The sequence below is a fragment of the Coptis chinensis genome, chromosome 1 (genome assembly GCF_015680905.1).
Source record: "Coptis chinensis isolate HL-2020 chromosome 1, ASM1568090v1, whole genome shotgun sequence".
NCBI lineage: Eukaryota > Viridiplantae > Streptophyta > Magnoliopsida > Ranunculales > Ranunculaceae > Coptis > Coptis chinensis.
The window spans coordinates 67,944,390-68,016,478 of NC_141456.1; the positions used below are offsets into that span (position 1 = coordinate 67,944,390).

General features: G+C 37.7%; 2 protein-coding genes, 2 long non-coding RNA genes and 1 pseudogene across 8 annotated transcripts; 1 reads left to right on the plus strand and 4 right to left on the minus strand.

The window, feature by feature from the left end:
• Nucleotides 1–1,675: 1,675 nt before the first annotated feature.
• On the minus strand, nucleotides 1,676–12,719 carry LOC147525041 (uncharacterized). Of its 5 annotated transcripts, none has more exons than XR_015197668.1 (5): nucleotides 12,567–12,719; nucleotides 11,364–11,427; nucleotides 2,919–3,116; nucleotides 2,088–2,473; nucleotides 1,676–2,002 (listed from the first exon to the last, which is right to left on the minus strand). It is a non-coding gene; the product is annotated as an uncharacterized LOC147525041 (long non-coding RNA). The 5 variants fall into 5 exon arrangements; XR_015197667.1 differs by having other exon boundaries at nucleotides 2,088–2,746; nucleotides 12,567–12,709; XR_015197671.1 differs by lacking the exon at nucleotides 12,567–12,719 and adding an exon at nucleotides 11,941–12,552 and having other exon boundaries at nucleotides 2,088–2,746.
• Nucleotides 12,720–14,814: 2,095 nt separating this feature from the next.
• On the plus strand, nucleotides 14,815–16,145 carry LOC147525042 (peroxidase 60-like). The gene is given in 5 exon segments (XM_086564404.1): nucleotides 14,815–15,043; nucleotides 15,046–15,119; nucleotides 15,384–15,563; nucleotides 15,645–15,810; nucleotides 15,963–16,145. Coding segments are annotated over 5 exon segments (681 nt in total). The 5' UTR covers nucleotides 14,815–14,943; the 3' UTR covers nucleotides 16,124–16,145.
• A 14,339-nt stretch (nucleotides 16,146–30,484) lies between these two features.
• LOC147525043 (uncharacterized) lies at nucleotides 30,485–31,681 on the minus strand. The gene is made up of 2 exons (XR_015221006.1): nucleotides 31,042–31,681; nucleotides 30,485–30,964 (listed from the first exon to the last, which is right to left on the minus strand). It is a non-coding gene; the product is annotated as an uncharacterized LOC147525043 (long non-coding RNA).
• A 1,639-nt stretch (nucleotides 31,682–33,320) lies between these two features.
• LOC147525044 (10 kDa chaperonin 1, chloroplastic-like) lies at nucleotides 33,321–38,874 on the minus strand. Its single transcript, XM_086605164.1, has 6 exons — nucleotides 38,636–38,874; nucleotides 38,517–38,567; nucleotides 36,934–36,999; nucleotides 36,752–36,799; nucleotides 36,090–36,119; nucleotides 33,321–33,671 (listed from the first exon to the last, which is right to left on the minus strand). Exons 1-6 carry the CDS (start codon nucleotides 38,771–38,773, stop codon nucleotides 33,603–33,605), a joined length of 402 nt encoding a protein of 133 aa, XP_086461290.1. The 5' UTR covers nucleotides 38,774–38,874; the 3' UTR covers nucleotides 33,321–33,602.
• Nucleotides 34,138–36,060, minus strand: LOC147525045 (exocyst complex component EXO70I-like; annotated as a pseudogene).
• Nucleotides 38,875–72,089: the final 33,215 nt, after the last annotated feature.

The window sequence follows — 72,089 nt, forward strand, 5'->3', positions numbered from 1 at the left end:
AATTTAGTTGTTTGTCTCATATTTTTTTTTCGTAATTAGCTATATTGTTTAGGAAAAATTGGAGACTCTGTAAAACTCTAAATGAGATTTTTTTTTTTTCGTATTTAGCTATAGTGTTTAGGAAAAGTTAGAGACTCTGTGAAACTCTAAATGTGATTGTTTCCTTATTTATATCATATTTTTTTTTATAATTAGTAATAAAGTTAAGAAAAAATTAGAATCTCTCCGAGTGCTCCAAAAAATAGATTGGTGAGGGTATAGCTATAATATATATCTAAAGAATTGGAATATGTCACAATTATTGTGGTCAGAATTGTGATTTTTGGAATTCTTAACTATGAATAAATGTCTAAATCCCACAGTGGATGTCGCATCAAATCGAAGGGGTTTTAGGAAAATCGTATTCTGTGGAAACTATTGTTTTTAGCAATTTAGTTTTTTGGCTCTTTTTTTTTTCCTTAATTAGTTATATTGTTTAGGAAAAGTTGGAGACTCTGTGAAACTCTAGATGGGGTTGTTTTTTCGTAATTAGCTATAGTGTTTAGGAAAAGTTAGAGACTCTGTGAAACTCTTGGGATTGTTTCCTTATTTATATTATACTTTTTATAATTAATAATAGAGTTTAGAAAAAACTGGAGTCTTTGCGAGTGCTCCAAAAAATAGATCGGTGAAGTTATAACTATAATATATATCTAAGGATAAAGATAAATATTTGTTTCCTATTTTATCTCCTACTTTTTCTTAATTAGTCATGACACGTGGACACCCTAGAAACGCTTCCTCAATTGAAGAGGGTAGAGCTATAATATATACTAGCTTGTATGCCCGTGCATACGCACTGGCTCTTTTGAAAATATTTAGATTTTTTTTAGAAAATTGGGACTTCGGTTTTAGTCGCTAACCTGTTTTAATTTTCCAACAAATTGTTTTAATTAAGTTTTAAAAAACCGTTTTTTCAATTGGGAGAGAGATCTTTGTTTTAATAAAAAAATAATTCACATTTTAATTAAATATGCTAGATTTTTCCTTTTCAATGGTGGAGGAATTCCCATTTTAATAGGAGAATGATTCCCGGTTTAATTAGAAGTGCTAGAATTTGTTTAATAGAAAAGGAATTCTCGTTATAATAGGAGAATAATTCCCGTTATAAAAAAAGATTATCATTTTTCAAATAGGAGAGAAATTCTCGTTTTAATAGGAGATGCCATGGAATTTTAATAGAGCTCGAAAAATACCCCTTGTGGAATCTTTTGAAAACATTTATATTTTTTAAAAAAATTGGGACTACCGTTTTAGTCGCTAACTATTTTTAATTTTATAACAAATTGTTTTAAATTAAGTTTTAAAAACCTGTTTTTTCAATTGGGAGAGAGATTATGTTTTAATAGGAGAATGATTCCCGTTTTAATTAGATACGCTAGATTTTCACTTAATTTTCAATAGGGGAGGAATTCTCATTTTAATAGGAGAAGGATTCCCGCTTTAATTAAAAGTGTTAGAATTTGTTTTAATATGAGAAGAATTCTCGTTATAATAGAAGAGAAATTCCCGTTTTTCAAATAGGAGAGAAATTCTCGTTTTAATAGGAGATGACGTGGAATTTTAATAGAGCTCGAAAAATACCCCTTGCGGGAGCTTTAATATTAAGATATAGATATAGATATAAAGATTAGGATTTCCTCCCAAATACAAAAAAAATATAATAATAAAAATTGCGTACATTGGGGGTGGGGGTGGGGGGGGGAGACCCTAATTTCCCATCTAGGGGGGGTGGGGGTGGGGGGGGGAGACCCTAATTTCCCATCTAGGGGGGTTCCATGACGCAATCAACTGTTTTGACTCAAAGGAAACGCCATTCTAGGTTCTAGGTTCTACCATGATACATATACTCATGATTTGGCTTAAAGAGCGGGGATTGTGTCGCCATCATCATCCTTGTAATCTGGGTTCTTTTTTTCAAATTACAAGTCCTTCAAGACTTGTTGGCGTAAGAGGAATATATCTGCACAAAAAGGAGGTACAATTAGGCTAGAGAAATTACTACAGTAAACAACATTGCGAAAAGAACAAGAACGTATAAGGCTTACTTTTCAGTAGCTAATATGGCTCTATCACTAGCAGCCAAGAGCCCTGGCGTCAAGTGTGTTTGGATGGTACGGAGTAAGAGTTAATAATCCCTTCCCTAGATGCACAAGATCCTGAGCAATCTATACATGCAAAGATGCGATCAAATTAAATAAAACAACCACGAGGAAAAGGAAGACTAGCTTCTTTGTAGTAATAACTTGAGAGGTTGCAAAGCATGCCAGCAATTCGAGCATCATTGCTCAAAACACGATGGGGCACTCGAAAGAATAGTTCAAACTCTAATAGTTAAACAGAATATAGTAGGGTAAGAACATGGATATTGCTTCATGCTACTTCTGAATCCGAGTCGTCGCTGAGTCTGCTTAGTGTGTCCATAAACGTTGGCCTGATCCAGCACCCCACATAACAAATTAGTGAACCAAAAAACATCAAGAACATAAAGGAGTCAAAAACCCCATTCACAAGTTTCTATAGACCAATTAATGTTGGTCCAAGCTAATATTAAATCAAGAGCAATAAGTACTTTGAAAATTGATCACCAAGTTGCGAATTTCAACTGAACATTTGAAGTAACAACCATAATTATTGTTTTCTCAACTCAGGCACTGCAGTATTGCTCATCCAAGCGCCTTGCAAGAGAGTGCACAGGAGGGAATACCTACACACCCTCTCTTTGGTTAATATGTAATTTTTGCCTTATCAACAACGGAATTTTGTTTCACCAGTATAAATAAACAAATAATAAGAAAAAGGAAATGCTCAAGTCCATTAATATTAGTTGACTGATTATGGTGAAATTATAGATAAACATGAAAAATCATTAAGACTACCTTTGGGTTGGATACTTGGATATGCAAAGTAGTCGAAGAGCCAAAGAAACGCACGACGAATATTGTGCTCTCCGTAGTCCATACTGCAACAGATGCTCCAGCGAACGTATTGCCATAGCAATCCCAAGCACAGCATGCCCCTGATGGTTCTCTATCCTTCTCTAGATGTTGTGCACAGTGACTCAGAAGATTCTGCACCTGTATGAATAGTAATCTTTAAGTGATACTTGGTTAAACAAGAAGAAGAAATATGTTTAGAACATTGCTTGTTCCAGACTTCCAGCATATGCACAAGACATAAGAGTGATATCAAAATATTTCCTAATTTTCTCATTGACTGTTCAAAACTTCAGCAGTGGCTTCCACGGTTTCCTGTCAGCCACCAAAATTCAGTGTGTAATTGTTCGTGAAAACATTTTGCAGTTCCAAAGGATTATGTGAATGTAATCAAATGGGACTGTATGCCATATCACGTAGGACAGACTTCCAATAAAACAATGGAGGTGATAAAGACCCTGCAACCAATTACACACTGAATTTGGCCCTTCCCAAGGTAAAGAAGGTCGAGGCCTTCATAAATTGAGCAAGCGGAAAATATAATGGACTGCGCAATTCGTTACATAAACCCACATAGACCAAACCCAATGAGACTGCAGTAAACGCAATTACGTCAAGTGGTGCTTTTGGATCATTGAGAACGGGAGATAACTTCTCACGTCTCTGTAGATACAATTGCGATCAGCGTAACAAGAAAGCTAACAATTGCAGCGATGCTTGGCTAATACCACAAGTACATTGCAGTAAACTATTATTTACTTTACTTAAACATCTCATGAACAGAATGTGTCTGAAAGACGTTATATGATATCCATAAGGACATGATTTCTTCTGAATAACAAAATAATCTAGATTTGGAAGCATTCAGAAGCAAATAGTTAGAACATTTTATCTGAGTCTTTTTATTTTTCCTTTTTTTTTTTTTTTTTTAAGCTACTTCTTTGACAACCTGCTTTCTTTGATAACCTAAAAGTACAGACACACTCCAAAACAGCCCAAAAAGAAACTGCTTTCACCCTTAGTCAAGAATCTCTATACAAACTATCCTCCATCTAGCTACTACAATTCAAACCGAATAATACTTACTGGTCCACAAAGACTTTTCTCCAATAAGAAAGAAGCTCTTTGATAGTTTGATGGCTAAGACGACTTTTGGAATCTCCATAGTTGTACATGTTTGGGTAAGAATTTACCCAGACACACTATTGAATCTCCATAGTTGTACCCAGATATGCTGCCATCTTATCATCCCGTGCTTCAAAAGAGCCTTCAAATTGACTTTCCACTAATCGAGTTAAAACTTGAAGCTTCCGAACTTTAAATTCCAAAGCAGTACACATGGCATAAAGGACTGCTTCATATTCTGCAGCATTGTTAGATGCCTTGAAACCGAAACAAATTGAGCGCTCAATCACTAAATCACCATGCTTAATAAAAACACATCCGAGCTCGGATCCAAACTTGTTATGTGACATGTCTGTGTAGATTATCCATACGTCTGAAGACGGGGTAATAGATGTTGGTGGGACCTCGTCACCCCCAATTGTTGCCTCTTCAATGGATGAGCTTTTGTCTTCATTGATTTATGGGACCATATCATCGATTGGAAAATTCGACATTAAAGATGCAAGAACATGGCCTTTTTCGGAAGTGCGTGGTTCGAAAGTAACGCTATATGCACTCAAATAACTGTCCCATTCTACTAGTGTACTTGATTCTTGTGCATTACGGAGCACTTTGCGAAGAGAGTACTCAATGTATACCTTGACGAATCGTCCTTGAAAGTACGGCTTAAGGCGTCTTGCAGAGTGAACCAAAGCGAGAGCAATTTTCTCAATTCTTGAATATCTAGTTTCCGCCCCATTAGAGTTTTGTTGATGACAAAAATTGGACGGCCATCTTCACCATCAACAAACAAAATGGCACTTACCCCAGTGTTTGTGGCAGCTAAGTAAATTCCGACAGGTTCCCCTGTAGCTGGACTAGCCAGAATGGGAGGTGAAACCAGATAGTTTTTAATTGATTGAAATGCATTTTCACATTCATCATTCCATACTGCCAAGTCTTTTAAAGTCTGAAAGAAAGGATGACATTTATTAGGATATTTAGAGATGAAACGATTGATCGCTGCCAGACGCCCCGTAAGTAGTTGTATCTCCTTCTTTCTCTTTGGTGATGGCATATCAAGGATTGCTCTGATTTGTTCACAGTTTGCTTTAATTCCTCTGCAAGTCATCAAACAACCCAAGAACTTCCCTGAGATCAAGCCAAAAAAGCATTTTGAAGGATTTTTCAACTCTTGTGAATACTGCTTGCAAATCTGCCAAATGATCACTACTAATTTTGGATTTAACAACCATGTCATCAATGTATGCTTCCATAATCTTGCGTAGCATGTCTCCAAATATAGTATTGATCATTTTCTGGTAAGTGGCGCCAACATTTTTCAACCCGAAAGACATCACTTGATAGCAAAAAATTCCTTGATCAGTTATGAATGACGTTAACTCCTCATCTTCAATAGACAACGGGATCTAATAGTATCCGGAAGAAGTGTCCATAAATGATAGCCATGGAAATCCGGATGTAGCAGCAACAAGTTCTAATATCCGCGAAAGAGGGAATGGATGTATAGGGCAGGCTTTGTTAAGATTAGTGAAGTCGATGCATAATCTCATCTTGCCATTCTTCTTCAGACAACCATCTAGGATATGAAACTGGTCGAATAAAATTGACAGAGTAAACGATCAATCTCTTCCTTAAACCTTCAGCTTTCTATCAGGAGCCATACGTCTAGGCTTTTGTCGTACAGGCTTAACATTAGTATCAATATCAAGCTTGTGGCATGCAACATTTGAGTGTATACCTGACATTTGATCCACTGACCAAGCAAAAATGCTCTTGTTCTTTCTGAGTAAAGTAACCATTTCCCTTTGTTCATTTTCTGACAGCTCAACTGATATAAAGGTTGTTTCTTTGCTTGAATATCCAATTTGAACTTCTAAGAAGCGGTCAATAGTCCGTGGTCCTTCACTTGATGATATGGTTGAACAGATTATCTGTGGTTCGGATTGTGCTTGAACCACTTCTTATGAACTGCTGAAAATTGTGTTTCCATGCATATCAAATTGATGGTAATCATCTAATATTTTTTCATGACAACGGCTAGAAGCCATCTGGTCTCTTCGTATATTGCAAATTTTGTCGAGAGATGGAAATTTCACTGCTTGGGGGAGGGTAGAAACAACAACACTCATACAGTGGAGCCAATCCCTACCTAAAATTGCATTGTTGGAAGATTTGCAGTTCATTAAAATAAAATCAATGTTGACTGCCTTATCCATGAGTTTGACTGGTAAAGAAACTCTTCCCACCGGAGTTGTTGTTCCATCAAAGCCAATTATTAGGTCGTTATCTACGACAATCAAATTTTCTAAAAGTTTCATGTCATTGTAGCAACTTGCAAAAATCACACTAGCAGAATTGACTCTGTCTATCATGACATGTTGCACTCGCCATAGACCAACGTAAGCTGTGATAATGATGACATCGTAATGAGGGTGATGGACGCCAATTAGGTCTCTGTCAGTAAAACACAGTGAGCTAGGTTCGATGGTTTCTATGCGAGTTCCTTCGATAAAATCGAAGCTATTTATGTGATATAATTTACGTAAAAATCCCAACTTTACTCTCTACTCATATTTCTGTTTTGTGCATAGCATGTCATTGATTCTAGTGTGACCAGCTTTGATGACATTGTAGCCAAAGATTGACAAATTCTGTTGAGCACTTTTGGTGCTTAAGAATTCATCTAGCTGTCCCTTCTCTACTAGCTTTTGTATTTTTCCTCGTAAAGATCTGTAGTTTCATGACCAAAGTCATTGTGGAAAAGCCACCATAGATTTTTATCACGCCTAGACTTAGTATCTTCAGGTAAAGGCATTGGAGGGAATAGCAGATTGCGACTTTTAATCTTTTCATATCAAGGCATATTTGGTATTCAGTGGAGTGAGCTTCATTTCTTCAAGAAAATTGTTTGTCTTTTTAAGATCCTGCTTCGGTTGTTGAGTTTCCATTGTGCTTTGTTTCTTCTTGCTTTTGGTTTATGTCGATTCTTTGCCTCAAAAATCTTTGTCCCTAAATTCTTGATGTTACATCTGTTTCAATATTAATGAACTGTAGTGTTTGTGTGAACAAGTCAGATTTCGTCTGGGGAGGATCTTTTACAAGTGAGTTATATATTTCATTAGTATCAAAACGGAGAACTTCTTTGAATGCGTGAATGATCATCACATCTGGCACATTTGTAACACCTGCTTGGATTTGGCGGAAGCGGACAACAAATTTGCAAGTGTTTTATCCTTTTGTTGTTTTATGTTTAACAAGATATTGATATCTTTAGGACGAGTCCAATTATGTTGAAATCGGTCTGTGAACTGATCTGCTAACTCTTGGAAAGATTTAATAGATCTAGCTGGTATCTCAGATAACCACCGTAAGGCTTCCCCTTTTAGTGTTGATGGAAAAGGTTTGCACAAGAGAGCATCATCTTTACGCCAAAGAACAAGCCTGGTTTTAAATTCCATAACATGGTTGTTTGGATCACCTTCTACTTCATCGAACTTAGGAAACTCTGGCTATTTGAATCCTTCCTGATGTTCTGCATTCTATATACGCAAGGAAAAACGTCCAACAATATCTTCATTTACGGCTAAGTCCTTCCAACATTTTTCCGCTAAATCGGTATTGTTCATTGTTTTCTTAATGATATCTTTAGTCTGCTACTCAGTATATGTTATTCCTACATTTGCCTAGTTCCTAACGATTAGTGGTGGGACTTCTTGACCTTGTGTTACATTTTCTCGCCCCCAGTTGTTGCTTAGATCTGGAAATCTTTGGTTCTCTGGACTACGAGATCTGTGACGGTAGTTTGAATTTTCTCGACGCACTGGGGAGTAACCTAGATGATGAGGATGATCTCAGTATCTGTCTTCAAGATGTCTTATGTATTGATTCCTTTTATTCAATTCAAGTCTCAAGTCGTGATGCAACTTTTGCCTGAGGTCATAACTTGATCGTCCTAAGTGAGTTAAGTTGTTGGATGGTGGCATCCGACCTGACCTCCTTGATGTGTTGCTATCCTGGCTTATGGGGTTTGTATTAGACTCCCTTGTTGAGATATGATGACTACCATATGACCTATGATGTTGTCCATCACGCCTGTTGTTACGACCATTGCTATATGTATCAGTGCGGACATCGGGAGTCCTCAATTACCTTAATAAATTTGTTGAAATATTTATGGGTCTCGATTGATTTAAACGATTTTCGGGGACAACATTAGTTGGTTGTAATATTTCATTATTGCCTTGCAATCGATGAAATATACTGCGGTTTTCACTAGATCTTGGGAGTCTTGATAGAGTGGAAGAAGCAGTATCATCGTTATTTGTCTGGCCTTTTTGTCCTTCATCTATTTGCTTTCGCAAATCTGCATTATGCTCCTTTTCCCGTCTGAGTTTGGTACGCAACGCCTCCAGGGTCAAGTTTTCATCTTCTGTCTCCATAATTTCTAGATTTGCATCTGGCGTATTATTTGTGCCATTAGGAGGAAAACATACTGGAGCTTGAGACCTTAGATGTTTAGATCTAGGTTGTCGCGGTACTTGAAGCTGCAAAGGTGGATCTTGGGGGCCTAATGGAACCTAATTGATTGGAACTTCAAGATTTGCTAGATTGTTCCAAAAAGACGCTTGTGCTCTTGCTTGATTACTTACTTGACATCTAGTAGTATTAGCCATTTGACAAAGAGTAAGAGAAATCCATGGAAGAAGGCACGTTAGTAAGAACCACAAATGGCGCCAATTATGTTTGGGTAAGAATTTACCCAGACACACTATTGAATCTGCAAGGGAGGATGTTATGAAAAGAGTGAGACTGTGCCTTTAACGGTTGCTTTTGTATCCATAATATGTTCCCGGAATCAAGTCTCCAAAAAAAACGTAGTTCTTTGTTAATAGATATAGAAAATAAGAGTTTTTAAAGCACAAAGACTCTCACTAGATAAGACTAGTTAATTGAACATGTGACCAGCTCAGGTGATTAACTGGACCTGTGATCCATCCAGATGTCTAACTAACATGTGAGACGTCCAGGTGGCTAACTGGACATGTGAGCCGTCTAGGTAACCACTTAAGGTTTCGATCAGGATCAGTCATTTTAACTTAATGTAAAGACTAAGTCCCTAATGAAGTCGTTAGCCAGGGTATGAATGTAGAGGTACGTACAGTACCCTCAAAGATGCTTCTATTGCATTTGAACCAAATATCCCACGTGATGGAAAAAGGTAACATATTCCATATCCCTTGCCCTCTCAATGACAATGGCACTGTATGCTACTGAGTAAGGACATCCACCACCCGACCAATACAATCCCAAACCAACATAGACTCTCAATGAAAATAAGACAAAACTAGCCTAGAAGAGATAGGATCACACGAAACCAACTCCTCAACCATCAAACATAAAGGAAAATAATCCAAAGTTTGACCCTAAAACACTTATTCCTAATATTATTAATAGTAAGTATACGGCCTAAAGCTGCAAACTAGACAATAAATAAACAAGTCTCATAGGGACCTTGGATCCCTAAATTCTTGAACATATGAAATGAGGAAATGTGTAATAGAAACAAAACACCATTGATTGGAGGATACCAACTTACCAAGAACGAAAAGTGAAGTGTAACGACCTGGTAGAAAAGATCCCATTCATGTCGTGATACCAAACAATTGAATTAAAGTCATGTTGGTTCACCTTTCCAAGGCCCAAGCCCGGCCATAAGAAAGGCTAAGTCATTGGTGGCCCAATCACTAAAGGCCCGACGAAAACCGAGGTTTCAAGAAATATATTTGTTAGATCTAACTATGCATTCATTATGTGCCCCTTATGCTCGAACATACTGGACAAAGTACCAGTAACCTCCTTAAGAGATCTATCTCCAAGCCAAATGTCCCCAAAACTACCAACTCCAAGTTTATACCTAATTCCTCTTTAAAACAGGGCAGCACATTCATGTTGCCCCTTCCAAACACCGCAACCATAAAGAACTAGACTATTCTCCCAACCAAGATGAGATTCACCAAACCTTGACACAACTATAACACTCTTCTCCACAAGTTATTCCTCTTTAAACAAAACCTTCGAAGTCATTTCCCTAAAAGCACCAAGTGAAGGCGTGGACATTCTGAATACCCAAACCCACAGGGGTTTCGGACAAAAGTAGGAAATCCCAATTAACAAGGTGATACCTTTGAGGCTCATCTGTATCATTCCACAAAATGTTTATAATAATCGACTCGATTCTATAGACAACACTCATGGCGCATAATATTGGGACAAAGAGTACACAAGATGGTTGGATAGAGCTGCCCCTTTGGAAAAATACCCAACCTTCCAACAATTGAACTTCTTACCAAACCGCTCAACTCCAAGATCCCAAATAAACTTAGACCAAAAAGATGCACCAAGATAAGTAGAAGGCAGCCTATCAACGCCATACCCAAGCACAGAGGCTAAGCCTTGAATAACTACCACCTTTCCCACCGAAAACACCTTGCTCTTTGACAGATGCAACTTCAAAACACTCAAAGTTGGCCCTCAAACACCTATCATGCTCAATATAATCTCCTAAGAAGACAATGGTGTCGTCAGCATATAAAAGATGAGGAATGCACACATCCTCCCTACCAACTCTAAAACCTTAACAAAACACCCTTATAGTTCGCCCCAGATATCCTACCCAAAACCTCCACTACACGGATAGAAAAGAGCAAGGTTAGAGGCCCAAGACCTATAGTACTTTTAAAGAACCATTCACAAACACATAAAATGGAGGCAGTAAAGTCGTAAAGATACAATTCCTACCCCAACCTCTCCATGTGGAATTAAATACTGTGTCTACTTCATACTCTCATCATTAGTGCAAATATTGCCTTACTATTAAAAGCAAAGAGATGAAAACCAACTATTGATAACCATGTAGGGTAATATATAACGACAAAAATCATGGTATAGACTGCTTTACATCAAGAGTTCTTGGTCCCAAACCAAAATTGAGTCTAACATTCTTGCAGAAGCATCTAAGACAACATAAAATAGGATCAACCAATCCAATCAGTTTATTCTTTCTTATGGGTAGCAGCCAAAATGCCAAATGTACAAAACGTGCATGAGAGAATGAGATAACCATTGTAAGAAACAACTAGCCACTTTGTATGAGGTAAAAGTGTGCTACCATTGAAGCTAAAACATGTAATAGTACATACGAAGAAGATAATATACATAAAGATATCATCATCAAGATCTTGCGGTTGAAAGATAAATTACCTGACATATTCATGACCCCATGTACTGATATCTCCATCTGAACCCAACAGCCTGTACTTGCGGCCTGCAGAAGTCAACAAGATTAGATAAACTCTACAAAGAATGACATTTACTGAGATGAACAGTGCATTATATTTCATAGTTTACTCAAGAATAAATATCACAATATATATTTCGTTCTAGGTGAAAAGATAAGAAGTGACAAAAACACTGAACAAAGAAAAAACTAAGTTACCATGACACAGATAGGTGTGTCGTATCCGACACGGATACGAAGTGTCTGACAAGGCGAATTATGAGAAATTAAGGTATGCTATGTGTCCACGGACACATGTATATGTATCCAAAATGGATTATTTTTAAAATATGGCGTGTCCTACATACATTGAGAAAAAGGAAATTATTCATGCAAGAAACTGCTATTTACGCTTAATAAGTGAGGTAACCAAATAGTAGTAATCTAGTAAATGCTTAATAAACTAGTGATATTGCGTAATCTTACAAAGTTCAAGTGTTCAAGAAAATGCATAAAAGGGTTAAAAACTAAGGAAATAGAACTGAGAAGTAAAACACTTACCCTTTCTCCTTTTACAGACATGATCAAGGCCAAAACTGAGAGTATGTCACCAAGGTATTTCCACATTAAGAGAACAAAGTGAATTAGAAAAGCTACAACACCTTCCAAATAAGTAAGGAAGGAACTCACTTCTGACGTATGTTACCTTCTCTTCTAAATCTACCATTGTCTCGTAAAACAATTTTAAAGTAGCATAATGTGAACGAAAGAACTTAATGAGTTTGTTGTTCTCCAAATCTCATGCATGCCTAGAGAAATGAAAAGAGAGCAAATATTCTCAAACTGAAATTTTTTAATTTTACAATATAATGTTGTTGATACATGATAATGGATAATACCATATGCTCATTTCATGGGAGGGTATAGGGGGAGCAATTCACTGTCTGCTACTATAATCTGAGCTAATTCTCACCACAGGGTCAATATAAATGTAGATACATTGTTAGCGGGAGCGTCAAATAATCAATCCTACTACCGCAGCTGAGAAACAGTTTTAATTATACCAGTCTTAAGTAATTTTATTCACACATTATAAAATCAAAGACAACATTCAGTTTCCACCTCATATTCTCATACATTATTCATTAAAAAAAATACAATATTATAAAAAAATAAGTAAGTAGTACCTCATACTTTCTAAAGCGAGTTTCTGAATACCAGGATCAGAATCTTGTCCTCTTTCTTATTAACTGAGCGAGGGAGAGAAAACTAGCTCAAGGATAAATTTTGGTATTGGTTTAATCTCCCTGGTACTTAAATGGTTGCACAAAAAAACCCCCGAAGCGAACAAATGCATAAAACCTCCCTATTATTTAAAACATAACATCAAAACCAAAACAGACCAAAATACCCCTGTGAAAAGTCATCAATCTTTACTTATAATTTTGGGTTAAAGACAAACTGGGCTGACGTCATCTTATGTAAATTTGTATTTACATATGACAATATAAAATTACACAGTCTTCTTAATCTATTTAAATTTAAATTTTCATATTAAATTTTTTTTTCATAGGAAAATTTAAATTTATATTCTGTCAGGTGTCGTCGGAAAATTTTTAATCCCAAAAGTTACTATGTAAATTTAAGTTTTCATAGCTCCAATGACTATATAAATATAGTTTTACATATATATGACTGTAAAAATACATTTACATATATTCTGTCAGGTGTCGGAAAATTTTCAATCCCAAAAGTTATTCTGTAAAATTTAAATTTCTACATGAAAATTAGAAGTTGAGCTTGTTCAGATTTTAAAGTTGGTACGGTGCCAATGGCTAGTTCATTCCTGGAATTGAAAGTTTTTTCATTTTTTCAATAGTAATTATCCATCTTGAACAAAAAGAACTCCTACATCTTATGCGGATTAAAATTTTCATAAGTTAATCTTCTGTGCAATTAAAAATTTTATATATAAATACAAATTTGCATAGCTTAAACAACTATGCAAATATAAAATTTCATAGGTTATGTAAGTTTTTACCGACACGTTTAGTTTCAAAAACTAATATGTAAAACTATATTTCCATGCGTTTTTTCATCAGGTTTGTTTTGTTCACAAATCTACTATGCAAACTTAAATTTTCATATATAAATTTCAATTTTCTTATATCAAACTATTATGTAAATTCAAATTTTCATATATCAAACTACTCTATAAAATTAAATTTTCATATGTCAAACTACTATGTAAATTTAAATTTCAACATAAAAATCAGAAGTCGAGCTTGTTCAGATTTTTAAGTTGGTATGGTGTCAATGGCTAGTTCATTCGTATCCACCAATAAGTAAATTGAATATGGCAGTAATAAACTCATGGCCTCTTCCAATCACGATGTCCTTCATCCATCAAGGCATCAGCCATTCTCTTTAAAAGAAATTAATGAGAAGAGTATAAGTAGCTAGTTTGTACATCTTTATGATTCCTTCACCAATATAACCAAAAACCACAATGTTATACACATGTGGTATCAAAGAAACAACGAATAGACAAATGTATAGACAAATGATTGTGGTTTATGTAATTATATTCCTCATGGACATTTCCACAAATACACTACAAGCAATAAGCAGATTCAACTTCTCCCCTTACTCAATTTTGTACCTATAAAATGGTTACCTATATAGCCATTTTTTATCGCAATGAAATCGGTGTTCTTCTTTAGTGTAAGGATGAAGAATCTTCACTACTTATCTGCTTTATTGGAAAAGGTAGTTCTTCTTCAGTGTATGGATATCCAGTTGATTTAAGGGCTTGATTTAATGAAAAGGATAGAATGGGAAACATAAAATTTTGGGGGATAAAAATTAGACCGCAAATTGCTCATGATCTGCAAAACAGGGAGGTTAATTGGCAATGTGTAAATAATAGGGAGGTTATATGGGTACGTTCGTGATAGAGGTTATAATCGGATTTGATTGAGGGGGCTAAGGCCCATTTCTTGATTTATTTTGATTGAAATGTTGGCTTGGGCAAGAAGAAAAGGATTTGTATATTTCGATATATGCAAATTTGTTCGATTACTCGGAAATGTTTCGGTATATCGCCAGTAAGATGTTTGATATATACACATACGGATCAAAATATCACTAAAATAGTAAAATACCTAAAGCTCCGTGGGGGACTGCCGGCATGGAGATTCCAATGTAATGAGTAAACTGCCTAAATTATAGTGATCCAGACGTAAAATAAATTAAATATTAAATAGCCCATCATCTCTTTTGTCTACTATTTGTTGTTCCCTTGCATGGTCACACGTTCTAACTGTGGTAGGTTACTTTGCTCCCAAGTCAAATTATAAATGTCAATGGTCGTGCCCTCCAAATACTTTCATACTTCATTTGGCAAGGGAATCCAAGCTTTGTTACTTCCCTATCTTGTGTATAAATATAGGAAGACTTGAACTCAATAGTATCTCCTTCTGCATCCATTATCTCATTTCCACTCAATCCACTATAGGACAAATAATTAAGGTTTTGGCAGTAGTAATACTTGGGCTCGGGCTCATGCTAGTGAGTTTCCCAACTTGCTATGGTGAATTGCAAGTAGGATTCTATAATGGAAAATGTGGTAGCCAAGATATTGAGAAAATCATCAGAGTAGTTGTCACAGTACATTTCATCAACGACCGAAAATCGTAGCAGCTCTTCTACGGATGCAATTTCATGATTGCTTTGTCAAGGTATGTGCTTGTGTTGTATCTTGGCCTTTCTTTTTAGAAACATAATAGTTTACATATGTTGGGCTAGAAACATGACTATAACTCAATTTCAAATGTGAGAAGTGCACGACCTGTTTGTAAGACACCTTAATTCGTAATTTTATTTTTTTAAAAAGCTAATGTGAGCAGGTTTGGTTATTTTGACCTTACCCAACAAAATGTATTTCGTTATTAGCTTTTCCATATTTGTGTACACTAAGTATGGTGCTTATTGTTGATTGGAAGGGATGTGATGCGTCGATACTTCTTGATGGCAATTCAACTGAGAAAACTGCTATACCGAACCTCAGTCTCAGAGGATATGATATCATTGACCAAGCAAAGGCTGCCATAGAGAAAGCTTTCCCTGGTGTTGTTTCATGTGCCGATATAATTGCTCTGGAGACCAGAGACGTTGTTGCTTTGGTATGTATCACACGTCTATATTGAGTTGTTCACTTTGATGACTTCAGAGAGTTACATTTTATGGATTTCTGCCTGATGCAGAGTGGAGGATTGACAACAAGATACAATGTGCCAACAGGGAGAAGGGATGGTTTAGTCTCTCTTGCCAACAATGTGGACCTTCCATCCCCTTCAATATCGGTGTCTCAGTCCATAGCAGTATTTGCTAAAAAGGGACTTGGTCTTACAGATATGGTTTTGCTTCTTGGTACTCCATCTTGAAACACTTCCAAAATTCCAAATCAATTTCATATAGATCAAATTATTGGCTAAGTGCATAAATGATGGCATTGTTTGAATGCAATGTACTTAACAATATTAATTTGCTGTGCAATTTTTCCATGTTTTTTCATGTTCAAGGTGGTCATACAGTGGGCGTAACACATTGTTCATTACTTCAACACCGGCTCTATAATTTCAACAACATAGGCAAACCTGATCCAACCATGGATCCTCTTCTCGCCATAGCATTAAGAATAAGGTATCTGCAGATGTTTAGTGTTTACTGGATAACGACCTGATGGTTTGTGTGATAGGGAATGGATGTACTCTTCTTGGGATAAGAGTTGCCTACGAATCAAGTTTCTTCGGGTAAACTTGAATCAAGCCTTACATAGTTCATCTCTCTCTACTTATAGATATTTGAGCTGACTTTTCTTATTTGCTCCAGGCCGTTATGAAGTGTAGATCCACTTTGTGTGTTATCTTGATGATTCGCCATTACTCTAATGTTACAAAGTTAATGTTTCCTTGATTGGTGCATTGACTGAGCTTCAAGATTGCGCTAGTTGATTTGCTTACATATATGGTTGTAACTGATGCTTTGGATAATCTAGGGTCGGGTCATTGGTACGTTCTGATAGAGTGGTACGAGCTGATAGAGAATGACTTGGTGTATGGACACGTGTACTGTAGTGCAGAACGGAAGGTACTTACACAGCCCCCTTTATTTGATCCATTCTTCGGACAGCTGTGATGCAAAAAGGAAGGGTAAAATAAAGTTTCCTTTTTAAAACACGTGTTAGACAGCTAGTAGGCTTAATTGGCTTTTGAAAAATATGTGGGAACTGTTGGGATGGATTCGTGGGCCTGAAATCACGGCGATTTGTGGGCGGGTAATGATTGTGTTATGTTGGAACACGAAACATTTGTGTTCTCTCGAGGTTTTGGTAGCTGAGGGGCTTTGACGTGTTAATGTGTTCCATTTTCTCATTTCCTCCATCTAGGAAAGAGCAGAGCGAAAGAAAGAAAGAGAGAAAAGAAAAAAAAAAAAAACTTTTCCCATCTTTGGTATCAAGTGCATCTTTTGATATTGCAAAATTTGATCTTTTGTTTATTTTTTTGAACTCATAATGTCTGCTGCCAATGATAGTTTGAGTGGGGAGGTTGAAGTTGATCACTTGAGAGAGAGAACTTTAAGTAGAGATGATGTTGAAGTTAGGGTTCGTAGTGGAGATGGGGTTTCATTGTCTTCTTCAATGGAAACGAGGGCTGAGGAGGTGGGGCCTAGGTCACTTTATGCTGATATGAAAGAGGAGTTCGATTGGGTGAATGCCGACCTGGCCATATACGACCTTGGTGGAGAGGGGAGGTTGTATAACGATGACTATGTCCCTTCGGATGGAGGAGTGGTGGTTTGTTATGGGCAGTTGAAGGCTGAGATGAGGTTGCCATTTTCCCGTCTTGCTGTTGAGATTTTGAACTATTGTGACAAAGCCCAATGTTAGTTCATAGGGAATAGTTGGATGGTTTTCCATGTGTTGGATTTATTGAATGAGCGGGGTTATAATATCCGTTTAGGAGATATGTTGGAGCATTTCTCTATAAAGAGATCGGTTGCACTGAATTTTAGTTTGCAGGTTGTAAAAGGGAAATCATCTTTAATTGTGGGGGTGAGTAAGGAGGATTGGGGGCGTAGGCTTTTGTTGGTTGTGGGTAACTACACTCCCCATAGGTGTGAGCTGAGTACCCGCTCTATAAAGTGGGCTGGTAGGTAGTTATTTTGTAGGTCATATGCAAGTATTGTATTTGATATGTTTGTACATTATGATGTTTTTGTGTTTTTTCGTGAAGATGTTTCCATTCGAGGTCATCCTGAGCTAGACGTTGTAGAGAAGTTTGCTTGTTTGAGTTGGGAGAAAAAACGATTTATCTTGGGGGAGATTTCTCACTATTTTAAGAGGCGTGGAGGGGAGAAGATCAACCGGAAGAAGGTGGAGCAAAAGAAGAAGGCTCATAAGCTCGTTTTTGACATCTCTGATTCTAGCTCGGACGGTGAGATGGAGAGGGAGAGCCAAAGGAAGGCACCGACCTATTTTTGGAAGGAGAATGGTTGGAGGGGCTGTTGATAGCTGTTCTGCTTCAATGAGGACGGCTGGAGGAGCTACTGATAGTCGTTCTACTTCTAAACACTCTGAAGTGGGTGATACTAAACGTTCTGTATCCAAACGTTTCGAAGTAGGTGATGGTGAACGTTCTGGTCATGGTGGTGGGAGTGCTATTGGTGGTGGTGATGCTCCCCCTCAGTTCCGGAGGCCTCAGCTGAAGAGGCGCTCTGAGGTGGTTGTGACTGAGGGGACGAAGAAGTCCCGAATTGAATCTGAGGAGCGACCTAGTACTGGTGGAGGTCGTTCTTCTACAGGTCGGGCTCAATTGAAGAGGATAGATCTGAAGAAACTTGCTGTTGATGTGGGGGTTGCTGATACCCGGGGCAAGAAGAAACCTAGTGAGAATGAGCCTGTTGCCCAAAAGTTGAAGGGATTGGGGAGTTCGGCCCCACGTGACAAGAGTGCTGATAACGTTTTGGATAGGCTTGTCACCTATGAGGACCCAACGAGTGGGTTGAGTAAGTTTGTGAAGAATGGGGACTGTAGTTTCAAGAGCTATTTAGTTGCTGGAGAGCATTACCCTGGATGGAGATAGGCATTAGTTGGAGATTGGGAAGGACTTGGGGATGAACATTAAAGACATGGATCGCTCCCTGTGCTTTGTAAGTGCCTCTCCGACCTGGGTGCTGTCTTGTTTTCCACTTTTACTGCTTTGTGATTTACTTTGTTTGTTGTCAGGTCCTGGCTATGTATAGGAAGCTAAAAGAGATGGCTCTTATCTCCAACCTGTACAAGAAGGAGTTGGATGCTGCCAAGGAGGCTTATGACAAGTTGCTCGCTGTTCAAGAGGTGGAGCAAGCTGAAATGTTTGGGCTGAGGTTGCAGATTGGAGATCTTGCTGGTAAGGTGGCCTTGTTGCAACCGTCTCTTGATACTTCACGGGTAGAGGTGCAAAACTGGATTGGTGAGTGCAGGAATGCGCAAGTTGTTGTTGAAAGGGCTCAGAAGGAATATAACAATTTGGTGGACTTGGTAGAGAGCGGTGATACTTATGTTCTGGTGGACGACCTCCTGGAGCTAGAACGTAAGTATAAAACCCTAAAAAGGTCGGTTGAAAGTGGCTGTACCAGTAGTTGTGGAAAGTACTGTTGCAGATGCTAGTAGACGACCTGATCTACCATCCAATCTTGCTGCTGCTCCAGACGCTCAGCCAACTGAAGAGGTCTCCACAAAAGTTGTGAATGTGAGTGGTGATTCAGCTGGTGGCCCTGTTGGTGAAGAGGGATGTCCACTGGAGCCTTTGAATGTGGAGAATCTTCCCCGTGTCCTTTGACTGTGCCTTTTCTCTCTTTTCTATTAATTTGTTTGAATGATGATGAACTATGTTTGCTCACTTGCTTTGGTTGATACTGATAACTGATATTGATAACTCTGATTTTTGATGATTGGGGTGCTGAGATCATTTTCTCAGGATAACCTGGGGGCCTCTAGTATCCAACCAAATTTTGTAAGTAGTAAAGTATTTAAATTACTTACTTGTTATGCCTTGATGTTGTCTTTGAATTTTTCGTGGATGTGATTGCATTTATTGTTGTTTGGTTCATTGTATGACGACCTGTACTGCATAGTGGTAGTCCTGATGACTTGTTGTACTATGGTAGATCGTCTAATGTCCTGTACGACCTGGTGAGATGACCGTAGCTGTCACCATAGGTCGCCTTTTGTGTGTTTCATTGGGTCGTTCCTTTTGGGGGAACTCCGATTGTCTGATAACTAGCTTTTGATTGGTAGTTATAGTTGAGCCAAGCTTAACCCTGTTCAAAGGCCTTAAGTTGATTGTGGGTCCTTTTGGAGGTCCCATATGTTTGAATTTGACTGATAATTGCATGGAATTTTCAGTTGAATCATGTTTAACCCTAGCCATGCGCTGGTGTTAAGTTGATTTAGGGTCCCTTTGGGTGACCTTGGGTTGGATCGATTTGATAATTTACCACTGCGTGGTAAATGTTGTTGAGTCATTCTTGACTCTGTCTTTGATGTACGACCTGACATTGTGATGTCCTAGGTCAGGTTGGGTAGTACGCGATGCCTGGCACTCATGTAATGCAAAAATGTTGATGAAATTTTATTCATATTGACTGATATATCTGGAAAAAATTGATAAAATCTCTTGAAGAGAGCTGTATTCCAAGGTCGGGGAAGCATATCACCGAGTTATGTTTTGATCAAGTAAGCTCCATTTCCAACGACTTTGTCAATAATGTAGGGGCCTTCCCATGTTGGGTCGAGCTAGGCTGGAGCTAGGGTCTTTTTGAGGACTAGGTCACCAGCTTGGAAAGATCTTGAGACGACCTTCTTGTTGTAAGATTGTTGGATTGTTTGGTGGTACTGAGCTAAGGATATTGCAGCTACTTCTCTTCGCTCTTCTAGGAGATCAACTTCTTTTGCCAAGATGGTGTCACTATCACCTGTTTCGACGATATCAGAACTTGTGGTTGTGATTGTTAGTTCTGATGGTAAGACTGCCTCTGTTCCGAAGCAAAGTGTGAAATAATATTTATTGGTACTGGCTCTGGCTGTTGTTCTGTAAGCCCATAGAATATTCTCGAGTTGCTCCGGCCATTGGATTTTCTTGCTTTCCAACTTCTTTTGGAGATTTTCCTTGATTACTTTGTTAGTAGCCTCTACTTGACCATTGCTTTGTGCATATCTAGGTGTAGAAAATGCTTGAATGATTTGCCATTTTTGCAGAAATGCCTTGACTTGTGAGCTAACAAATTGAGTGTCGTCTTGTGATGATATTGGTCCATATGAAGTTGATGATGTGGACCTCTTTGACTTGGACTAGTGGGATTACTTCTACCCATTTGGTGGAGTAATCTGTGGCTGCTAGGACGTATTTGAGTCTTGTTTTCTTTTGTGGGATAAATGGTCCCATGATGTCTAGCCTCCACATATGAAAGGGCCATGGGCTGGCTATGTTGATCAACTCTCGTGCTAGACTCAGATGGTTTTGTCCAAATGTTTGACATTGGTGGCATTTGAGAACGTATGTCTTTGCCTCAATGTGCATGCCTGACCAATAATACCCTTGAGCGATTGCTTTGTGAGCCAGAGATCTTGTTTCTGCATGGTTGCCACATTCGCCTTTGTGAATTTCGTCAAAGATTAGTTGACCTTCCCGTGGAGTTATACACCTTAAGTGAGGTCCACCTGCGGATTTGCAGAACAATCGTCCCTTGATTACAATGTAATTGGGAGCTCGGAATTTTATGGCACAAACGTTCTTTGCTTCTACTGGGAGCTCCCCATGTAGGATAAATTGCAGAAATGGGACCATCCAAGATTGAGTGATCTCTTCTTTGGATGGGGGCTGAAAGTCTGTGAGGCTGTTAACACTTTCTTGTTGGTATGCAGGCCTCTCCAGGATGTCAATGTAGACTGTGGTTGGGCATGTCTCTTGGGTCTTCGAGGCTAGGAAAGATAGGCTGTTTGCATGTCTGTTGTCCTCTCGAGGAATGTGTTCTAGTGAGAATGTTTTGAATAAGCTGATAATGTCATTGACGACTTGGGAGTATTTGGCCAGGTTTGCTCCGCTTGTTACATACTCTTTGATGAGCTGCTTGACGATTAGCTATGAGTCACTGTGAGCCTTGATTTTTTGGACTTGTAGTTGTTATGCCATGCGGAGGTCTATGATTAATGCTTCGTACTCCACTTCATTGTTGGATGTTGCGAAGTCAATCTTGATTGACTTTTGTAGCTGTGTTCCTTCTGGTGAAGTTAACACAGCCCCTAGTCCACTACTGTTGTTGTTGCATGCTCCATCTACATAGAGGTGCCATGTGTCTGGGGTGGATGGTTGATGAAATGAAGTAATTGGCTCGGGTTCCCAGTTGACATCTTCGATGGGGAAATCTGCCAAGAAATCGGCAGTGACCTGACCTTTTCAAGACGTTCTGGGAACAAAGTCGATGTGATGTTCTCCGAGTTCTTCAGCCCATTTGGCCATGTGGGCTGTTTTGTTGCTAGAACTCAAGACCTGTTTGATGGGTACATCTGTGATGACCTTGATGTTGTGAGCCTGGAAGTAAGGTCGGAACTTCCGATCTGAGTACAGTAAAACTAACATTGTTTTCTCCATTGGGGAGTAATGTTTTTCTGAGTCGGCCAATGTCTTGCTAGTGAAGTAGATTGGCTTTTTGATTCCTTCATGCTCCCGAAAGAGAACAGAACTGATAGCAAAGTCAGTAGTTGCAAGGTAAAGCCCCAGTGTCTTTCCTTCTGTTAGTTTGGACAGGATGGGAGGAGTTGATAGGTAAGCTTTCAAGTCATTGAAAGCTTTTTGGCATTCGTCTGTCCATGTGAATGTTGCGCCCTTCTTCAGTATTTGCAGGAACGGTTTGCACTTGTCAGATGCATGTGAGATGAATCTGTTGAGGGCTGACACCATGCCAGATAACTTGTAGATTTGTTACTTGGAGGTCGGTTTTGGCATCTCGAGGAGAGCTCGTATATATTCTGGGTTTGCTTCGATGCGCCTTTGTGAGATGAGGTATCCTAGGAACTTCCCTGAAGCTACCCCGAATACGCATTTTGCTGGGTTGAGCGTCATTTTGTTTTGGCACAGTAGTTCGAAGGCTTCTTGTAGGTGAGAAATGTGATCTCTAGCTTTTTCGCTTTTGACTACCATATCGTCAATGTAGACTTCCATAATGTCGCCCCCAGCAAGTCTTTGAACATTTTTGTGACTAGTCTTTTGTAAGTCGTGCTTGCGTTCTTCAAGCCGAATGGTAGGACGTTATAGCAATACGTTCCCTGTTCGGTGATGGAGGACGTCTTTTCCTGGTCTTCCTCTGCCAGTGGTATTTGATTGTATCCACTGTAGGCGTCCATGATCGAAAGGAGTTCGTGACCGCAGGTTTGATCGACCAGAATGTCAATTCTTGGCAGGGGGAAGTTGTCCTTACGGCAGTACTTGTTGACGTTAGTGAAGTCTATGCAGAGTCGTACTTGGCCATTTTTCTTGGGAACGGCTACGATGTTAGCTAGTCAGGTCGGGTACTCGACTTCTCTGATGAATCCCACATTCTTGAGCTTTTTTATCTCTTCATTGATGGCTTTCTGAAATTTGAGAGCCAGTTTGTGAGGTTGTTGTTTGATAGGCTTTACATTTGGATTGACATTTAATTTGTGGCATGCGATATGTGGGTCGATTCCAAGCATATCGATATACGACCAAGCAAAACATCTTTATTGAGAGATAGAAATTTGACAAGTTGCTCCTTAAGCTTGGGGTCTAAATCAGCCCCAACATAGACAAACTTTGGGTCATCATTTGTGCCCAAATTGACCTTTTCTCCAGGTTCTATTTGTGCTTGTTTTTCTTTGAGCTTGTCTGCTGCTGCGGGTGGATGGCTGGAAGCTTGAGGATCTTGCTTTTCTGGGACGTCCTTGATGATGACCTGAGGCTTTGGTGTGGTTGTTGTGCTGACCTGATTGCATCAGTGAGCTTCTAGTTGGTTGCTTCTGAGCTTCATGATGCCTCGAGGTCCGGGGAATCGCAGGACCTGGTGTAAGGTTGATGGAATTGCTTGGATCTTGTGAATCTATCGACGTCCTAGAATGGTAGTGTAAGATGACTTGACATCGATCACACTGAAGCGTGTTAAAGTTTTAACCATGTCCTCCTTTTCGCCAAGGGAGACTGGTAGGATGACGTCTCCAATGGCATCTGTGTGATTTTCGTTGAACCCATAGAGCGGTGCATTAGATTCTATCACCACCGAGTCTAGCAGGTGCATGTCCTTGTATGTTTGATAGAAAAGTATGTCGCACGAGCTGCCTGGATCGATGAGGACTCTTTTGACTGTCCACCCATTGATTTTGACGTGCACTACCAGGGCATCATTATGGGGTAGGCACACCTTGTCTAGATCGTCCTCCATGAATATTATGGAGGTCATTAATTGAGAGCTAGTGGGAGTGATGACTTCGGCTTTGTGGGAGAGATGGTAGATCTCCTGAAGCACTCCTACCCTTTTGCGCTTTCTGGCAGGAATTCTTTCAATTTGCCTTCCTCGACTAAGTCTTGAAGGTAGTGGTTAAGGCTCCAACATTTGTTGGTGTCATGGTGGTGGAGTTTGTGAAAATGGCAATATTGACGTTCTGGTATGGCGATCACCTTGTTGATGTTGGGTTTGAAGTATGGTGATGTATAGATCTTCTTCAGGATCTGGCTTGGCGTCTTGGAGAAGTTGGAGAATTCTCTTTTTGCATAAGAAGGCTTGTTGGAGTTGGAGTTGGAGCCCTTGTTGTTGTTGTTTTCTTTGGGTTCTCGCTTGTTGCTTACTGTGAGAACTTCTTTGCCTTTGTGCTAGGCTCGCCATTCTTTGTACTTGATGTACTTATCAATTCTGTGGTACAGGTCGTCTAGGCGTTCTAGTTTGTTGCGCATCAGAGATCCTACTAGATCGGAGTCATCTAGGAGAGCGTTGGTGAATGCAGACGTTGCAAAGCTATCCTTTAAGCCTAGCTCCATTGAGAGGAGCTCTTTCTTGAAACGTCCTAGGAACTCGCGGATTGTCTCGCCATGTGCTTGCTTTAGTTGAAACAAGGAGTCCAGGTCAGCTTGTTTCTTCCTATTGTGGACGAACTCTGCGGCGAACGTCTCAGCTAGCTTGTCGAAGTTGTTGATTGAATTAGGAGTGAGCGTGTAGAACTATTCTAAAGCTCCGTCTTTCAGGCTGGCTGGAAAGAGCTTGCACTTCAGGTAGTCGTACTCTGGAGCGGTGTAGAGTCCGGAGAGTCCGGGCTGAAACGAAGCTACGTCGGTCGACCTGAACCCACGAGCTACCGTCGCATGATGGGAATGTTGGTTGGATGAACTCTGACGGAGGTTGCTTGTCCCTTATTTCAGTTGTGAATGGTGGCACCTTGTACGTCTTGAGTATCTTCTGTGCGATCTGCAGTGCGCTTGCCTTGTCATTCGACTTCTCCAACCTTCGTGCGAATTAAGTCTTCTAACCTTTGATTGGTGGTGGTTGTGAGTGTTATGACGACGTTGTTCTCCATTGCGTCTGGAGTGTAGTTGTTGGCATTGGAGGTGGCTTGTTCCTGCATCGTCTAGTTCTCTTGTTGCAAGGTGAGGAAGGCTTCTTGGAGCTTCTTCATCTGATCTGCCAACATCTGAAGTGAGGGGTCCATGGTGGTTTTTCTGACCAGCTTCGTGTGCTTGAGAAAAGAGAGTGTGTGTTCTTTTATTAAGGAAACGAACCGGTAGACGGCACCAATGTAGATGTTTAATGTTTACTGGATAACGACCTGATGGTTTGTGTGATAGGGAATGGCTGCACTCTTCTTGGGATAAGAGTTGCCTACGTATCAAATTTCTTGGGGTAAACTTGAATCAAGCCTTACGTAGTTCATCTCTCTCTACTTATAGATGTTTGAGCTGACTTTCCTTATTTGCTCCAGGCCGTTATGAAGTATAGATCCACCTTGTGTGCTATCTTGATGATTCGCCATTACTTTGATGTTACAAAGTTAATGCTTCCTTGATTGGTGCGTTGACTGAGCTCTAAGATTGCGCTAGTTGATTTGCTTACATATATGGTTGTAACTGATGCTTGGGATGACCTAGGGTTGGGTCGTTGGTACGTTCTGATAGAGTGGTACGAGCTGATGGAGAACGACCTGGTGTATGGACACATGTACTGTAGTACAGAATGGAGGGTACTTACAGTGTCCAAGAAATGGAAGTACCGATAACTCAATTAATCTAGACCAAGGTCTTCTTAATTCATTCATCCTCGACAACAATTACTATAGGCAAATAAAAATGAATCGTGGAATTCTTCAAATTGATCAAGAGCTAGCATTGGACTCGTTAACAAAGAACGTTGTCACATCTCTAGCCAACGGAACTGGCTTCCCAGCTCAATTTGCCGCAGCCATGGTTAAGTTGGGCACAGTTGAGGTTCTCACTGGTGCGTAAGGAGAGATAACAAAAACTTGCCGAGTCATAAATAGTGTTAAGAATTAAGAATAAACATGAACTACATCTTGTTGTTCATCTGATTCAAATTTTGTTGAGATTTTTTTTTCTGTGTTGTTTAAATTCTACATACTTTTGATAGAGACTTTGGATAAAAAAAAAACAACATTATACAAGATTACAAGATAACAGTGGAGATGCGGGGTATCAATCCCCGTACCTCTCGCATGCTAAGCTAGCGCTCTACCATCTGAGCTACATCCCCATGTGGATGTGATGGAATTCCATTAAATTAAAACACAAGTCGTAATTATCAAAAAACTGTTAAAAAGGCATATATAAAAAAGAAACTCTCGTCGCAGATAGTCGTTATTTATGGTTGAAGAAAAGACAATCTTTGAGATACTTTCAGTTTTGGGATATATTTCTAGAGTGATCTTGGACACACCCATAAAAACACTCCCATATACCCTATAACTAACTAAATTTTTTGCCATACCCCAATAACTAATTCAATCCAATAATATCTCCCAATTTAATTTGGTATTTCCAATGGAGGCAAAAAAAAACAAGAAAAAGAAAACAATGCACAACTTTCTATTTTCCAGCAATCTTCTTCTTCTTCCGCTCTATTTTCTACAGGGACAAAAATAAAAATCGTTTAGGTATACTACGAGGTAGGAATTGGTGATACTCCCATACATTTGATGGTAATTTGCCAGACGTTAGAGATTTTGTTTTTTTGAAAATAATATTGGCCAAAGAAGAGATGGCATCTGATTTTGATTTAGAAGCTGTTGCTAATATAGCCGACGGATATTGTGGAAACATAAACACTCGCAGTTATAGGGATAATCCTCTGTTTGAGTAACTAGCTTCATAACATCCTCTTGCTTATCTAATTTTTCTTTTGTTCTTTTTCTCTTTATCTCCAATGTATCATTTGTCACAAACCTTAGAATCATAAAAATTAATCTACAAAGGTTGCTGTACGTGTCTCTTTAAACTAACATGCATTTTAATTTGGATTTTAGAAGTCACTAGAAGTAGACCATATCATACATAGTATGTCAATCGCTCACTATGGTCTCTTTTGTTATGGGGTTTATATGAACCTCTTTGTAATGAGGACCTCCCTCACTAGCTTGCTCACTTTTCTCATTCCCTTTTCCCTTTCTATCCGGCCTAGACAAGAGTCTCCATATATTGTAAAATAAAAGAAGACCACAAAATTGACTTGAGGGCAGTTCACCCATGACCATTGTCACCAAGTACGGTACGGGTTTAAAACGGTGTACTTGAAAAAAACTTATTTCGTATTTTAAACGGAACGTATCGGGAAAAAACCGGAAAAAAAAAAGTAAAAAAACGTAGGACATAAAAAACGGGTTTAAAACGTATAATACATAAAATAAACAGTAAAAACCGATGATAAAGAATATAATAGATAAGGAGTTTGATTTTTTATAAGAGTGGAAAAAAAATAGGCACATAAAATAAAAATAATAATAATACAAATGAAAGAAAATTCAAATACATGAAAGTATCAAATTATAATTACTTATCCAAATACCAGAAGTTTTAGATTCAGTACCAAAACACGACTCTAAATAAGATACTACTAATTATCAACTATAATGGTATAATCAAGTACTACAAATAAGTTAATAACTTTAAAATTTCAAATTATTAATAATCCAAAGAAAAATAGAATTGTCTCAATAAGTCAATCGTTAGCCCACTCTTCAAAAAAGTAAACTCTAAAACTCTTTTTTCTTATCGCGTATTCTTTTAGAAAAAAAAAAAAAAAAAAGTTTTAAACGGTTTTTAAATTTAAAACGCGTTTTTTTGAAAAACCCTGGTTTTAAACTGGAACAAGACGCCTTGCCAATATCTCCGGTTTTAAACGCGTTTTTTAAAAAAAAAATGCCGAATTTGGTGACAACTTAGCCTATGACGCTCTATGATGTTAAACAACTTAGCCCAGGAGTCCTTCAGACCGTAATATCTCATCATCCAGGCCACAATACGGTTCTCATGTTGAAAATGTTGAAACTAGCAAATTAACCACAAAACTAGTTTAATATTAAAGCTACCATCATATAGTTATGCAGTGGTACCTCCTCGTCAGTTCAATGGTCCAAAATGTTGTGCGACAGTGTATTTCTTGGAGCAATTTACTGGACACTTGTTGAAGCACCTGAAAACAATCAATATTGAAAATTGTCGAGTTTCATATAAGGAAGAATTGCACATTATATATATTTACTTGAGAATGACATCTCCTTGAAGACGATGAGCATTGTACACCACTTTAATTAACGTTACAAAAGATGTAAACTTCCGGGTTACAAAAGATGTAAACTTCCGCTTGTTGGTTGCCAAGTCTTTGTTGTCTTTTAGTGCGTGGATCCAAAATTCCAAATGTATAATAAATGACTTGTTTTGTCTTGGGTACGCCTAATAAAAATAAAGATAATTTAGGAACTAAATATGTCTAAAACAATTTTATTTATTTATTTTAAAATTGGAGTACGGGAGTGTTTTTATGGTGTGTCTAAGCTCACCCTATTTTCATGCATGTTTATATTTCATAAGATTTTAAAAGTGGATTTTCCTTAGGGGTTTTTTTACTTAACCCCCCACGGATGTACCCACTTTTGCGATAACCCCCCATTTTGAAAATCATTACTGATTGCCCCCCACTCCATCTGTTTTGTGAGTACCATCAGTTGATATTTTTATATTGGCCATTTTACTCCTACTTCAAATTTGTAAAAACCCCCCATTTTTAACATACGTCTTTGACCATTAACCAATCATCTCAAAAAAATCAGAAAATTAAGAAAAAAAATCATAAGTTGATGAATCCACCTGTTGCCAAAATAGATCTAGTAAGTGTGTGTACGCACCTTCATCATTTTAGCCCATTCCTCATATCTCTCTCCCCAAATCAAATCCCAAAACCCTAATTCCCCAAATTAACCCCTAATTTCTTCAATTCTCCTAACAATTCACCTCAATTCCACACCAATTCACTCGAATTCATATCGAGCTTCGAAAAATTAGCTCGAATTCATTCAAATTTCTAGCCGTGAGATATATCTGTGAAGCTTCGTCAATTCTAGCCGTGAGATATATCCAGAAGCTTCGTCAATTCATTCAATTGGTCCAATCGTTGCCTGGATAAAAATCACCGTTTGAATCCCCTTGACTAACTGTCATCGTCTTCCTCCAGCTAGCTATACCAAGGAGGGACACTCAACCAAGAAATCAGGTCGGCTAAAACTCGAGAGTTTTGGTAAGGTATTAAGATGTAGGGACATCAGTAGAGGGAGAATCCCTCTATCTTCCTTGGCATCACAATCTTCCTCAACCCTATCATGTGCAAATATCTTCTCTAAATTTGAGCAATTTTTTACATTCATCTCTTTTAATTGAAAGAGACCTCGAACAGCTCTTTCTAGGAAGACGTAGTTCAAGGCGTCACAATTGATGATGTCCAGCTTCTGTAGGCAAGGGAACATCGAAGATGATTGCAAACAAAATAATTTACTCTTTTTTGATTGCTTTGAGTTGGTACTGGAAGTAGTACCGAGAGAAGTATGGGTCGGATTAACCAAAACTTGCTTCTCCCCTGCTTCATTGTCCTCCACGAATTCAGCAAGTCTTTCCAAACCTTGACAATCTCTTGGATCAAGTTGTAGAACACTCTTGAGAGCCTTGCATTTATACAGACATAAAAAATTGGTTTTGTCAACAGGTGGATTCATCAACTTATGATTTTTGAAAAGGTTGGTTAATGGTCAAAGATGTATGTTAAAAATGGGGGGTTTTTACAAATTTGAAGTAGGGGTAAAATGGCCAATATAGAAAATATCAACTGACGGTACTCAAAAAACAGACGGAGTGGGGGGCAATCAGTAATGATTTTCAAAATGCGGGGTTATCGCAAAAGGGGGTACATCCGTGGGGGGTTAAGTAAAAAAACCCCTTTTCCTTAAGAACTTCTCCGCATTTCAAACGAACGCAACCATAAGAACTTCTCTGTGTGTGAACTTATGAACGATATTTACAAGTATTAATCTATTAATAAGTCTAACAAAAAAGGAAAGCAAACACCATCTGCAACGATGCAAGAACTTTTAACGTTGCTAAGAGCATCTTTAAGAGTGATATCAACCTAGCATCAAACACCAACAATTTGGTGTTTTTTCAACTTCAGGAGAGTCACATGTTGATGAAAACACCAAAAAAAACCAAACCAAACACCAAATCGGCCAATATTTGGTTCCACGTTTGATGTTGTATCAAATCACTCACGCGGTTTTGCCAACACCGCGTGGGCTTGGGCTTCTAATTGGGCTTATATGATGCGGTTTTGTGAAAACCGCGTGGGCTTGGGCTTCTATGGGCGCAGTTTTGCCAACACCGCGTATGTTTTTTTTGAAAATTAGAACTGTAGTGCATAGAACTTGAAAATTTATGAATTGTGCATAGAAGTTAAGAAATTAATAATTGTGCAATTGAAGAAATTAAGAATTGTGATTCAAAATCGAAAAAATTAAACAAATTAAAAACCTATTATTATGATTATGATTATGTAGTCCAAAATCTATGATTATGATATAATCATATAATATCAAAAATGATCCAAAACCTATCATATTACATCAAATTTATTTAGCTCTCTTCTTACGCCCCTTACCACTTGATCCCTCTCCTCTCTCTATTTGGATATTCCTAAGTTGCTCCTTTAAGTTCCTAACCTGAGAATCAAGATCTTCTTTGTCTGTACAAAGGTTAACTACCTCAGCCTGAAGTTCCTCATATCTCTGATGTTGTTGTATGTACACCTGCTGAATATCCGTATACGCTTTTCAAGTCTCATCATACACACGCTGGGATTGCTGATATGTCTGAGAATATGTCTCCTTCCTTTCTTGGCTATAATGATACACGGTAGTCCTCATCCCATCAAACATACAAATAAAATACAGCCTGAAAATCTGGTTCTCATATCTTTCCCGAATCTCAGCCTGAAAATCCAAGAAAATACATTGTGAGTACATATCATATATATAATGAATAAGAAAAATAAATTAACTAAACTCACCGTGGTATATTGATCAATCTGCGGCTCTATCTCATAGCAACGAGCACGAGGCACCTCAGGAATGGAAATGTAAGTAGCCTCCCCATCAGGTCCACACACGGCAAACATCTGAGGATTACTGGCAGACACAAGAGCTGGATGATATGCATTCAGAGGTTGTGGGTTGTAAACAGGCTGTGGCGGATGAGGAATACGTAGCTCACATCTCATCATCCCTTCCAGGCCCACAAACTCGAAGTTGTTAGCCCGACCAACAGGGGGCAACAATGAACCCATGGAGACACGATTCTACCATCTATAATACTGATCAGCAGTGTGCTCAATAAAAGAAGACGCATCTGGCCAAGGACCACCACTGGCATGAACTTCATGAACTTGAATTCTACTCGACGACTTCGCATCACTAACATCTGGCATGGGAGCACATGGAACTCCATAATGTCCAATCATCTGCCTCCAACATATGTCGCCACAGTACCAAACCATACAGTCACGTGCGGCAAAAACAACTCTGTGACGTGACAACACACAAGCATGCTGCACAACTGGATCGTCAAAGGTAGTAGTCAAACGCCAAGGTCTCCACTCAATAGATGACAATGATCTAATATCAATCGAGCCGAGAACCATACGGACATTATTTCTAATAATCTGCTTCTACGAGTCAAGTGAGGCCCCTGACCAATTACCAAATCTAGGGCGAGTATCAGCAATCATGTCTATGTTAGGACAAAGAGTTCGAAAATACTTATAAAACCAAATCTCTAAAAGTCCTGTGAATCCTGCAATCTGAGGACTTCTACTTCCGAATGTCTGTGAAGCTTTATCTAACGCCGCTATCAATGTGGCATATACTGAGCTACCCAGGTCATAATCTCTCATAACATGCAAATCAGATACATAAGCATAATATCCCAGTCGTACTGTAGAATGACCATTGAGAAACAGAACATGCCCAATAAAAAACATCAAAAAAGCCCTAACATATACATCAACACCTTCACTACCAGGTAGAACAGTCAAAGCTAACTCTGCTCGTGTATCAGGATCTAAGAAGGGTTCCATATATGCAGTCTGAATATGAGATAACTTAATACCAGAAGAATCATAAACATCCGCATCCAAGTGAGGAAAACTTATAAGCATACTATCCATATTCTCATAATTTGTATGAAAATGTATCGGTTGGCCTATACCGATACTCAACCCAGAAATCATAGTGAAGTCTAGTGGTGTGAACCTTAACTCCGCACAAGGAAAATGAAATGTATGAGTTCTACTCCACCATCTTTCTACTAAAGCTATGACCATTAACACCAATCGGCCTTTTATAATCCATATCAACCAAAAGACCCAAAGGTGTATACAAAATACTATCTCTAATATGTACAAACTCATCCAAACTCTTAATAACCTTCCACCACTCTCTAACACCATGTAAAGCCGATCTAACTCGGTAGTCAATAACATGCTGATATTATGAAAAAAAAAATAATGCGTATAAGATAAATAATTAATTTGTCCAACTCAACTAATTAATGCATAATATTCAAAATATTTAATCAAAACTAAATAATTACCTGAGTATTAGCCACTGCACTCGACACGTGTTTTGTATCACGTGTAAAAGACACAACTTCCATATCAAGTGCTTCACCGGGTGCAAATTGTCAATCAAAATCGTTCATCTGATACTCCAGTACATAGGAATGTCTATTAGTCGGCGCGACATCCTCGGGTTCTTCTCCCCCACTATCTTCTCCCATACCGTATTCTACTTCCTCGGGTTCTTCTCCCTCATCACCAATATCATCTGTGTACTGCCAATCATCACTGTCGAAAGGTTCAAAATGATCCATATAAAATTTCAAGAGTTTAGGTAAGTTTTTTTTTTTTTTTTTTTTTTTTTTTTTTTTTAATTTTTAAACTAAGAAAGAGTTTATATTTGAGAGAAGAGTTGAAAGTGATTGAACCGCGCAGCTTTGGTCCTGATTATAAACTCTTAAGCGAAAAAAGAAAAAGAAAAAGAAAATAACATTAATTAGAACTATTGGGGTATCACCCTTGGTATGCGTACAACTTGGATGAGGTTGCATACTTGCATCAATTGCATGGGGAATGTGCCTCAATTGGCTATCAAGAATCTAAGTGCATGCCTGCATGGTCATCTCCGAAGCCCACAACTGCGGCTTACTAAAAGTAAACGAACACTTGGGCACACAAACTTTCGGAGGGCCGGATAAAATTGAGAATCATGAAAAATGAAGAAACAGCACAAGGAAGTAGAAGAAAGATCCATAAAAAGAGGTCACACTTCAGACTTCAAAAAAACATAGAAAATACAGTTTCAACTAAACATTGTCTCATCTGAGGTAATGACTAAGGAGGCTCACATCTCCCAAAATGAGGCTGCAACTTAATTTAACTTGTTACAGCTCAGAAATTGTTTACATGCATGGCACTTGAAATATGTTGCTGCTAGAATCCAATACTGTCATTTCTTTCTAGTTTCTACTACATATGCTTGGAATTAATAAGCCCGGAAAATGCAAAAGACATTCCTATTCAACTACAGCTAGTAATTCGCTAGCACGACAAAAGCAATGTCTTGCATCTGTACCTAAATCCACCTGCATAACAATAAGGAAAACCCTTTATGATCAAAATCACACAAGATTTTTTGATTTTTTTTTTATCAAAATCACAAAAGAAAAACCCAAAAAAATTACCAATAAACATAAGAAGCAGAACCTGTAGTTACCCATGTACTCAAGACATGAACTGTGAAGCTCGTGCTACAAACATCTAATTTTAGGGTATTCACTATGTGTACAAAGCACATTTTACTTGGGATCAAGGTTCTTAAACATCACCTCAAAAATTAATTGGTCTATTAGGAACAAATATGGATAGTCAACATTATTTTATTCCAGCTTAGATTTTCAACCGCATATTCTTCAATGGATTCAAGAGAGCACATTCTACTGAATAACAGCGAACAAAGAAGTCGGGATATATATGGCTCCACAAAGGGGGGTTTTGGGGTTTTTACTTAACCCCCTAAAACTATGTGCTTAACCCCCCCACACACACACACACACACACACACTCCGTCTGTTTTTTGTGTAACAAACGCCATTTTGCCCTTATTGAAGCGCGGCACCCTAAAGTAAAACGTAATACCCCTTTGGGAAAACCCCCCAAAAATTGAGCCTACACCTACACCCAAGTAGTTAGCCAAGTAATATTTTAATCCTGCCACAAAATTTTACCAAAGAATGAACCTACACCCAAGTAATTAGCCATTAATCCGTCGTAGATGTTGCTCTTCCACAACTCCATAGTGACACCAGACCGAAGCTTCTCTGGAGAAAATTGTCTTCCAGCTCCGGTGAATGACAAGGACCTGAGTAAGGACTGGCCGATAGAGATCCAAGCAGTCTATTGCAATAGTCAGTGACAAAGCTCAACAGTCTTGGAACACCATCAGGAGGAGGAGTCTGCCTCTGCAATTCCAATTGAACCAAATGTTCCCAGAAAATCTCACAAGCCCCATCAATAACCCTTTTGATGAGATCCCTGGTGAGATTCTGGATCTCACTGCGGACCCTTCCCCCAAAGACTCGGTTAAAATCCAACCTAAACTTGTTCAAAGAAGCGAAAATATCCAACCAATAGCTTCAATAATTAGATGGGGGCCCTTTTTACTTTCGATTACCGTCTTCCCAAATTGGAGGAAAGCGAGAATACCTGCCTACGCAGCAATCTTTGCAAAGCAACCCATCCATACTTCCAGTCCAATCTTCTCAAAGACATCGTTACACAACTTATATTCAGCCTCAAATAGATGCTTAACGGCAAACTCCAAATGCTTGCCCCAGAGCTATGTAACCCTCTATGCTCTGAACATCTTTGAACAAGGTAGTCTAGATTGAGAGCCTGCAAGCTTGCCCTAACTAATCAAGCCAGTTAATCTCTCAATACTTCTATCAAGCCGGTCATTTGTAGTTAATCTCGTAATAATGGCTTGCAACTTCTGAATAACAGGTACTGGCAATGGTGATGGAGTAATTCAGGCTTGATCACCATACGAGGAAGACATGGGGAAAGGCACACTGTGTTCTGTAAGGAGCCGCCGAAACTCACTTTCCAATTTTTCCAACGCAGCACTTAGAAGCCCACCATCTAGCACAGCTTGCGCCTCATCTGTCTGAAACTCCCTAAGAGTTTTCAACGAATTCTTCAAATTTGAAAGGTAACGTTCATCGGCAACCAAGTTATCCTCCAAATACTCAACAATATCTTCCAACCACTGAATTGCTAATCCACAATTATCAGCAAGAAACCTCAATGCCTCCTCAAGTCGTGTTAGTACCGAAAGATAACCAGAAAGATCTGATGTCAGATCTGATACGGTAACTAAAGCGTCATTCTGAGCTCGAATTGGACGAACCACAGCTTCCAACAATGGCAATCTCAGACTAATCTCTTCCAATCTAGGCCCGGTTTTCTCTAAACTAATCTTCAACGACTATGACTCAACTGCTCTATTAAGTGCTATGTAGGGGGGGTTTCCCAAAGGGGTATTATGTTTTGTTTTATTTTTTTCAGGGGTGGGAATTAAGGGCAAAATTGCCAATATACAAAATACTAACGTCTGTTACACAAAAAAATGACGGAGTGCGGGGAAAGTCAAATGATTTTAAAAATAGGGGGTTTTCTCAAAACGCTACATAGTTTTGAACTTTTGGGGGATTAAGTAAATATAACCCCTCCACAAACCATTCATAAAAACTGAAAAGCAACCATGAAGTTCAATGTCTTCATGCACTACCCCATGGTTAGCTTCAACAAGGAACAGAAATTGCAATCTCCAAGAATTTTTTAATTGTTTTGGACTGCCTATTCCTATTTCCCATATCTATATATGCAACCATCTGAAATTTTCAAGAAATTGACATTCTGTGACAAATTAATTACATGGGAATTATCAGAGAAGAATTTATTTATCCATTCCATTACTTCGATTTAAAATATACACAACATACCTCGTAAGCATTGATGTCTGAGAAAAGAACCTGCAGAAAGAGAAGCATTTTCTTCATTACCATGTTATAACTAGCTAAAGAAACAAAATATAGTCATAAAAAGACCTTCATACTAATTAAGATGGACGACACTACACAAGTGCCATGGGAGTTTCTGGTCAACAGCCTCCATTAGGCTTCACATCAAATGCATGAGTGCAACCCCTTTCATGATGAGAAGCTAAAAATTTGACACCAAAACTAATTTTTCTTTTAAAAAATGAAATAAACAAAAGCCTGGAGATAGTAAACCATTCACAACTGTATTTAGACAACAAACCAGAGAAGATATAATTCAGAAGGCAAAATTTGAGAAACGATTGAAATATCAAGACATCTACTCCATACTACTAATGAAATGACAAGGTAATACCTTTTTTAATTGATAATTACTATTTACCGAATTCTCCTAATGCTATTGGTTACCCACTTACGCGCGGACATCCACCATTAGGTCTTAATATAATCGATTACAAATCAAGACAAGCCATTAAGTACCCATTTTAAAGGGATACAACTTTTTATACCATAACCATCTTAGAGGATCCAGTTCAAGTTACTAAGATACCCATTTACACCCATCACATGCATTCGACGATGAACTAGACAAGCTTAATTCTCACCTTCTTTCCAGTCTCTATTTCCCCAAATTCAGAACCAACAGACAATATCTGTCACAAAAAAAAAAATGGAGAATTGATAAGTTTATAACAGAGATAGAAAATATATATCATATTTCAATTTGTTATCAGGTTTTCCAAGTTTGTTATAATCCGTAAGAAGCTAGTGTTTGGAACGTGCTCACCTCTCCCATCAAGTAACGCTCAAATTTAACAGCTGATTTGGGTAACAATACTCCACCCGCAGATTTCTGTACCACAGCATCTTATATTAGATAAAAACTTACAAGGAAACTAAGCACAAGCCTTGGAGCTTCGTACGTGAAATCTATAATCATACAAATTTATATTACAGATAGAAATTAAAAGTGGCACCTACAGCACTCCTCGTCAATTTGCATTGTTTATGTAATATGCAAATATTAATCTACATGATTCATCTTCCCCCTTCCTCTTATTTATATATTATTATTATTTTACTAAAGAATTCAAGTCAAGACACGATAATTTCCTAGAAAACTCCTCATTTTGTTCCACTGAACTTCAAAGTTAGTTATTACTTGTTCCTCATGAATTCATGAAAGCAATAGGTCGACAGGTGCTGAAATATAGGCAAAAAATTATGCTAAGACAAAATTGCAAAAAAAAATGTAACAGAATTAAGTGTGGAAGTTCCTTCCCCCAAGACTGTTATAAATCAAACAAGGTCCTGAAAAAATCATTAAAATGTCACAGATAAAAACTCTTTTGCTAACATTGAGGCCTCGAAAAGATTTAAAGCTACCATGGGAATGTCAAGAGCCGAAACCACATGAAATCCAAATCAAGATCTACAAAATTTTCAGGTCTACCTGAAGTCAATCAATTATCAATTTCCAACTGAGTCTTGGGATATAAAATATATAGACATTGGTGTCTGAGAACTACCTCAGTCACTTGTTTCATTCAAAGTAACTGATGTTTCTGGCTATGTCAAGTCAACTAGTGGTTGATTCTGAGCATGTTATGAAGGCTCATGCCCTCAAGGACACGATATTTTCAGCTTGTGAAGAAAGTAAATTCACTGTTTCATTCACATTAATAGGATCCACAATTAAGCCATTTACATTGGGTTCTGATCATCCTCCACATCCTAAATAGAATTAGTAATCAGCCCATTTTAGTTTCGAAATGGATCATCCTCTTCTGGAATAACATAAAGCCATATGAGGGAAAATGAAGATTGAGGAAACTCCTAATAGCTTGATGAAGGGAAACCAGATGACTCTTGCTCTCTAGGGAAAGAGAGAATTGTTGAACATAGGATCACCAAACAACTTAGAATAAACAAGAAATAATCAAACACGGTTATAGAGACAGACCAGGGAAGTCCTAGAATATCTACTTTTACTCAATCCTACAGACAGCCACGTTGATACAACAATAAGAAACTCTTGAAACTGAGAACAAGCTCTAAAGTATCCACCTTTATAGTAACAATTATTAATACATAGGGCTTATTTCATAACCATAGACACTAACAAAGCTTGTTTAGAGCTTCTCCAATTAGGCTCAGAATTCTGCCTATTCTCCAAGGGTCATCCCTTTTTTTAAGTTATTGCATACATATCACTATATCAGCAAGCAACTGCATTTAACTATGACAAAACTTATTGAATCTCGCGACTAATACCTAACACAATGCTAAACATTACACCATTTACCACTATAACCATTCTTAGCCCAGTATCCAAGTATTGAAACAAATATTATATATTAAAATGTATACCTGGGGCACCTCTTCCAAACGAATCAAAACTCGATCAGCTTGAGGAACAACCTACAAAAAAAACCCATCAGTTCAAAATGAAATAAAAACATAAATAAACAAAGGTTAGTAAAATAAACCTTAGTGGGTTCCCATTTTGTGGCGACTGCGTTGATTCTCAAGAAGTTGTTCTTTCGCATACCCACGGAAGAGAAAGAACCGAAGTTGGGTTTAGTACATGTGAAGAATGAAGAAGAAGTAGAGATGAAGGTGGCCATAGATATAGATTGGATAATGAGGATGTAGAAAAAATTTAGTAACAAAGTTTCTAGAGTATATATCGAACAGTACGATGATAAACTCTTTCAGTTTGGTTTTATAGATAAAACCCGACAGTGAAAAAACGGGTATGGGTTAAGTCTTCGCAAAAGGCTTGGGCCAGGTTTTGGACCGAGTGGAGATTGGTATCGGGAGGTATAAAGCATTAACATTCCGGACTCCATATTGGGTTGGGCTAGGGGTGGGAATTTGGCCCTAACGACCCTAACCCGGCCCTGACCGATCCGACCCTAAGCCCTATAAAGCCCTTACAACTAAAGCCCTCACAGAGTTTAGGGCAGGGCCGACCCGGCCCTAATGCCTTCTAAGGCAAGGTCAAGGCTAAGGTTTTGAAATATAGGCCCGACCCTAACTAAGCCCTAACCAAGCCCTAGTTATAATTTCACTATAAAATACACAACTAAAACTATCCAACTCCTTGTTACATATTTTCAATTAAAATAACACTGTCCTTTGTAATTTATCACTTACCGTATGGATACTTCTAATAACTAGTCTTATATCATAAAAAATTGTAAACCTAATTGTTTCTATCTCACAACTCACATACACCTCACAACTCCCCGTCTAACCTAGTCGCCAAGAACAATAATGAGCACTGTGCACTAGCCTAATGAAAAATATGTTGACGTCAGTAAAAACTCATTCCATACTCTTATTTGTCTTTGTGTTCTTCAATGTTAAATGTAATTTTGGTGAGATTTGAGTACAAGAAATAACGGATTTATGTCAGTGAAAGCTCATTCCAAAATGTGTCTTGTGCATTTTAACTGTAATTTTGAAATATAAATATGAGTCTCTATGTACTTCAGTTTATTAGATTGTGGATATGCATTTTAAATTGTTGGACTTATCAAGAATTATTACTAGATTGGTTGTTATTCAAATTTCAAAGTGGTGGGACTTTGAGTTTACAAATCTTTGAATTTTTTTTTGTAATATAAATGAGTTTTAAAACTGATGTAGTAAAAAGAAGAAAATATATAGGCCCGGCCCGACCCGGCCCTAAACCGTTAAAGAGGGCTTAGGGTAGGGTTAGGGCTTGAAATTTAGACTTATGACCCGGCCCTAATAACTGAAAGGCTTTAAATGTTTAGGGTCGGGCTAGCCCGACCCGGCCCATTGCCCACCCTTAGGTTGGGCAGACCTAAAAAAAAAACAATTATTACAACTGTGTCATTGGTTCCAAAAAGTCCAAAAAAAACAATTATTACAAGTGTGTCATTGGTCTAAAAAAATTGAATTCGAAAACCCCAAGCTTAAATGACCCCGGCTAGGTCGTTCATTATGCAAACCCAACGATATGGTTATACCGTTTGGACTAAGTCTCCAACGATGTGGCCACACCGGTCAAGAGGCCAAAAAACAAAACTTTATATTTTTTCAAAGTTCAAATCCCAAACGGTGTGGCCACACCGTTTGGACTAAGTCTCCAACGATATGGCCACACTGTTTGGACTAAGTTCCCAATGATATGGCTACACCGTTTGGACTAAGTCCCAAACAACTTGGCCACACCGTTTGGAACTTAGAACAAACGATGTGGCTACACCGGTCAAGAGGCCAAAAAACAAAACTTTATATTTTTTCAAAATTCAAATCCCAAACGGTGTGGCCACACCGTTTGGACTAAGTCCCCAACGATATGGCCACATCGTTTGGACTAAGTCCCAAACGACTTGGCCACACCGTTGGGGACTTAGTCCAAACGATGTGGCCACACCGGTTAAGAGGCCAAAAAACATAACTTTATATTTTTTCAAAGTTCAAATTCCAAATGGTGTGGCCACACCGTTTGGACTAAGTCTCCAGCGATATGGCCACACACCGTTGGACTAAGTCCCCAACGATATGGCCACACCGTTTTAAGGATTTGAACTTTAAAAAATATAAAGTTCTCGCTTTGGCCTCTTGACGATAATGGCACATCGTTTGGACTAAGTCTCAAACGGTGTGGCCAAGTCGTTTGGGACTTAGTCCAAACGATGTGGCCATATCGTTGGAGACTTAGTCCAAACGGTGTGGCCATATCGTTGGAGACTTAGTCCAAATGGTGTGGCCATATCGTTGGAGACTTATTCCAAACGGTGTGACCATATCATTGGGTTTGTACAATGAACGACCTAGCCGGGTCGTTTACGCTTGGGGTTTTCGAATTCAACTTTTTGGGACCAATGACACACTTGTAATAATTGTTTTTTTTTTGGACTTTTTGGGACCAATGACATACTTGTAATAATAGTTTTTTTGGGGTCTGCCCAACACAATATGGAGTCCGTCAATAACAAATACCTTTTTATATACTAGATAACTGCTAAGCAGTGGGGGCGTGAGCGGAGGGTGGAGAAGAGAGAGGGAGAGATGAGTTTGTGGGTGGGGAGAGAGAGAGAGAGTTGGGGTTTGGTAGAGAGGGAGAGGGAAGGAAGGAAGGAGAGAGAAGGAGAGGTGAGGACAGACAGACAGAAACCAATCAATTTAGTTTTTGTTCGCATAACCCCTTTTTATGCCCAGATTGTTCGCTCTGCTCACTTGAATATATGTAATATATTAGTATACTACATTGCAGTAGGGGCCATGAGCGGAGCAAAAAAAATTTTGTTAAATATTTTATAATAATTTTTTGTTCAATTGAAAAAAACCTTAATGCCTTTAACATTTTGGTGCACAAGAGCACAATTTCTGGTGCACTGCAAGTGCACAATTTCTGGTGCAGTTGCTAAAGTGTGTGGATTCAATGGACAAGTGCTTGGACTCTTGGATTATTAGTAAAACCTTAATAAAAATTGTTTATTCAAGTGCATTGCTATCTGATTCTACGTATGTTTACATTGTACAATCACAACATTCTGATAATAGAATGAACCTTCATAAAGTAGTCTAATCGACCAATGATAATTGGCATAACAAAAAGAAAAACATGTCAACCTTGTTATGGGCTTATGGTTCATCACAGTTTTTATAGAACAAACTTTTAAGTTCCTCCTTAAGAGGTTTAGATGCCCATCGTAGAAGTGTTGGAACTCCCCCCATGAACAGCCAGGAGCATTGCTCTCAGCTATTTATCATTGAAATATCTCTATTCCACTCTTGACAACAGGTGGTCATCTTACATCAGGAGCATGAGCTCAACCATAACAGGAAGTAACCCACATAGCATATTTTGGAAAGCTTGTATGCATTTGCCAATATGAATTCTCATGTGGTCTGCCAATATGCATTTTCCTGCATTAATCACATAATAAAAGACAAGTGCATATATCAATAAAAGCTAAAAGTAAAATTAAGAATGATGAAGCAAAACCAAAAAAGAGACAACTGATTGAATTATATAGCAATCCCAACTTATAGCTCAAGTAATTCTAGCATCCCAACTTCTCAATCTCTTAAAAAGTTTCAAAAGGTAGTAATACTCAATTTCTGTGAAAACCCATGATTTCTTTTTGAGGTTAGGGGTTCCACAATCTATTTTTTCCCCTTTGCTTACCTTCACTTTTGTTGCAAAATTACTAGAAATAATGAAACTCGGTATTTAGAAGTATTGTCAGGAAACTCAGTAGTGGATTTAGCTATTGTGATTGGGCAAAAAGATTGCTATGATTCCAAATATGGATTCCTTTGGAGGTAATTAATCCTTCAAAGTAGCAGTTAAATCACTCCATTTACAATTTCCATTTTATTCTCCTTTTATTATTGAGTGTTGTATATAAATTTTGGGAGTGAGTTGCAAATGTATTTAGGAAAGAATATAAGGGTACTCAATTCTAAGGATAACAAAACTTGCCCCCATGTTAAATTTATTTACATACTTAAAGCTCGATTTTTATTTTAACCGTCGGTTGGTATTGATTCTATTATAGTTGGTATTTTAATCGTGTTATTGTGTATATGGTATCATACTGTCACCACCCTTTTGTCTCTCTCATATTCGCATTAAATCATGATCTTTGCCATCCATACGCACTAATACTAATGATTTAGTTTTGTACGACTCCTCTAAGTATATATGTCCTTATTTGCAATGGGTTAACCTGGATTACGCATACATTAAACTACAATTGCTTAAAATACAATATTCAAAATCAATCTAAACTTCTACAATATTGTACTATAGAAGGACTTATATTAACCCATGTGACAGCTAAATGTCTTCATCGACATTCTTACAATTGCTTACTAGGTATATTTCTCTTTCTCAGATGCTTATACTCTGTGTTTCTCATGATCAATATTACTTGAGCCTGACAGAAGTTGTCAGAGTAATATATATATAGTTTTGGTCCCTCTATCTTTTTATCTCACATTTTGTGATGTGTGTGGTTATGTTGTTGACTGCTGGAGTGTGTGGTTATGTTGTTGACTGCTGGAGTGGGTAGCAGGGTGGGCAATTGAATATCGGTAAGGATATGTTTTCTACTCAGATGAGGGGATTACATCGTCGATTTGACTCTTAAGTTTTCGTTCTTCTGTAATTAACTATGTAAGAGTGTTAATTCAAAACATTCAATGTTCGCAACTCTACCTACGCACTAATGAAATTTTGTAAACGTATGTCATTATACATTTCAATGTATGTAGATATTCTCTCCTCCTCCCTTTGATCTGAAGAATCGTATATGTGTATGGATGTTACATTCTTTGGTTTCTGTCTTTTGTAGGATTTCTTTGTTCTATGTCGAGTATTTCTCAAAACATGCTCTGATAACAAAGTGATGAAGCTTGGTCTCAATTCATATAGCCTCGGCATTTGGAATTGGAGAGGTTGTGGTGCATCAGGATAATCAGGTTGTAGTCAGACCGTTTTCTGATTATTGTGTGGGATTTTGAGTGTTATACGATCTAATTAGTTGGTAAATTATTTATTTGTTTTTTTTAAAGATTGAGCTTGACTCTTCTTTTAGTTTTTTTCTAAGTACTGCATAAGCTATAGTTAGTGCTATTTATTTTTTATTTCTTTGTTTGGTTGTAATTCAATAGGTTGTAGAAGATGTAAAAGCAGCTGGTTGAAAAAGCACGCAACACGTAATTATTTATATGTCGTTGTTTGTGTTACGTATCTTTTGCAAATCTTACTTAGCCTATTAAATATTTATTAGTATAGTGGCTAGCAAGGTATCAATCCTACTCTAAATAATTAAGTAATGATGATAGAAATTTCTTATCTAAATTATTCTAATGGATGCAAGTAAAAGATGTGGCTAAGTAATAATTAATATATAGTTGATTTGATTTGAGATTTAAACTATGCATAAAATAAACTAAATTAAATATATGAATATGAATCAAGAGAAAGAATATCTTGGGAGAGATGAATCCACCAAAATCATAGAATTAGTCTAATAGATCTATCTATCATGCTTAATATAAATCACCAATAGAAACTCACCATACCTACAAACCTTATGCTCATAACCATGATGATAATATGTGTCTTTTAACGTGCTTTCTATCTTTCCATCAAACATTTCTTCAATCTCCAATGATATCTTCTATCAAACCAAATTGTGCTTTAAGTGGCATTCAATATACAACTCTAGGTGCCATGGAAAATCCACATGTGGTATTAACCATACAACTAATTGAGGTGTCATAAAGAATCCAATCATCACACTAGAACACTAAAAACTAGAAGAAAAGAATCTAAGGTTTGTGGTATTTGGCTCTACACAATCTTGAATTACCCTAAGACCTCCTAACCTCCACAAGAGCGTTAGATCAATGGACGAATAAGAAGAAACTCAATGAGGGATTTAAACTAAAACATGATAGAAGAAGAACTAAACTAAAACATACGAAAAAGGCTTCATCTCCTGTCACACCCTGAATTTCGACAGAATTCGGAAAAACATTATTTGTTCCCGACTCTTCGATCTCCGAGGTGTGACGCACTCTCAACTCCCAAAAACCCATAAATAGTTTAAATATGCGGATAATAAAAACCAAATTTTTTTTTTAACTTAAACAAAAGTCTTCTTCATGACAAAGATTCACAAATAAGATTAGGTTACAACTATCCTTTCAATAACTCTTTAATAAAATTTACAAATGAAAATACAAAAACATTGTCTAGACTAAAATTCTATATCACCTCAAGGGAAAACAAAACAAATCCTGAGATGCAACGCTAACGCAAACCACAAGCAGCAACCACTCTTCTTCAACACTAAACCTGTCAAAACTTATCAACTATGTTCATTGAATGAACACACCCGATAAGCAAACATGCAAATCGGGTCAGCATTATAAAAATGCTGGTGTGAGTAGCTCTAAAAACAACATATACTTATACAAATATATACATAATCCATACGGCAGTTAGTTCCTCCACCGAGGCCCTTAACTTTCAACGACTAATATAACATACTTAAGTACAATAATCTAGGCAGGTAGTTCCTCCAATCGAGGCCTTTTAACTTCCAACAACTAATACAACATACCATACGATAATAAAAGGCATTTAGTTCCTCCACGAGGCTTTTAGGTTCTAACTAAAATACTAACCAGCCAAATCATATACAATCATCTATCTAAAGATATATCATTTACCAACATATTACCATAATTATATTAATTTAGACTTTCTTTGTGTGTCTCTAAAATCACGTCGTATCTATGTCTTACCTAGTTTCCCTGGCTACCACAATCGCTACCCAACGCCGAACATGTACATCCACATGCCTCCCCTTACATAATGAACCACTCCGTGCGTAACCACCCTAAGCGGGATGCCGCTGTCACAGCCCGAATTTCTAAACAATAACAAAGTGAATATTTGAAATATAAATATCTCAAACATCACTAGGTTCACTTGTTTAAAAACCCAGACTATGACGGAGGATACTACACATACAAACCCTAATAGCCATGTCCTAAAAGAAACAACTTAAAATAACATAATCCCGATAATTATCCGCAACTTCTTTATTAAGATAACATCCTTCCAAATAAAATATCAAACAAACTCTCAGAATAAAATTCCTCACTACCATGTTCTCATGCCATGAAAAAGATAAACTACGTTATTACATTCTTCCAATAAAGAATCAGACCTAAAAGAAAACTAACGAACTGCTCCAGGTACGGATCCCAATCACACGCCGCAGTTCCACTGCCTTCCACCTATGTTCCCAAGAACACACCCACGCTACAAAACAAAGCAAACATGGGTCGACAAATTGAATTTGCTGGTATGAGTAGACTAAATACATATAAACATTTCAAACTTTACTTATCCAACTAACACTTTAAATCTATCATAACCTAATCATTCTCAAATTGGAAGATGTGTAGTTCCAGTATCTCAACCGCATAGTTTTTCCCAAACAAAACTTCCATTTTATTAACTTCCATTTTATTAACTCATTCTAATAACTCCTTTTAATATCTAAATAATTGAATTACACTTACCGATATCCGCCATGTATAAGGGTAGGACCGCCCCCTCAAGACAAAATATTATTAAGTCCTACCCTCCCAAAAGAAAGTTAGAACTTGTATATATAATGGATGTAGATATTCTATATGTATTCAAAGGTAAACCCAAGCATGCTCGTATATAAACAAATCCATTTTTCTTATCAATTAATCAATTACTTTATCTTATACACCTACCCTTTAGTACCTACTCCACGATTTGCACTCCACACATTTGCCAAATCACACATTCCCTGTGCCTCTCTCCCACCGAATACCACAATATCCTAGCCATCTCCGGCTTTCATACACATATTTCACAGCCTTTTGGGCAAAAAACTCAGTCATTCATGGCACATTCAATGAATACCTTAGGTCATTCCCCGCCACATTCAAGGAATACCTATCATATCACTAACGGGCCATTCATGGCACATTCAATGAATGCCCCGGTCATTCCCTCGCCACATTCAAGGAATACCCAATCCTACATTCCCGCACATTCAAGGAATACAACTAACCCCGCAGGCGAATACCTTAGTTCCTCTTTTTAGGGCGGGTCCACTACAATCTGGTCATTCATGGCACATTCAATGAATACCCGGGTCATTCATGGCACATTCAATGAATACCCTTATATAACACTAACGGGCCATTTATGGCACATTCAATAAATGCCCACCTACATATGACATCATCAGTCATAAAACTCAATTCCAAAACTTGAGGCGTGGAGAGTTCTAAAAGGGTGCGGTAAGTTTTGTTTACGCATTATTGTACTTTATTGCATAATTATTTCAGAGAACGTAGGGATATCTTGATTCAATTAATTTTGGTTTACGTGTTATTAATTTCATGAATGTATAAGTGTCATAACGTTGTGTATATCGTAAAAAGATCAAAAATCACAAAGCAAGAAATACACGTACACAAGTATATTTATAAAGGTCCTAGCCTAAGTCAAACATGCTAATAGTCCTAGACTTATCCTAATAGACCGAATCATAATTTTAGGAAAAAAGTCAAATTTTCGGGTCAATCGGTCAAAGTCAACCCCGTCAAAGTCAAAGTCAAAGTCAACTCGGTCAATCAATCAAAGTCGAGTCCACTCTGGTCAACAGTCAAAGTCAGAGTCCACAAACTCTTCTAACCCAAAGTCTAAAGCCCATAGTCTAACTTAAGCCCAAAAACTAAAAGTCCAAAAGTTAAAACATAAGCCCATCACGATTTGGCCCAAGCCCAAATCGATTTGGTTACTGTTCATCTCCTTCCTCTCCAATTTCAACCAACGCCTCCACCACCGAGGCACCACAACCGCCACTCGCCACCACTAGAAAACCACTCGGTTTTAACCCTCACAGAAAACCCCATATGCCGATACCCTCCAATCTCGATTCTCTAACACTTAAAAAAAACGCATCCCCGCCATTAATGCTCCTGCGACAGCTTCACCATCACTCAAACACTAGCCAACCACGCCGAAACCACTCGGTTTCAATGCCCAACTAAAACCCCAACAATAGTATGTAATCAAACTTGCTTTTTCCCCCACTCCTCACCATCGCGTTTTTTGATGGCCAGTAATGCTCTGTCAGAGCTTCACAACACTCAAACAACAATCATTCACTAACCATCCTTCCCCGGCAACCCACGAATCCTAATCCAACCCAAAACCGCCACCATATAAATTCAATACCACAATAAAAGAGTTCAAACGAAATCCTAGACGATTTCTACTGTTGGGCATACGCTGCCATTAACAGCACACAAAACTTTACCAATACCATTTCATAGTCTCGCAAATCAATATGATTAACATGTTTATCAATTTGACAGAAAACAACAACGGAAGAATATACAGAACAAAAATTACTAAGTGGAAAACTAAGTTTTTCTTCATACCCATAAAACTGTAAAACTCAAGGTGAGGTGAAATAGAAAAAAATATGACTACTCACCGTTTAAAACCCCGAACGACTTCGAGAGAGCTAAACCCGAAAACCCAACGCGCCTCATCGTCGCGTGAAACTGGACGATCTTTCTTGTTCAAACCCTTTTTTTCTTCCTTTGTGTAAAACTGTCCTTTTTTTTGTTTTTTTTTTTCTAAAAACTCTACGTCAGAAACCCCTATTTTCTAGTTTTTAAAACCTCCCCGTAAAACAAGGGTTTTAAACCTATCTACTTACTTACGGGCTTTTATCCGAACTACTGGATATCCTATTTCTGTTTTATCTGTTTACATTATTATTATTATTATTACTATTAATATTATTATAGAAAAAGCAAAATAAAAGACGGGGTGTTATAGCCGCACACCAGGTAAATCCTCACACGGAAGCAATTATGTAAGTAATGCCACTATTCGCATAAAATATTAGCGATCATCGTTATTTTTGCGAACGGAATAATCAAAGCCACTATTCGGGTACGCCAGAGGGCCATTCAAATTTTATCAAACGCCGGAAGGGCGCCGGGCCATTCGGATTAACTGAAACGCCCGGAAAGGGCCAATCACATGAGTTGTGGTAGCTAGGTTCTAGGATTTTCGTTACGTAATTTATTCAAGTGTCATACATTAATGACTCATAATAAATCCACTATATATCGCGTCGCGGCAGTCAATTGCCTTATTGCACTAAGCCACAATATTTAGAAATGTCTCGAATATATCTCATAACCATTTTCATTCTTTCACGTGCCAATATATTATTGCACTAAGTCACAATCCCGTAGGCAAATATTCACCAATCATATACTACCTCATAGTAGCATCTCACATATATAATAATGGAGTGTTTATACATTTATTTCTCCCAAACATATTACATTATATATATATATCCAAACATATTATATAATGTCACAATATCAACGTCAAATCTTAATTAGATAATGACCAACAACGTTATATGATGTTCGACAATATTTTATTATTATATTTGTCCATATTCTTAAATATGTGAAAAACGGGAAAAAGTCAACAGTCAAAGTCAAAGTCAAACTGGCATGGTCAAAGTCAAAGTCGACACGTCATTGTCAAAGTCAAACTGTCGTTTCCATGTTCGACAGGTTCAGGGTCATAGCCATGGTTCATGGCTAAGGGCAAAGGTGCATGGCTCATGGGCTCATGACCAAAGGTAATGGTTCGGACCCAACTGGCCAAGCCCAAACCTTAGAACTTGAAAGTCTAAAAGCTGGAAGACCCATATAGATCTATTTTAAGTCCTATGGACTGGCCCCAAGCAATATCAGAAATTGGCCCAAAAACTTGTACTGAACTGGCCCAAAACATAATTGGATTCGGCCCAAAAACTTTAATATAAACTGGTCCACAAATTTAAAACAAAACCGGGCCCAACATCAACTGAATTGGCCCATAGGCTAAGCCAAATTAGTCTGGCCCCAAACAAAACAAGCTAAGGCCCAAGAACTTAAAACAAAACCGGCCCAATAACTAAACAAACTAGAATCGGGCCTAAACAAAACAGATCCACTTGGTCTTGACCCAAGCCCAAGCCCAATTCGGTCAACATTTCCCCTTCTTCCCCAATTCTCTCCTCCACCACCTTCCAGCCACCAGCCACCACTCACCGGCACTCCAACCCAAACTAAACCAACTCGGATTTGCAATCCCATGAAAACCCAACATTTCGATACCCTCCAACTCGATTTTCCTGTCACCCTCACCAGCACCAGCGCGAATTTCAGCCAAATCGCGCCGCCATTAACGACTTCTACCACTTCCGACAGCCCCCAACCGTCCCCACTACCACCAAACATCATTCAACCAACCCACAACAACAAAACAGTTTAAACAATTTTAAAAACGCATCAAAACAAATCCTTCAAGAAACAAGAATGGGCGCTTAGCGCCCATTAAAGCTTCTCAAGCTCCAACAGCACACTCTACTTCCATCTCGACGTCCTCACACACTCTAACATACCCCCTTCAACCCATCATCTAAACCCACACTCTTTCAAGCCGACGAATCAAAAATCAAACGACAGGTGACGCCCTTAGTGTCGGATGCGAAGTTTCGACAGCCCCAACACCACTCCACCAATGTCAATCTCGACAGCACCTAATCCACTCTACAACCAACTTCAAATACTACACCCCCGACATCCCAGTAACGCATACACACAGAGGAGCCGCCATTGACGCTCTTTTGAGTTCAACAGTTCAAAAAACGCAACAGTCCAATAACTTAACAAAAGATACCCTAACATTATCTAGTTTAAATCAATTCGACAATATCGCCGAATAACTACAACCGAACAAACCAAAAATGAATAGAAACAGTTGACAGTAGAATTTTGTCGGTATACCAGAAAAACTATAAATCCGGTGAAATAGCAACAATAGCTACTCACCAGATATAATGCTCCCTACTTAATTCCTCCGAAGTCCGAAGTCCGTCAAGCTTCCACCTCTCCAAAAACCCGACTTCTCTCTCTTTCCATTTTCATTATTTTATTATTCTCGAACCCCTATTTTCCGTAACAATGTGTTTATATACTTGGGTCCTAAACCCAAGCCCAACACGCACTTCGGCCCAAAACCAGCCCACGATCCCGAGTCCAATCGGCCAATTTTGAAAATAAATAATTTAATTAATTAATAAATAGATAAAAACGTATTTTAAAAATACGGGCGTTACATCTCCCCTCCCAAGAGAAGGGAGATTAACCCCTCATACTATGCTATGAACACAATATGAAAAGGAATAATCTTTATAGCTATTAATTGTGAAAAGGTCTGAACTTTCTTCTCTTTTAATTCTAGATCTAAGATGCAAACACTAAATTTTTTAGATGATGTAAACTAAGGTTTTTGTGCCTTATATATTGGCTTACATGCTCGTCTGGATAGAGATCCGAATCCTATGTTTATTTGGTGTCAAACTCTCTGTAATATTTCTAGAAGCAATCCTGGAAAAGTTAAATTCGGTTGGACCAAAGTTGGATGTGGTCCACTTTGCCCTGTAGGCTATTTCCCCCCAAGCCGCAGACTTCGGTTTTTCTTCCTAATCTTGTGAAACTCGACTTCTTTTCCATGTTGATCTCATATTCCTATGAAGTCGAAATTAAGGCTTTGAGATCAGATTGAAGACTCTTCTAACTCAATTATTATCCTCTTTTAGAGTCCCATTAGACTTGGCACTTATAGAGACAAATATGACATTTTTGCCCTAGGCCTTTAGCTGTAATTCCCAGTGACTCCTTTTTGACTTGTTTGACTTCTTTTCCCTCCATATTTCATATTTAAGTTCTTTGACCTACAAAAACTCAAATTGCATCATATTAGAATATTTAAATATAAAATTGAGACTAACATACACATTATTGGGGTTATAAATCATTACTTTTGAGCACTTATCACTGGTGCATCACGTATCAATAATGTTGACATTGACAACAAGAAGTTTGATATTGTTGTACATCTACGACTCTATTTTTATCATATTTATTAATGCTTGAAATAGTATTCATCAAGAGCTTGACCTGAATAGAGCATAATAGTCATAGGAAATATATATATATTCTTTTCTTCCTTCTTTTTTTTGCCATTCTGGTACATTAGCAGGGATTCAACTTTTTATGTGGTAGTCTTTGCTTGAACTTTGGTTGGCTTTAACAAGGATTTACTCAGTATTTTGCTATGCCATCATGAATGACATTTTTCTTCCCCATTTAATTGGTGATCTTTGTAGCACCATATTCACACTTTTCTATTGATCTTTAGCCTATTGTGTAAAACGATATCAACATGGAATTTGATAGAAATTCAAGTAAAAGTTAAATTTTATATGTAATGCTGAGAATTTGTTACCAAACTAGGAAGTGTGCAACCATTAGGCTCCCATCCCTAATTCTGATAGAGGAAAAGTAGCAAACAAGTAGGTATAGTAAAGATTATTTAGATTGCTTTTAAATAGGAAATCGTTTAAGTAGTAATGGTCCCTCACCTGCTATCTAACCTTGATATCATATGGCCTGTGCTAGGGATATACTTCGGAAAAAAATCAAAGAACCATTGATACAATATGAAAAGACAATGGTAGATGCAGCAACAAATGATAATTATACTTTGGTTCCATGGGGAAGATGGAAGCGACATAAGAAAGAAGTATTATGCTTTTTACTTACATTATTTTACATATCTCTCCCATATGACCATAACTGCTTTGGTTCCACGTGGAAGATGGAAATAGTAGCATGTTTTGTTGACTATATTGGCTATATTGCATTATTTACTAGCACACTCCTATAGTTACATGTTTCTGCAGTTACCTTTTCTTCTAGGAATGATGATGTACATATAGACTTAATAGTAGGCCCCTTTTGAGCTCTCTAAGGGTGTCCACGTCAAATTTAACTCACAAAAATTCAGGAGGAAAATAAGAAATATTATGATAACTCAAGGGACATCTCCAACTTTGGAAACCTAAACCCTAACAAAACCCACGGCTAAAAACTAAAAAAGTTGCTTTCTCCATTCCCTGTTGCTATTTAGCTTTGAATATATTTCTTTTGGTTTTCATTACACACAACACTTACATGGCTTTATCATTGTAACACTGTTAATGGTTAGATCTTTCTCAATCTTCATTTTTAGTTAAAATCCTATTACTTTAGTTTATAGTTGGTAAGTTCAGCAATTGCTCTTACATAACCTATGTCCTCTGTGTAATTTTCATAATTGGTTGAGATTGAAATTTTTATCATGTGAATTTTATTGCTGAGATAAACTGAATCTTGGTGACATCTCATTCAATAGGGTTGCTTAGCAAATGGCCGCATTTTCTTATTCTTAGTTGTTTTAGTTTACACGTGTATTTTAATTCACTATATTTCTCAACATGCCACAATTGCAGCTAGCACCCATGTCTAAAAAATTAAGGTAAAAAACACAAGTAATGTTTTTCCTTTCTTTATTTCCTCTTAAAACAAAGTAAATAAGTGCAATGTTGTGTTCATATATATATATATATATATATATATATATATATATAGTTTTGGTTTGTTGAGCTTCTTAGTCTATGTACTGTTGTCGTGAATTAGCCGAGTAATACTTTCTTAACTTTGTTATCATAAAGTGGAACTTTAGCTCAATGGAAGAGCACTTGAGTATGGAAATACGTCTCAAGGGGTGGTGGTTCGAATCCACCAATCAAGGTCCTGTCCATAGTAGTCATTTCTTTTTGGACTAAGGCTATGTAAGTATAATCCAACTCACTTTTTAAGGTAATAAGATAGTCAAGCCTTGGAGAACAAGATCAATTCGGGACAACTTGAAACCATTTGTTACATATTGTTCTTCTCTTTTCTCATGAGTCATTACAAAGATCTACAAATTAAAGATCTATTTGATTTAAGTCTTAAGCTCATTGTATTTCCTGTCTCTTAAGAACACTACAGAGGATCAATAGAAGTTGGTATTACACACCACCTTAGATAATTAACGGGAAATTATAAACTAGATGCAAATTCATTGAACTAACCTCAAAGAACAATTATTAGAAAATTGGAAACTGGATGCAACTGCAATGAACTAATCTCAAAGAATAATTAACGGAAAATCGGAAACTGAATGTAAATGCGTTCAACTGACCTCAAAGAATAATTAACGGGGAAATTAGTCAGAAACTGGATGCAACTTGATATACGTAAAACTATAGTTTTACCTAGACTTAACTAATTAAACTCAAGAATAAGTAAAACTAAATGAATTTTACTCTAATGTATCAAAGTTCTACTCTCGTTATCAATGCAATATTTAGAGTAGAGAATTCGTTCCACTCCTAGTTCGTTTAAACGTAATATTTCCTAGTTCATTAATTCTAACAAAATGATGAGAGTAATGGATTTGAAATTTAACTAAGATGGTGAATTAACTAATCAAGTTGTTATAAATCAAACTATGACAATTCAATACTAAGATGACAATATGAGAAGGAATTAGGGGAATTTGATTCCACCTTGATTCGACTTAATAAACTAGCATAGAATTCATTGTAATCCTAATCTTTACGTTTTCACGTAAAGATTTAGTATTTCTAATCTCTAATTATTCATGGCAATCTCTACCAACTAATAATTTGCATGTGAAGCAATTAAACCCATTCTCATGGTGAACTAATTACTTTCTAGAGTGGAATAGATTATCACAACTATATCTATACTAACACAATTAAGTCTTCATCAAGGCTTCCTCAAACCCCTCTAATAGAGGTTTAGCCTTAAGTCATCAAACTATCATTCATCATGTAATAAGAAGAATAAGAACAAGACATTATTGAAAGAATAATAATTATTTTATTAATCTAATTGAAAGAGTCTAAGAATTCAAACTGAATTAAAACTAACTTAAAACTAAGTTTATGAATAACTAACTAGATAATGGAATAAAATCTAAGTTATAAACTAAGTACTGAATTATAAACTAAGTGATTAAAAGTTAAGCCTTAGTCCTCTTTATATAGGAGAGGCTAGGTCTAACAATTTCGTATATGGACTTTGGAGCCATGTTTTAGGCCTGAAAATCGAGCCCAAAACCTCATTACTTCAGTCCACAAAGTGGTTTTCAGCTGGAAATGACTTCAATAGCCATTTCGTTCACTTCTGATCCTCTGATTGGGTCAAGGCTTGAACCATTAGAAATCTATTTTCGATCTGGTCGTTTTGACATATGGTAGACTTAATTCCAAGGTCTGAATCCAAAGATACGGCCTGTGGAAGTTCTATTGACTTTTATGCACTGTTTCTGCTCGCGTTGACTTTGACTTTTCAGCTTTGACCCGGCTTTAAAAAAGGCTTTTTCTCTTTGAATCTTGACCTTTAATCATAGAACTTCTTAGGAACCAACCCTTGCTCCTTTATCTCGCAAAAGTGACATATTTCTTCACATAATTGACTCCAATGCCTGGAATACATAAAATCACGTAAATAGTACTAACTCTTATTTATTAATCGCATAATTGGTCTAAAAGTAATATTGTTAAGGGGTTAAAACTACAGTTTTGGGCTCTTATCAAACCACCCCCAAATAGCATTTTTCTTGTCCTCAAGCAAATATGAGAAATTAAAATAAGTGACCAAAAATGGAGTTCTAACTAATCTCGTTTCACCGAGTGCGATTGCATTGACCATATGCAATAAGGCCTTAAACCACTAGGAATTCCCTAGTGGACGAGTTATAGCCTCGTGAGAGTTTTCCAGTGAAGGTACTCACAAACTTCATCTATACTACAACGACTAAGAAATAAAACTATTGTTTCCTTACCTATTCTCAGATATCTTATCCATCTCACTAGTAATGAATGCAGAATAATCAAGTCGAAACCTAAGCTAATATATGCATAATAATCAATCATCTACGAATAAACATATACATAATAAGCTATGCTATGAAATGCACTAACAGGTCCGTCTCTGAAACTTTGGAATAACGTCCTTAAGTAGGTCCTCACATAAATGTCAAGACAAAAACCACTCTGATTTTTCCACTCAAGTTTCACTCACTCAAGTGTGCAGTAGGCAGACTTTACCTTACAATCTCAATAACACACAAGGAAGCCGAAGTCGATCAAACACATCTGCCACTTACTAGCACACTAACCTATTCCTAATTGAGCTAGAGGTCTTTATTAGGTGTTGCGGGGATTAGGTGATGGTTTAAGAAGGAAGGAAATAGATATTCAAAAAGAACAAGTCTGAGATAATAGAGTCTTCATATTATGTAACTAGAGAAAACCTTGTTCTTTACCTTGCTTCTACACTTTGTTTCCATCCTTAGCCATTTTTTTTTTCTTTTTCTCTTGGCTTTTGACTCATTTGATTCTGTTTTTGGAGTTATAACTCTTTATTATTATTATTATTATTATTATTTTTATTTATTTATTTTTTTTTTCTTGGATGGAAACTTTCTTTTCTTATTTGAAGCAACTAACAAATTCTTGATTTCATAGGTCTTTCTCTTTTCTATTCTTCATCTCTATTCTCAGACTCATTCAAAGATGGGTAGGCTAATTTTTTATTTTTATTTGTTTTGTATAAAAGGGTAAGGGATTTGCGGTTTATGAAAGGCTAAAGAAAGGCTTAGAGGGGCGACTAGCGGAAAATTATTTCATAAATGGTTGAATTTCTGGCTATATCGATCCAAAAAGGCCTAAATTCTCGCTTAGGATATGGTATCGTGATCAAGCAAGTTGACGTGTGATTTCTCTATTCGGAATTTACTTCTCCCTTGTGTCATTTCTCAAATATTTCACTCATATAAGACTTTAGGCTATATTCTCACAGGATTTATAGAATAAGTATACTAGCCTAGATTTCAGAAACTTACTGCTAATACAAACATAGATGCTCATGCAATATATTTATAGAAAGATGCAAAGATTATTACCTACATATTAACCTAAGTTTCTAAAACTATTTTATGCAAAAGCTAACGTGAAACTTCTAGATTATTAAGAGCATAAAGAAAGAAACAACACCAATATTCCTAAGTGCATAGCATAAACTTTTTATTTATATTTTTAATTTTTAATTTTTTTTTACTAGAAAACAAGTGCATATTGTACATATCTATATCCTAACAAGTGCCTTAAATTACACGTGTTTCTATGCCACCCCCAAACAAAAGCATGCTTTGTCTTAAAAGTATAGACATAAGAAGGGTAGGAAAATACCATGGAAACGCGTGAAATTTTAGAATATCTACAAAACAAAGTTAAAACATACTAATATAGATAAATAAAAAATAGACGCAACTCTATATGAGTTCCACCCGTTATGGGGTTACAAAAAGTAAATTGCTTGGGACATAAGCAGACACGAACAAAAATAAAACTTACCTCCTATCCAGCATTTAGGCATCATCATCCTCTTCTACATAGAAGCGAGGTTCTTTTGCGTCCTGCCACGCCATGATAACTTGCCAAGCCTCTCTCCATATATCATTAACCTGTGCTAACCTGTTAAGTGTTAGTCGATTTGATCGGGTGTAAGGCGTAACCCATTGAGGTTGTACCCTCCATCTCGGCCAAGTCATAGCACGAAAAGAACGAACAACGCAATTGGTGGGTCTCATAATTTTAACCCCAACCCAATCCGTGTAGCGGGTACAGAAATCAGGGAAAAAATAGCACATGATACGACAAACCAAAACAGGCATAAGAAGGTACTTATGCCTTATATTATGGTCTCTAGCTAGATTAGCCATTAAAACCTTGGGAATGTCATATAGGAAACTTCCCTTAGCTAAAGCAAGGAAAACGTCACCAGCGGTACTATGTGCAGAAGTAAACTACCAATCTCCTAAAATATTCATCATAATGAAGAACATGGTAAGGCCTACGTTCAGGGACAGGCTACCAAAAGCTATGTTATACTGTCCTCGGTCCATTACACGAAAAACCCCTCCCCTATAAGTCTTGTGAAAATACTCATAGTTATAAAGGTATGCATTATTAGTCAGATATCCCCATGAGTTTGTAGGAACAGGTATAGGCATTCCAACAACAAAAGCAACTAAGAACATGCTGAAATCCATTATCGTATCATTAACTACGACAGAGAACACTTGTTCTCCATCTGGTTGACAAAAAAACTTTGAATTATTATAGAAATATTCAGTAAGTTGAGGTGAATACGAGTCATCAGGACTTACTAATAGATGCTGCCATCTTGACTGCACGATTCTATCACGGAACCATCCTCTACAGATGTCACTTCGGAACAAATCTTCAAAAGACTACTCCGGTATGATATGAGGGGATGTCATCAAAACAAATACACTCTAGAAGTCCTGAAATCAAGCTCGAAAGAATCAACCAAACAGAAAAAATCAGAAGTGGCTGTGGAGGTGCAAGGCGCATGGCGCGCTCAAGGTTGGCTGTGGAAGGGCGCAGGGCGCACTCTTGTCTTACTCAACTTCCAGGCACTTGAGGGTGGGGCGTGCTTAGAATATGCATGTGAAGGGCGCGGGTCGCGCTCTTGCCTAGCTTGACTTCCAGGCACTTTAGGGCGGGGCGCGCTTAAGAGTAAGCAAACTTGAGGGTGGGGCGCGCTCCGTATACTTTGAGTGCTCTGAAGTGAAAAACAAAAGAGAAAAAATTGAGAGGTTCAAGGTGAGAGATGCAAGGTGAGAGGTGTGGTTTGTAAGTGTAGAGTGAATCAAGAATAGAGGTTTAGTTTCTAAAACGAATTCTACTAGTTTCCCAAATTGTTAAGGCAATTGACGGAAATAGAATATTTCTAAAACCAAAACAGAAACAGACCAGGTGCATATTCCAAATATAAACCAGTAGCTTTTTGGTTTGAAATTAAAATAGGAGCTTCCTAATTCTATTCATTGAAATTCTATCACTACAACACTATATAAACTGAGCCACACCAAATTGGCAACATTCTCACACAACTCATATTTTCACAGTTTGCAAAATTAACTTATAAAACGGTGGATAAGATAAAAGCAATGCTAAAAATAATAATACCACCCCCAAACAATTCGGAAAGCTGAGATTCATGGAAAAATCATCACATGCTTGGACAAGAACCATATTAAATTAAAAATTCAACTAACAATCAAATATTTGAAAACAATTACATAATCCAAATCTAACTAATAAACTAAACAACTCGAAATAAAATTCTACTGAAAACAGGGAAATTTCCTAAACACATCACAACTAAACTCCTAGCCACGAGACGAGGATGGACCAACGTCGTCAGTTCTACATCGACAATGCTCATGCCTCACGGAATCATCAGAAGTAAAACCCTAATAAGGCGGCAAGCGTCGTAGAACCTCTACTTGGAACTTTCGTTATTCCTCTAGATATGCGTTCATGGATTCATCGCGCTCCTTATCTCGCTGGACTAGGGTCTCCATGGTAGTCCTGAGCTCCTCATAATTCTAATGGATGCTAACTTGCCTAGTCTGGATGTCTTCACAAATAGTGGTAATAGAATGCTAGCCACGATGAATCAATGCCATGCGTTCTATATCAGAGGTAGCCTTTTCTAAGGCATCGCCTTCGAAACATGCCGTGTTATCCTTATCATCATCATCATCATCATCCTCCACAACCCTATCTCCAGGCAACCTCCACGTCCTCTGAACACAATCGATATAAATCTTTGCATTTGAATGCGACCTTAACATAATCATTTTAGACTTTGATTTCTCTCCAAAATGCATCATGATTCCCGTAATCAAAATAGGGAAGGGTGCATTACTTGCGCCAACTCCTCTAATCATACTTAAAAGAAAATCGAGGATGCAGAAGTCATACCTCTTCTGTTGTAATATCCAGAGTATGTGCAGACAATTCAAATTGATGTCATTGATTTTCGTCATTCCAGTGACATTCTTACCAATCCACTGAGCTACAACCAGCTGGTTGGTTCTCAGAGACGACTGTCGGACACAATGTGACTTCGTATTGTATTGTCCTTCCGACACAGTCTCTCTCATCAACGCCTCTATCCCCCCATACTGGGATTCCTGCACTGTGGCTACGAGGTTTTGTTTTGCCTCAATTTTCAGAATCCTAAACAACACGGCTGTGTCCACTTCTTTCCTCGTACTACCGATCTTCACAAACATCTTCCTACCCTCAATTTCCCTCTTCTTGTAAAAACTCAAAACCAAATCCGTGTGATAAAAATCCCTCGGTGAATACCATAACTTCGACCACTTCCTACTATCCATCTCATCATTGTAAAAGGGCGCAAAATGTTCTGTTGTGAAAGCTTGTTCCGGAAGGATTTTGCATTTTTGGGCCATTGATGTTTGAAATCAAAAATGGGTTTAGGGTAAGGTGGAGGAGAGTAAAATTGATCAAAGAACGAAATGTGGGTTGAGTGGTGGTTTGATTGGTGCGATTTTTGAGAATTTTTTTTTGTTATTTTTTTTGGGTGTTTTTTTCGGTGGTTTAATGGAGGTGGAGGAGATGAATTGGTGTAAGGGTTGAATTGGAGTGGGGGTGGTTTGATTTGAGTGGAAGAAGCGGTGGTTTCTTTTTCTTTTTTTTTTTTTTTTTTTTTTCCTGTTAATGGAGGCTGATGGAGGCGGAGAAGAAGATGAACATCTCGCGAAGGGTTTTTGGGTTGTTTTGGACCCTCACGTGCGAGGCACATTACCGCAAGATTTTAGGCCCAAGCCCAAACAATTTTGGAAAATGCCTATTCTGTCCCTACGCGTGCAAACTTAAAATTGAAATTCTTGACTCGTTAACGATCCGATTTTTGCGAATGAGCTACGAAAACGATCAGCAGAGAATTTCCAATCCAATGATCTATAAAACACTCTATTCTAACCGTGGTTGACATATAAAAAGATGGAAAATACCTCAAAGTGTGTGAATGACATAAGTTATGTGAACAAATAAAATCTATATTCATAGATAGTCTCAACCCAAATCAAAATATGATTAAACGACATAATCAACAAGAATAGGAGCAATTAAGAATAGAAAGACCAACACCCCACCCCCAAACAAATTTTTGACAATGAAGTTTGAAAATTTGCTTTAAAACGTGGGTCTTTTAAAGTCAGATTTTCGAGACTTTCTAGATTACTATTTTTATGGTTTTAATATTTTTTACTTTTTATGAATACGGATTAATCTAAGGGAAAACAATAAAGCAATAAAGACATAATTCACACCATAGAGAAACATGACTAAAAAATCGAGAAAATATGTGGGAGTGGAAAGCGTGAATTACGTTAAATGTGGACTTAGGACCCGGTACTTATAGCCACACACTCTAAAGGGAGGGCCCGGTTACCTTAATGGTGCACTTACTAATATATAGAAGTGAAAGGAAGTACACCAAACAACAAAGGCCAGTCCTCATTGACAGGGTCCTGTAAAAAGATATCTTCCACATCAGGGGACATTAACTTATGAAAATGTTTTAACCATTGGCCATTGACTTGAAAGGTATTGTTGTCCTTGGGATTTACCAAGGTGATTGCCCCGTAAGGGATGACTTCAGTAACCAAAAAAGGACCAGACCAGCGGGTTTTTAATTTCCCTGGGAAAATATGCAAACGAGAGTTGTAAAGCAATACTTTTTGACCAACCACAAACTCTTTGCACAAGATTTGTTTATCATGAACACATTTCATGTTAGCTTTATAATCCTTTACGAGATCATAAGAATCGCTACGGATTTCTTCAAGCTCATTTAATTGCAATTTGCGCTTGACACCCGCCTCATCAAAATTGAAAATAAGGCTTTTTATAGCCCACAAAGCACGGTGCTCCAATTCAACGGGCAAATGACAAGGTTTTCCAAATACAAGTCTAAAGGGAGACATACTTATAAGAGTTTTAAAAGCAGTCATATACGCAAATAAGGCATCAGTTAGACGCTTGGACCAATCTTTCCTATCAAGATTTACAGTTGTTTATATTTTTTAATTTCCCTATTAGAGACTTCTACTTGGCCACTAGTTTGTGGATGATAAGGAGGTGTTCTTATAACCTTATGGATAACTTCGCACTTTTTAACTAGAGAAACAACAACTTTGTTGCAAAAATGTGTTCCGTCATCACTAATAATGGCTTTAGGAATGCCAAACCGACAGAAAATGTATTCCTTAACAAAAAACACAACTGTCTTATGGTCATTGCTACGACAAGCCGTGACCTCTATCCATTTAGACACATAGTCCACGACTACAATAATATAAATAAAACCGTGGGAAATAGGAAAAGGACCCACGAAATCAATGCCCCATACATAAAAAAAATTCTACTACCATAATGGGATTTAAGGGCATCATATTACGTTTGGTGATTCGCCCCAGTTGTTGGCAACGAACACACGTCCTGCAATGCACTTGGGCATCTTTAAAAAGGGTAGGCTAATAAAACCCACATTGAAGAACTTTAGCCACTGTTTTCTTACCACTAAAATGGCCACCACACTCTTTGTCATGGCAGAATGATAGAACCTCATTATATTCCCATTGGGGAATACAACGACAAATAATCTGATCCGCACAATACTTAAAAAGGTAGGGCTCCCCCAAGTAGTATAGCTTAACTCTGGCCAAGAACTTCTTACGTTCATTTCTTGACCAAACATCAGGAATAATATCTTAAGCTAAATAATTCACAATGTCAGCATACCATGGTGCAGAAAAAATAGCATAAAGATGCTCATCAGGAAAAGAGTCAGGTATAGACTCAGAATTACTATCATTCTCATTTGTTAGTCTACATAAGTGGTTGGCAACTACATTTTTGACCCCTCATTTATCCTTAATTTCTAAGGTAAACTCTTACAGGAGAAGAATCCATCGGATCAATCTCTGTTTAGCATCCTTCTTTGCGAGAAGGTACCTAAGGGCTACATGGTACGTGTAAACTAAAGTCTTAGTACCAACCAAATAAGGACAAAACTTATATAAAGCATAAACTATAGCTAAAAATTCTTTTTAGTAGTTGTATAGTTTCTTTGAGCATCGTTTAAAGTTTTACTAGCATAATAAATAACAGTGGACTTATTATCTAGTTTTTGTCCCAACACAGCACTAACAACATAATCACTAGCATCACACATAAGTTCGAAAGGTTTAGACCAATCGGGAGGCTGTATAATCGGTGCAGATGTTAAAGCGGCTTTTAAAGTTTCAGAAGCTTGTTTACAGTTATAATTGAAATAAAAAATGGCATCCTTTAAAAGCAGATTAGTTAAAGGCCTAGCTATTTTTGAAAAATCCTTGATAAAACGCCTATAAAAACCTGCATGGTCTAGAAATGCTTTAATGTCACGGACAGTCCATGGTATAAGTAGAGACGTTATTGTAGGAACCGTTACGGTTGCATCGAATGATTTACAAACCGTGAGAACCCATGCACAACGGAATAAAGGGTGTTCACAATTTTGGTTAAAATCATACCTTTGATCAGCTGTGATATCTCTGAGAATCTAAGCTCTACGAATCAACAATCTCTTGATCTTCTATTGTATTCCTATCTTAGAATGGACTATGTGTGGGCAACGATCTACCAGCCCCTTCTTTCTCTCTTGGCCTCTCTCACTCACAAGATCAGAACCGAATTTGGAACTTGTCTTTCTTGAGAAAACACTTAGTCTTTTCGGCCAGAGAAAAAAGGATTTCTTTATATAGGCTACAACATGGACCATGAGGAGAAATTAGGGTTAGGTCTCCTGACGGGCTTGGGCTTCCCATGTTCTCCCAGAACACATGGCCCAAGTCCGTCAACAAATGGCTTATTCCACTAAAGGCCATTGTTGCACTACCGCCCTAAGCCCAAATTACGTGTATGGGCTCCATATTATATGCTCGTCGATCTCCCCGTGTTTAAGATATCGACTACATTAATCAACTTCTTATGTCCTTGAGTAGTACCACTCAACCTCATTGTCATGTCAGATTAAATCCACCTGCAGGGCTTACATGACAATCCTTATGAGCTCCTTTTGGGGACATCATCAACCTGACTTCCTGCGGGTCATGGATTCCTTCTATAATCAACATCACACATTACATACAATGTCATTACCCAATCTATTGAGTTTGTTGATTCACAAATGAATCTCACTCATTGATGATTTAAATCAATGTACAATGCACGTAAGTGCTCGTTATTATATCCGGATTAAGAGGACAAACATCCATAATAATAGAGGTGTATGTTCTCTTATATAGTCAGTATAAAGGGAAACAATCTCACTTGGTCCTGTTTAATACACACAAAGTGTACTAGTGTAATATTGTAGTCAAGATAGACTAATACCAGATTATACTACAACTGCACCAATGGTTTGTCCAAATCTATCTAGGTTGTGAACGTTTACTTATACTTTATAAGGTACTGATGATATGATCTTCTGTGTGTCTCCACACACCATATTATCTACAACATAAAGTATTAGACGCATGCATATAACTAATAACATATATAAGATGCATAACATTTGCCTATATGATTCTCATTCAAAATATAAAGATCGAATTAGAGTTAATACAAAAGTAATGCTTTTAGTATATAACCCTATCAGCTATCTTATCTAATTTGGCCTTATCTACTTCGATGCCATCACTAGATATAATATGCCCTAGCACTATTCCTTTTTTAACCATAAAATATCATTTTTCCCAATTTAAAACCAGACTTTTCTCTTCACACCGTGTCAAACCTTAGACAGGTTAGACAGGCAGTTAGTGAAAGAGTCTCCATAGATAGAAAAATCATCCATGAAAACTTCCATGAAGTGCTCTACCATGTCACTAAATATATGAAGCATACACCGCTGTAAGGTACCAGGAGCATTACAAAGGCCAAAAGACATTCGTTTATAGGCATATATTCCAAAAGGACATGTGAAGGTAGTCTTTTCTTGGTCATCAATATCGATAATAATCTGAAAATAGCCAGAGTAGCCATCTAAAAAACAATAATAAGTATGACCAGCTAGACATTCGAGCATCTGATCGATAAAGGGTAAAGGAAAATGATCCTTTCGTGTCATGGAATTTAAACGTCTGTAGTCAATACATATCCTCCTTTTCATAGGGACTCATGTGGAAACATATTCACACTTAGCGTTACGTACCATGGTAATCCCCGATTTCTTAGGAACTACATGAATGGGACTTATCCATTCGCTATTGAAAATGGGATATATGATACCCGCATTGAGTAACCATAAGACTTCTTCCCAGACCACCTCTTTCATGGAAGGGTTCAAGCAACGATGTGGTTTGTGAGAAGTCTTTGCATTATCCTCCAAATGGATACAATGTGTGCATACATTAAGGTCAATCCCCTTAATATTGTCTAGGGACCAACCAATCGCGGAACGATGTTCCCTAATTATCCTAATCAAACGTGCCTCTTCATCTGCAGACAACTGAAAAGATATAATTACCAGATGACTACCATCCGGATCAAGTTGAATATACTTCAACTCAGAAGGAAGAGATTTAAGCACAGGGGTGGGAGGAATGTCGATAAAGGCTTCTGGAGGTTCCTCATTGTGAATAGTGAAAACTTGTTTAGGTATCAAATCTTCATACTCGGTAGATGGAGCTACAGAAGGATCTAAGATAGGTGTAGACTCGAAAAGGGCATTGACTTCCTCTACGTAGGAGTTATCATCAAAATCTAAACTTTCGAAAGAAAGGAATTTATGCATCTGGTTTTTTGGAAATGTGTTATTAAAATAGTCTTGAACTAAGCTCTCAATCATGCTAACCTCCCTATCTATATACGAATCTGGTAACCGTTTCATCATTTTAAAAACATTTACCTCAACAGAAAGATGGCAAAAAGACATGGACATCGAACCATCGTGGCAGTTTATAAGCGCATTGGCAGTTGCCAAGAAAGGACGTCCTAAAATGATAGGAGCAAAGTCGTTAGCGACTTCTGTATCGAGAATAACGAAATCAACCGGATAGTAGAAATATTGAACCTTAACCAGCACGTTTTCAACCACACCCTTAGGATACTTAATAGACCGATCAGCTAGTTGCAACGTCATTTTAGTAGGTTGCATCTCCTATAGACCTATTTGTTTATATAAATAATAAGGGAGTAAGTTAACACTCGCCCCCAGGTCTAATAGCGCAGTCATCGTATGGGTATCCCTTAAGGTGCATTATACAGTAGGACGACCAGGGTCCTTATACGTAACGATTCCATTATGTTCGGATAAAATTGGAAACTATTAAGTTATAAAGGTGTCTTTAGGAATATTTGACTTACGCCTAGTACCCCTTTGAGAAACTTAGCATGGTGAGGTAACTTTTTAATCGCTTCAAGAAAGGGTAGGTTTATCGTTAGATTTTTGAAAACTTCCCTAATCTCATCAAAATTCGTATCCTTGGTTAACATGGCTAATCTCTGGGGAAATGGTGGTTTCTCTCTATATTTAGCATATGGATCAACAAGATGTTTAACTTTGGCCTTTTGTTTCTTAGGTTATGGTTTAACTGGTACCTCTACAGGGGTATGATCTTCAGTTTCTAGTTTGGTATCTAGTAACTTTTCATTTGTTATGACTACTGGTGGTGTAACAACGGGCATATTTACGGCGTTATCAACCACTTTTCCAGAACGGAGAGTGGTGATAGAATTAAACTCACCTACGTTTCCATTTTCATAACTAGTATTATCGTTTACCTCAAAGGCTGTGTTTGGTGTTTTAGGATTACGTATCGCTTGACTTGGAAACATACATTTTGGTTGTACTTTCTCTTGGGTTAACTGCTGTAAGGAAAGTTGGATGGACTGTAAAATTTGTTGTTGGGTTTGCATAAAGGAATCGAAATGATCCGGTTGTGGAGGAGTGGTTGTTACAGGTTGTGTGACAGGAACTATGTCACGTTGATTATTAATGGGTGGGTTGTGATAGTTATTATTTACCGGAACGATACCTCTATTAGCATTAGAATTATTATTGTTATAATTATTATAATTACCTTGTCCTTGTCGTGGTGGAGCTTGGTTGTAATTGTTTGATGGCCTAACATTTTTATTATTATGCCCTGGAGGTGTAACTTGTTGATTATTTCTCTAACTGAAGTTGAGATTTTGTCTCCAAGAGGCGTTAGGAATAGGATTATAGGAATCGTTGTTTCAGAATGCAAATTTCTACAAACCACAAAAACCCACGCGCAGCGGAATTAATGTGGTTCACGGTTTTGGATAGAAAACATTCCTTTTAGAATCAGCTAAGATGTAATCTCTGAGAATCCAATAGCTATGAATCCAAATCAACAATCAACCCCTTGATCTTCTGTTGTATTCCTTTAGAATAGATTGGACGTTGTGTGGGCAACGATCTACCAACCCCCTTCTTTCTCACAAAGCTAGATCCAATTTTGGATCTATCTTTCCTTGCCTCTCTTTTCAATCCAGTGAATAGTTAATTTAGGCTAGGAGAGAAGGGATCTATTTATAGGCTACAACAGGGACCGTGAGGAGAAATTAGGGTTGGGCCTCCCATGTTCGCCCAGAACACACAACCTAAGTCCGTCAACAAATGACTTATTCCACTAAAGGCCATTGTTGCACTACCACCCTAATCCCAAATTATGTGTCAGCATTTATGGGCTCCATATTATATGCTTGTGGATCTCCCCATGTTTAAGATATCGAATGTCCGTTGATTAAGTCAAGTTACTGACAACTACATTAATCAACTTCTTATGTCCTTGAGTAGTACCACTCAACCTCATTGTCATGTCGGAATAAATCCACCTGCAGGGTTTACATGACAATCTTTTTGAGCTCCTTAAGGGGACATCATCAACCCGACTTCCTGCGGGTTACGGATTCCTTCTATAATCAACAGCACACCTTATATACAATGTCATTACCCAATCCATCGAGTTTTTTGATTCACAAATGAATCTCACTCATTGATGATTTAAAGCAATGTACAATGCACGTAAGTGCCCGTTATTATATCCGGATTAAGAGGACAAGCATCCATAATAACAGAGGCGTTTGTTCTCTTATATAGTCAGTATAAAGAGAAACAACCTCACTTGGTCCTGTTCAATACACACAAAGTGTACTAGTGTAATCCTATAGTCAAGATAGACTAATACCAGATTATACTACAACCGTACCAATGGTTTGTCCAAATCCATCTAGGTTATGAACGATTACTTATACTTTATAAGGTACTAATGATATGATCTTCTGTGTGTTCACACCATATCATCTACAACATAAAGTATTAGACATATGCTTATAACTAATAACATATATAATATGCATAACATTTTCCTATATGATTCTCATTCAAAATATAAAGAATTAGAGTTAATACAAAAGTAATGTTTTTAGTATATAACCCTATCAGTGTGAAGTTTTCAGGTTTGATATCCTCTCAATGCTTATAAGTTGCCCAATAAATAGAAATGACTGCTTTTAATCTTGGGAAACATTTAGTCTTTCAGTCAACCGTTTATTGAAGAACTGAAAGGTCATGACTTATTTCTAAAGTGAATCTAACCACCTAATTAAAACAAGAAACAAAAATCTATGGTTATCACTTTCGACCATAGTATGGCAAACATAATGTTGTATAGGTAAAGTATGTTGTTATATAAGGAACATTCCGTCTTATGGGTTTTCTAATTTGAAATTAGATTCTAGGCTTAGATTCTAACCACAAAGATAACACAAAAATTGATGCTTCTCTCCTTCCCACTGAATGGCATACATAATGTTCTATAAGATAGCTATGTTGTCATATCAAGTACGTGTTGTGTTCAGGGCGGTCTAATTTGAAATTTGAATCTAACCGCCTAATGAACTTGTAAAACATTTGCTTCTCATTTTGACTACAGGATGGAATACATAATGTCCTGTAGGGACGTTATGCTGTTATATCAAGAGCATGTCGTCTCAAGGGTGCTTGTATTTGAAATTTGAATCTAACCGCCTAATTCACACTAATACCGATGCTTCTCTCTACGACTAGAGTATTGATAAGTGCTCAAAAAGTGCTATTTAACCCTCGATTATGCCTCTTGTTTAGCCATCTTAGTGAACTAATAGTGTTTGTAAGTTATGTTTTATGATTCTACAGGTCAAAAAGAGAGTTTTGTGGAAAATTAGAGAAAAAGGGGTAAAACGGAGCAATTCGGAGCATTAAGGATCACATGGGAAGCCCGTGGACAATCATAGAGAAGGCCAAGGAATTAGAGCTATTAAAGATGCGACTTGGACCTATTTTAAAGCCTATTTGGGAGGCCAAGGCCAAAGGATTCGTTGCTTGGACCAAAGCCCGCAAAAGAGGATAGAAGGATAGAGCAGAAGAGACAAAATCGGCTAACACGTCTGGGACGCATGGATCGAGCGTCCAGATGCATTGATCACGTCTGAGATGCATGAATAGTGCGTCCAGATGCATGGATCGATACTGTAGCCAATTTCTTCTCAGTTTTGGAGACGAAGTTGGACTCTGAAAGAAGTCTATTTGTATTAGGAAACAAATGACGGTTTGGAATGCTTCTAGAGCTCATTGTAACCTCTATAAATAGAGGACCTAAGTGCCTCATGTAATTTGCCAATTCACTTATATTCTTGTCTCCAAAACTTGAGGCAGAGAGAGATTAATAATAAAATATTGGTTTTAACTAGCTGAGTCTTAATAAATTAGTCTTTCTAGTCTTATGTTCTTGACTCTTCTTCTTCTCGCTTCTTCGTGTTCTTCCTTCTCTATGGAAGGCTAATCTTCTCCTTCAAGGGAGGAGATGAAGCCGATGCTTAAGGTTTAATGATTCTTTTGGTTCATGGTGTTCTTCAATCAGGGTTAGTTCTCTATGTTTTAGTTATTAGTTCCATTGCCCACACTAGGGGATGGAAGTATAGAATAGGGTTTATGTTTTGCAATATTAATATCATGCTAGTGTTCTTTACTTTTCTTCTAGTAGTATAGTTCTTTAGAGTTAGGGAAGTATTCTTTGTGTTGCCTTAGAAGGGGGTAGCTCGGGGGAGTGGCTGCCTAGGGGGAAGTATTCTTTGTGTTTTTGCTTTAAGTGGTGATTCATTGAATGGCCGCCCTATTAGGAAGTACTCCTTGATGTTGCTCTTGGTAATACATTGAATGGCTGCCCGAGCTTACATAAAAGGAAAGAAGATATTAATAGTATAAACATAGGAACAACCTTAAGTAGAGTTAATTGTTAACGATGTTTTTAGATCCAAGGGGGCATCGGCATCTTTCACTTCGATTGCCTAATTGTAGTCTACTTGTAAGGACAACCATGAAGCAGAAGGTTATAGATTAAAAGTATTGGTGGATTCTAATCTCTTGAATTCCCTCTCTTAGAAATTCTCAATAGTTTAGTTAATTTAGTTTAGTTTAGCATTATAATCTAAAATCTCTACAATCATAGTTTTTAATCCCTTAAACCCCCTTTCCAGTCCTGTCCTTCATATAAACATACACTTAAAAGTGGAACGATACCCTACTTATCCTTTACTTATTGAGGGATAATTAGGTGTTGATTCGCTTCTATTTTGTTCAATGACCATCATCTATCCATATCCCACATCTCATCTACATACACAAAAAGAGGCAAGGTCAAATGGCGCCGCTGCCGTTTTAAGTTGTTTATGTTTAAAGTTTTCTTTCAAGATTAGAATTTTGGATCATGAGGTAATTTTAGCCACATCATCCATCCTTTTAAGAAAGAAAGAAGCTTGAAGGACATCTAGAAGACAAGATCTACCATCCAGGTTAGTCGAATCTTCATTCTTTTTATTTTTCTTAGTATAGTTGCATCGTAGTTTAGTTTTATTGCTTTCTTAGTATAGTTGCATCATAGTTTAGTTTTATTGCCTTCTAGTATAATTGCATTTAGGACCTTTTCAACAATTGAAGTTGTAAGCCAACACAGCGACACATCAAACTCTAGTGTTTCTTGTCTGAATCTTGACAAATGGACTATCGTTTGTGGGCAGTGGTACTTAAGCAATCCAAGTGATTCACCATAACCCTAGAAGAGATAGCTTTAGACAACGGGCGAGATACTAGCTACAAAGCCCAACCCAGTTGAAAGAAAGTAGTTTTACATTTTAGTATAACTTAGAATAATTGCATACTATTCAAGCATAGTAGGATAGTTTTTCATTATTTTCGCATAGCATTTTCTAGTGTATGCCCCGTCGTCCATATCATCGTCCGGTAAGAACACAACAGTGGACAAGGTTTAACAACCGACTCACAAGAATACTAGATGAGATTGATACAATGGCCGCACACAATGTTGGAGGTGTTTTGGACACCAATAATCCTAAAACTATCCCTCCCACGCAAGCACAACAGAGGAAGAAGCTGAGTGATTTCTATTCACCAATCATTGGAGACCCACCAAGCAGTATTGTTTTTCCAGAGACAGAAACTAACCAGTTTGAACTTAGAGCATCAGTAATCTCTATGCTTCCAAAGTTCAATGGTTCAGACAATGTTCAGCCTTATGTTCACATGAACAAATTTCTATCAGTCCTCAGAACTTTCAAGAACCAGAATATCAGGGATGAGAGTATTAAGTTAATTTTTTTTCTACTCTCACTCGAAGGTAAAGCATCCGAATGGTTAACTACACAGCCGATCAATTCAATTAACAACTGGGAGAAGTTGAGAACAAAGTTTATGAACAAGTTCTACCCACCCCGTAAGATGATGCCATGCAACAAGTCATCAACAATTTCAAAGGGAAGGTGGTCAAGAATATCATCAAAGCCGGAGAAATTCAATAATCTGCTAGCCTCATGTCCACATCATGGTTATGATAAGAGCACACTGCTCATTTTTTTTCTTTCGAGGACTTTCTACTATGAACAAGCAGATGATACAGTCAATGCATCAAGGTAAGTTTACATCATTGGATGGAGAGGAAGCATACAACTTTCTCGAGAATTTAGCTGAAGACACTCAACACTCAACAATAGAGTAGTAGCAACGAGGACGTAGCTAGAGTGGAGGGGGTGCTGAAGCAATTTGGCAACCAAATTCAAGAAGACCCAAATCAAGCGATGATATCAATTATGGCAAGCCTATCAACAGGACTTGAAACTCTGAACAAGAAGTTTGATCAGTTCTCTATGAATCCTCCAAAACCAAATAATTTCCAAGCTAAACCTCAGCCAACCAAGCCTAGTTATGCCATTTGTGGGCTATGTTCTGATGAAGGCCACACTACTGAAGAGTGTTCGTACTATCTGGATACTAATGCAGAGGCATGTAGTATCAACTCTTTAGGAAGAAATAACCAGTTCAATCAGGGACAGAATTATTGGAAGACATAAAATACGAATCAGAGGAATT

Excerpts from the sequence above, each read along its gene's own strand:
- LOC147525044 (XM_086605164.1), bottom strand. The coding sequence starts at position 38,773 with ATGGCCACCTTCATCTCTACTTCTTCTTCATTCTTCACATGTACTAAA. Across the intron at positions 36,120-36,751 it reads AAATAGAGACTGGAAAGAAG|GTTCTTTTCTCAGACATCAA; the intron begins GTGAGAATTAAG and ends CTCTTTCTGCAG. Across the intron at positions 33,672-36,089 it reads CAGACATCAATGCTTACGAG|GTGGATTTAGGTACAGATGC; the intron begins GTATGTTGTGTA and ends ATTGTTATGCAG.